General features: G+C 37.4%; 1 long non-coding RNA gene and 1 other non-coding gene across 3 annotated transcripts; both read left to right on the forward strand.

Annotated features, from left to right (window-relative positions):
* The first annotated feature begins 2,825 nt into the window (after positions 1–2,825).
* On the forward strand, positions 2,826–27,921 carry LOC124516521 (uncharacterized). 2 transcript variants are annotated; one of them, XR_006963054.1, is made up of 5 exons: positions 2,826–3,033; positions 3,514–3,688; positions 6,509–6,546; positions 26,964–27,000; positions 27,607–27,921. It is a non-coding gene; the product is annotated as an uncharacterized LOC124516521 (long non-coding RNA). The 2 variants fall into 2 exon arrangements; XR_006963053.1 differs by lacking the exon at positions 6,509–6,546.
* A 16,779-nt stretch (positions 27,922–44,700) lies between these two features.
* On the forward strand, positions 44,701–44,785 carry TRNAQ-UUG (transfer RNA glutamine (anticodon UUG)). Its single transcript has one exon. It is a non-coding gene; the product is annotated as a tRNA-Gln (tRNA).
* Positions 44,786–72,089: the final 27,304 nt, after the last annotated feature.

A 72,089-nucleotide genomic window follows, 5' to 3' on the forward strand; every position in this document is an offset into this window, starting at 1 on the left:
CTGTTAAATATTTCTATTTCTTCCTGTTTCAGGTTTGGTCATTTCTATGTTTCTAGGAATTTGTCCATTTCTTCCAGATTTCCCATTTTATCAGTGTATAATGCTCATAATATTCTCTTTTTATAATTTGTATTTCTGCTGTGTTGGTTGTGATCTCTCCTCTTTCATTCTTGATTTTATTTATTTCGGTCCTTTCCTTTTTCTTTTTGATCAAACTGGCGAGGGTTTATCAATTTTGTTAATTCTTTGAAAGAAGCAGCTTCTGGTTTCATTGATCTGTTCTGTTGTTGGGTTTTTTTTTGTTTGTTTGTTTTTTGTGTTGTTTGTGTGTGTGTGTGTGTGTGTGTGTGTGTGTTTTGTTTGTTTCAATAGCATTGATTTCTGCTCTAATCTTTATTATTTCCTGTCTTTTGCTGGTTTTTGGTTTATTTGCTGTTCTTTTCCAGCTTCTTAAGGTGTAAGGTTAGGTTGTGTATCTGAGACCTTTCTTCCTTCTTTAGGAAGACTTGGATTGCTATATACTTCCCTCTTATGGCCGTCTTTGCTGAGTCCCAGAGGTTTGGGGCTGTGGTGTTATCATTTTCATTGGCTTCCAGGTGCTTTCGAATTTCCTCTTTAACTTCTTGGTTATCCCATTAATTCTTTAGTAGGATGGTCTTTAGTCTCCAAGTATTTGTTATCTTTCCACATTTTTTCTTGTGGTTGATTTTGAGTTTCATAGCGTTGTGGTCTGAAAATATGCACGGTATGATCTCAGTCTTTTTGTACTTGTTTAGGGCTGATTTGTGTCCCAGTAGACACAGACCCAGTGTCCCAGAATAGATTTGTGATCTATTCTGGAGAATGTTCCATGTGCACTGGATAAGTAGGTGTATTCCACTGCTTTAGGATGCAATTTTCTGAATATATCTGTTAAGTCCATCTGGTCCAGTGTGTCATTCAAAGCTATTGTTTCCTTGTTGATTTTCTGTTTAGGTGGCCTGTCCATTGTTCTAGGTGGGGTGTTGAAGTCCCTACAACTGTGGTATTATTATCAATGAGTTTCTTTATGTTTGTGATTAATTGATTTATATATTTGGGTGCTGCCACATTTCGAGCTTAGTGTTTACAATTGTTAGGTCTTCTTGGTGGATAGACCGCTTAAGTATGATATAATGCCCTTCTTCATTTCTTGTTACAGTCGTTATTTTAAAGTCTAGATTGTCTGATATAAGTATGGCTACTCCAGCTTTCTTTTGTTGACCATTAGCATGATAGATGGTTCTCCATCCCCTTACTTTCAATCTGAAGGTGTCTTTAGGTCTAAAGTGGGTCTCTTGTAAACAGCATATAGATGGATCTTGTTTTCTTATCCATTCTGTTACCTTATGTCTATTTATTGGAGCATTTAGTCCATTGACATTTAGCGTGAATACTGAAAGATATGAACTTTTTTCCATTGTGTTGCCTGTAGAGTTGGAGTTTCTGGTAGTGTTCCCTAGTCCTTTCTAGTCTTTGTGCTTTTGGTCTTTTTTGTTTTGTTTTGTCTTTTCTCCCTTCAGAGAGTCCCCCTTAAAATTTCTTGCAGGGCTGGTTTAGTGGTCACAAACTCCTTTAAGTTTTGTCTGTCTGGGAAACTTTTTCTCTCTCCTTCTATTTTGAATGACAGCCTTGCTGGAGAAAGAATTCTTCACTGCGTATTTTTTCTGATTCAGCACACTGAATATATCCTGCCACTCCTTTCTGGCCTGCCAAGTTTCTGTGGATAGGTTTCTGCAAACCTGATCTGTGTTCCCTTGTAGGTTAAGGACTTTTTTCCCTTGCTACTTTCATGATTCTCTCCTTGCCTGACTGTTTTGTGAATTTGAGTATGATATGCCTTGTTGATGGTCAGTTTTGTTGAATCTAATGGGAGTCCTCTGTGTTTTCTGGATTTTGAGGTCTGTGTCTTTCCCCAGGTTAGGAAAGTTTTCTGCTATGATGTACTCACATAACCCTTCTACCCCTTTTTCTCTCTCTTCATCTTTTTGGGACCCATATGATTTTGATGTTACTTTTTAATGAGTCGCTGATTTTTCTAATTCTTAAATCATGCTCTTTTGCCTTAGTCTCCCTCTTTTTTTCTGCTTCATTATTCTCCTAGAGCACAAGCTTGTCCTCCATATTGCTGATTTACTGCTCTGCTGCATCCATCTTTGCCTCCGTGGCCTCCATTCATGATTGCAGCTCAGTTATCCATTTTTTAAATTTCTTCCTGACTAGCTTTTTCTTCTTTTATATCCTCAGAAAGGGATTCTAATCTGTTTTCAACCCCAGCTAGTATTCTTATTATTGTGATTCTAAATTCTAGATCAGACATCTTGCTTGTGTCTGTTGATTAAGTCCCTGGCTGTCATATCTTTCTGCTCTTTCTTTTGGGGTGAGTTCCTTCATTTCATCATTTTGAAGGAAAAGGAATTAGATAAAAAAATTAAAATTATAAAATAAAAACAACACACACAAAAATCAAATAAATGATGCTAGATCCTAGGTGTGTTTTGGTCTAGTTGTTGAAAAGGGCTTGATAGATTAGTGAAAAAAGGGAAAGATAAAAAAAAAAGAAAAAAGAAAAAAGGAAAATGTTTGAAAATTTGAAAAAAAATGAATACAATGAAATAGAATTAAATGACATGATGGAAGTAAAATAGAATTTGAAAAGTTTACAAAAAAGTAAAAAATATAGTAGAAAAAAATTAAAGACAAATTTTTTTACAAAAATTGAAAATAAAAATAATTTTTTTTCTCTTTCTGTATTCAAGAAAAAGAAAAGAAAACAAATTGAATAGATGGACCAGCAAAGACTGAAATACAATTGAAATTACATCAGTTTCCCCTAGAAGCAAACTATGAAGCACTTTATAGTCCATAAACTAAGCAGGCGGAGAAACTTGTGTGGTGGAGAAACTTGTGTTCCTGAAGAGTGAGGTTGGCCCAGCTGGGCAGGGCTTGGTGTAACAGCTCCGTTCTCCACTAGATGCCACTTCTAACCTACTGCGGTGGATTGTTGTGTCGCATGTAAGTATGTTTGCGCATGTGTGGGAGGGGTGAGAATGGTGTCACCCAGCTACCCAGTCTCTAGTATCAGAAATCTGTTCTCCCTGATCAGCAATCCCGCACACATCCTTTGTCTCCAGCTTCCATCCACACTCCACTTTTAGACTGTCTGTGACCAAGCCGCCAGGTTACTAGGCGGCACCTCCCTCCTGAGTTTTATCTCAAATGCGGCTGTTTCCCGACCCCTCACTTCTGAGGGACTGTGTCTTTGACCCACTCAGACCTTCTTGGGGAGGGTCTCACCGAGAAATGGCTGGGTGCTGGCCCACCCCCAGGGACGTTTGGGAGACCACGTCGCTGCTGATGCCCAGAGACCACGGCTGGGTGCCAGCCCGCCCCAGAAAAAGTTCACACGATCATGTAGCAGCAGCATTTTGGGGATTAGGAAAAATCACAACACATATCTGGCACCAGGCTTCACCCTTAATGACCTTGTTCCAGCACCAGTGAATGTGGTTGTTCTCCGGGGTCTGCTGGAACCTTTGCCTGTAGGGTGTCTGCATAGCCTCTACCAGATGTCCTCCCAGCAGGGGAACTGCCTCTCCTCTGTGGCCCAAGGACCTCCTGACCTCACTCTGCTCCTGGGGATTTGCCCTTCCTACCAGAACACCATCAGGTATCAAGCTACAGAGTTTCAGACTCTGAGGTCCCCCTGTTTAGAGTCTTAATGGAATTTAAACCCTCTTCTTTCTCCTTTCTCTCTTTTTTTCCTTCACTTCCTTGTGTGCTTTTCTTTTCTCTCCAGCTGCTTTCAGGCGGTTGGGGGTGGGATGCTTTCCTGTACTCTCCCTACCCACCCCCCATTTCCATCCTCTCTCCACAAGCAAAAACAGCTCCTTGCCCTCTGTGGCTTCTCTCCCCTGGTTCACCTCTCTGCCCCATGTACCTGCTGAGTTCTGTGATTCAAGTTGTGCAGATTGTTGTGTTAATCCTCAAATAAGTTTTCTAGGTGTGCAAGATGGTTTAGTGTTGATCTGGCTGTATTTCAGGGATGAGAGACGCAAAAAAAATATTCCATGCTGTTCTGCCAACTTGGCCCCTCTCAGAAAGCCACTTTTTGTTTCTTTATCTTCCTAATTTCTCTATCTGTGGCTTCCAGTACTATGTAGAATAAGAGTGGTGAGGGTGATCTTAGAGGAAAACCTCTCATTATTTCACCATTGAGTTTGATGTTAGCTGCGACACTGTCATATATAATCCTTGTTTTGTTCAGGTATGTTTCTTTTATACTCAGTTGACTGAGGGTTTTTTAGCTTGAAATGATGTATTTTGTCAAGTGCTTTTTTTTGGATCTATTCATATGATCATAGATTTTATTTTTTCATATTACTAATATGATATATCACATTTATTGATTGTGTTTGCTGCATCCCAGGGATAATCCTGCTTGGTAATGTTGTATGATATTTTTAATGTGTTTTTGAATTAAGTTTCCTGATATTTTGTTTATAATTTTTACACCTATATTCATCAGGGATGTTGGCCTTTAGTTTTCTTCTACTGGCATTTGTATGTGGGTAATGCTAACCTCGTAAAATGAGTTTGGAAATATAACTTCATTTTCAATTTCTTGGAAGAATTTGAGCAAAATTGGCATTAACTCTTTAAATATTTGGTAGAATTCACTAGTGAAATCATTTCATACTGATCTTTTCCTTGTTGAGAGGTTTTTGACTAATGATTCAATCACTGTTCTAGTTTGGGTCTGTTTAGACATTCTGTTTCTTCTTGATCTACCTGTGGTCGGTTATGTTTCTAGGAATTTATCCATTTCTTTTAGATTATCCAGTGCTTTGAGATAGCTTGCTTTCTTTCTTTCTTTCTTTCTTTCTTTCTTTCTTTCTGTTTTTTTAGTTTCAGGTATAGAATTTAGTGATTCATCGCTTACATACAATACCCAGTGCCCATCACAACCAGTGCCCTCCTTAATACCCATCACCCATTTAACCCATCCCCCCACCCACCTCCCCTCCAGCAACCCTCAGCTTATTCTCTATAATTAAGAGTCTGTCTTATGGCTTGCCTCTCTCTTCCACCCCACCAATGTTAATTTGTTTCATTTCTTAAATTCCACATGAGTAGAATCATATGGTATTTGTATTTCTCTGACTGACTTATTTCACCTAGCGTAATAGTTTCCAGCTCCATCCATGCCATTGCAAATGGCAAGATTTGATTCTTTTTGATGGCTGAGTAATATTCCATTATATATATATATATATATATATATATATATATATATATATATATATTCATGCCACAAGTTCTTTATCTATTCACCATTCAATAGACATTAGGGCTCTTTCCATACTTTGGCTATTGTTAATAATGCTGCTATAAACTTTGGAGTGTGTGTATCCCTTCAAATCAGTATTTTTGTGTCCTTGGGGTAAATACCTCGTAGTGCAATTGCTGGATGGTAGGGTAGTTCTATTTTTAAGTTTTTGAGGAAACGTCCTACTGTTTTCCAGAGTGGCTTCACCAGTTTGCATTCCCACAAACAGTGTAAGAGGGTTCCCCTTTCTCTGCATCATCACCGACATCTGTTTTCCCATGAGTTGTTAATTTTAGCCATTCTGAAAAGTGATCTTTTTATTTGTGTCATTAGTTCTCATGTTTCTCTCATTTCCAATTTTATTTATTTGAGTGAGTTTCCCCTCTGTTTTCTTAGACTAGTGAAGGGTTTGTCAGTTTTATCTTTTCAAAAAGCCAACTCTTAGTTTTTTAAAAATCATTTTGCTATTTTCTATTTCTTTGACTTTTTCTCTAACCTTTGTTATTTTCTTCCTTCTGCTAACTTTGGATTTGGTTTATTACTATTTTTCTAGTTCCTTGAATTGTAAAGTTAGGTTGTTAATTTGAGGTTTTTTAAATGTATTCATTAATCACTATGAATTTCCTTCTTGGTCCTGATTCTTCTACATCCTCTCTGGGGAGTCCACCATAGTGATGGCTGCTGGTTACCTCAATGGAAAATAGCTGCTGGTGTCTTCTGAGGAGTAGACTGTCAGGATCCACACTAACAAACGTTTTAGAGTCCTCAACTTTGAACAGTATAGGAGCCTGGGGTTGTTTTGAGGGCTACTGAATTCCTAGGCAGTAAAGCCTGGAAGAGTCCTCTGCAGAGCAAGCCAATGGAAAATGTGATGGCACCCACCACATAGCTAATACTGATAACCCCACCCTTTTACTTTGTTCCTAATCATCTCCAGATATCTTAACTAACACAATCTTCCCAGTGACCCTTTCTGTGTGGTTTATCTTAATTTTTTGCTCCACTGTGTTGCTATAGAATCTTAATGATACTTTTGAGCTCTCTAAGGCCTATTTTCATTTATGGATAACTATTTAAATGTTATGCTTTGTGGGGGGATGAAGATTGATATATCCTATTCTCTGTCTAGCTGACATTATTCATGTTCATTATACTCAACAGTGGAAAGTTGAAAACTTTTCATCAAAATAAGGAACCAGGTAAGAATGCCTTATCTTGCTGCTTCTACTCAGCATAGTATTGGAAGTACTAGCCAGAACAATTAAGCTAGAAAACAAAATGAATCAAAATTTGAAAAGAGGAAGCAAAATTGTCTTTGTTTGCGGATGATCTTATATGTGGAATACCCTAGAGACTCCACCAAAAAATTTTTAGAACTACAACCAGACTCAGTAATGTTACACAATACAAAATCAACATGCAAAAATTATGTGATTCTGTATACTAACAATGAACTATCTGAAAGAGAAATTAAGAAAACAATTCCAGGGGTGCCCGAGTAGCTCAGTTTGTTAAGTGTCTGACTCTTGATCTCAGCTCAGGTCTTAATATTGATGTCGTGAGCTCAAGCCCCACATTGGGTTCCATGCCAGGCATGGAGCCTACTTGAAAAAGAAAAAAAGGAAATAATTTCATTTACAGTAGCACCCAAAACAATAAAATGGTTAAGAATAAATTTAACAGAGAAAAACTTGAACATTAAAACTCTAAGAAATTAAAGACACAAATAAATGGAAAGATAGCCCACGATCATGATTGAAAGAATTAATATTGTTAAAATATTCTCTCTATCCAAAATGATGTACAGAATCAATTCAATCTCTATAAAAATTACAATGGCATTTTTCACAGAAGTAGACAAAACAATTCCAGAATTCACATGGGGCCACAAAATACCCCAAATAACTAAAGGAATCTTGAGAAAAAAGAAGAACGACATAACACTTCTTGATTTCAAGCTATATTACAAAGTTATAGGATCGTAAGAGTATGGTACTGGCATGAAAACAGACACACAGACCAACAGAACAAAAAAGTAATCCAGAATTGAACCTACATATGTAGTCTGCTAATCTTTGGCAAGATTGTCAAGAATACGCAATGGAGAAAGGATAGACTCTTCAATAAATAGAGTTAGAAGAACTGGTTATCCACATACAAAAGAGTTATCAACAGTCTACTTATCCTAACTGATAAGGAGTTAATATTAAAAATATAAAAAGAACTCATAAAATTCAATAGCAAAAGAAAAAAATCTCATTAAAAATTGGGCAAAGGACCTAAATAGAAATTTTTCCAATGAAGATATACAGATAACCACAAGTACACAAAAAGATGCTCAATATGACGAGGGAAATCTTGGTTGAAACCACAATGAAATACATCTCACATCTGTTAGAATAGCTATTAACAACAACAGCAACAAAAGAGTTAGTAAGGATGTGGAGAAAAGAGAGCCTTGTATACTGCTGATGGAAATATAAGTTGGTATAGCCATTATGGATAACAGTATGAAATGGAGGTTCATTAAAAAATTAAAACTACCATATAATCCACCAATCCCATTTCTGAGAATATATCTGAAAGAAAAAAAAATCAAGCAAATTTACTATTCTTTTTCTAATTTCCTGTAGAGGAAGCTTAAGTTATTGTTTTTTAGATCTTAAAATATGCATTCCATGCTATAATTTCTTTCTAAACACTGCTGCTATAGACTGAATGTTTGAGTCTTGCTCCCCCACCCCAAATTCATAAATTGAAACCTAATCCTGACATAAGAGTATTTGGAGGTGGGGCACTTGGGAAGTGAGGTTATTAGGGAAGAGCCCTCATAAATGTGATTAGAATCTTTATAAAAGAGACTGTAGAGGGGCACCTTGGTGGCTCAGTCGGTTGAGCGTCAGACTTCGGCTCAGGTCATGATCTCACGGTCTGTGAGTTCAAGCCCCGCGTCGGGCTCTGTGCTGACAGCTCAGAGCCTGGAGCCCGTTTCAGATTCTGTGTCTCCCTCTCTCTGACCCTCCCCCGTTCATGCTCTGTCTCTGTCTCAAAAATAAATAAAACATTAAAAAAAAATTTAAAAAAAAAAGACTGTAGAGATTTTCCTTCCCTCTTTTGATATGTGAGAACATAGCAAAAAAATCTATGAACCAAGAATTAGACTCTCATAAGACACTAAATTTGCCAGCGGCTTTATCTTGGATTTCTCAGCCCCCAGAACTGTGAGAAATAAATGTTTCTTGTTTATAAACCACCCAATCTGTGGTATTTTGTCATAGCAGCCCAAACAGACTAAAACAACGGCCTTTGCTGAGTTCCACAAATTCTGATAAGTTGTATTTTCATTCAGTTCAAAACATTTAAAAAATTTTTGAGCTTTCTTCATTGACCCACGTATTATTTAATCTTTACGTATATTAGGATTTTCTGGCTATTTTCCTGTTGATACATAGTTTAATTATGTTGTGGTCTGAGAGCATGTATTGTGTATTTTCATTCTTTTTAATTTCTTAAGGTGTATTTTGTGTCAAAGAATGTGGTCTATCTTAGTAAATATTCCATATGAACTCGAAAAGTCTGTGTATTCTACCTCTTTTTGATTAGTAGTCTATTGATGTCAATTATATCAAGTTGCTTCATGGTGCTGTTGATTTTAACTATGTCCATACCAATTTTCTTCCTGCTAGATCTGTCCATTTCTGATACTCAGTGTTGAGTTTTCCAACTATATTAGTGAATTCGTTTATTTATCCTTGCAATTTTGATTTCCTATATTTTGATGCTCTGTTGATAGGCACATGCATGTTTTGTATTGTTATGTTTTCTTGGACAATTGACCCATGTCTCATTATGTAACACTGCTCTTCATACCTGATAATTATTCTTGCTCTGAATTCTGCTCTGTCTGAAATTAATATAGGTACTCCAGGTTTCTTTTTTTTTTTTTTTTTTTTTTAGTTTATTTATTTATTTATTTATTTATTTTGAGAGAGAGAGTACAAGCAGGGGAGGACCAGAGAGAGGGAGAGAGAGCAAATCCTAAGCAGGCTCCAAACTGACAACATGGAGCCCGATGCGGTTCCCCAACCCACGAATCGTGAGATCTTGACCTGAGCTGAAATCAAGAATTGGACGCTTAACCAACTGAGCCGCCCAGGCACCCCCTAACTTTCTTTTGATTAGCGTTATCATGGTAATCTTATTTGTTCTCTCTTACTTTTAACCTACATGTATCCTTGTATTTAAAGTGGGTTACACATGGATAACATAGGTAGGTTTTATTTTTTACATACTCTGATGTAAAAATTCCAGAAATAGCAAAAGTAAAACAACTGGATCATAGTAATTAGTAAGAGTTTATTATAAACACAAAAACAGTTCACAAACTGGGAGCTCTGAAACCAACAGTAGAAAGAGGCTCAGAGGAATATTATTATAAGATAGCTTATATTGTAAGAATGCAGAGGTTGCATCTTTACAATAAATTGATTACAGTATTAGAGTTTTCCTACTAATAAGGGACTGCCAGTTTGGGGGAATAGCTTGTTTCATTTGTGATTTTAAGAGGCATAAGAATGGCTCAAGTTTGACTTGCATTGCAGAATTGGCTGTATTAAGTTTTCCTTATGTGGTTTAATTGGGTTTTTCTGCTCAGGAAATTTTCATCTCGTTTCCATTCTCTATTTGATTTTAACATCTCTATCTTCTAATTGATGTATGTAGGACATTGATGTTTAAAGTTATTGTTATATAGTTCAGTTAATATCTATCATATTTGTTACTGTTATCTATTCCTTGCCATGAATGTTTGTTCAACTTTTTGTGTTCCGCTCTTTTGCTGACCATTGCATTTTTAATTGAACATTTGATATCATCCCACTTTATGTCCTCTCTTACTATATCAATAATAGGTTGTTTTTTTAACCTTTTTGAGTTATTATCCTAGAGTTTAAGTGTACATTTACAGCCAATGCAAGTCCATTTTTGAATAAATCTATATCACAACACAGATAATGCAGGTAGCTTATGACAACAAAATATTCCTAATTCTTTTCCATTTTTTTCATCGTTACTGCCACTCATTTTACTTATATATAAGCTATAATCATCAAATACATTGTTGATAGTATTTTGAGTAAACCATTATCTGTTAATTAAGAAGAAAAAAATTAGGGGCTCCTGCATGGCTCAGTTGGTTAAGTGTCTGACTTTGGCTCAGGTCATGATCTCATGGTTTTTGAGTTCAAGTCCCACATTGGGGTCTCTGCTGGTAGTGTGAAGACTGCTTTGGATTCTCTCTCTCTCTCTTTCTCTCTCTCTCCCCGCCCCCCACCTTGGACAGAGAGATTGGGACAATCTCCTGCTTACACTCTCCATTTCTCTCAAAAATAAGCATTGAAAAATTTTTTTGAATTAGAGTTTTTATTTTACTTTCACTTATTCCTTCTCTAATGCTCTTTATTTATGTAGATCTCAGTTTCTGACCTGTATTATTTTTCTTCACTCTGAGAAAGTTCTTTTGCATTTCTTTTTTTCCTTTTTAAAACTTTATTTTAATTCCAATAGAGTTGACATACATTGTCATATTAGTTTCAGGTATGCAGTATAGTGATTCAGTAATTCCATACATCACCCAGTGCTCATAACCCAAGTGCACTCCTTAATTCTCATCACCTTTTTCATCCATTCACATATTCACCTTCCCTTTGGTAACCATCAGTTCTCTTTAGTTAAGAGTCTGTTTCTTGGGTTCTCTCTCTCTCTCTCTCTCTCTCTCTCTCTCTTCTCCCTTACTTGCTTGTTTTGTTTCTTAACTTCCACATATGAATGAAATCATATGGTATTTGTCTTTCTCTAACTGACTTATTTCCCTTAGCATTATAATCTCTCATTCATGTCATTGTAATTGGCAGGATTTCATTCTTTTAATTGCTGAATAATATTCCATACACACACACATTCACACACACACGCCACCTCTTCTTTATGCATTCATCAGTTGATGGGCATTTGGGCTGTTTCCACGATTTGGCTATTGTGGATAATGCTGCTATATATATCAAGGTGCATGTATCCCTTTGAATTAGTATTTTTGTATCCTTTGGGTAAATACTTCCATTTTTAACATTTGAGAAACCTCTACACCATTTTCCATACTGCACCAGTTTGCATCCCTGGCAATAGTGCAAGACAGTTCTCCTTTCTCTACATCCTTGTCAACAACTGTTGTTTCCTGTGTTATTAATTTTAGCCATTTTGACAAGTATGGGGTGGTATCTCATTGTAGTTTTAATTTGCATTTCCCTGATGGTGAATGATGTTGACCATCTTTTTATGTGTCTATTGGCCATCTGTACATCTTCTTTGGGAAATTTCCTATTCATGTCTTCTGCCCATTTTTTTAACTGGGTCATTTAATTTTTTGGTGTTGAATTTGATAAGTTCTTTATATATTTTGAATACTAACCATATGCATGTTATGATCTGATTCATTTGTGTTTGCTGAGGCCTGATTTCTGAATATGTGATGTGTTCTGGAGACTCTCCAATGTGTACTTGAAAAGGATGTGTATTCTGCTGTTTTAAGATGGAATGTTCTGAATATATCTGTTAATTCCATCTGGTCCAGTGTGTCATTCAAAGCCATTGTTTCCTTGATTTTCTGCTTAGATCTGTCCATTGATGTAAGTGGGGTGTTAAAGCTTCTAGTAGTATTGCATTTTATTTTTTTATTTTTTTTTTATTTTTTTTTTATTTTTTTTTTCAACATTTATTTATTTTTGGGACAGAGAGAGACAGAGCATGAACGGGGGAGAGGCAGAGAGAGAGGGAGACACAGAATCGGAAACAGGCTCCAGGCTCTGAGCCATCAGCCCAGAGCCTGACGCGGGGCTCGAACTCACGGACCGCGAGATCGTGACCTGGCTGAAGTCGGCCGCTTAACCGACTGCGCCACCCAGGCGCCCCTGTATTGCATTTTATTATCAATAAGTTACTTTATATTTGCTATTAATTTTTTTTATATATTTGGTGCTTTCATGTTGGATGCATAAATTTTTTACAATTTTTAGATCTTCTGGTTGGATTGTATCCTTTATGATTATATTGTGCCCTTTTCTCTTTTTACAGTGTTTGTTTTAAAGTCTAGTTTATCTGATATAAGTATTGCTACTCCAGATGTCTTTTGACATCAGTTTGCATTTTACATTTTACATTTTACAGTTTGCATTTTGACATCAGTTTGCATCCATCCCCTCACTTTAGTCTACAGATATCTTTAGGTCTAAAATGAGTGTCTTGGAAGCAGCCTATAGACGGATTTTTTTTTTTTTAATCATTCAGACACCCTGTATCTTTTGATTGGAACATTTAGTGCATTTACATTGAAAGTAATTATTGATGGATAGTATTTATTGCCGTTTTATTATTTGTTTTGTCATTGTTTCTGGAAATTATCTCTGTTCCTTTCTTGTGGTTGTCACTTTTGTTCTTTTCTTTCCAAAGAAAAAAGGGACCAAAAAAGTTACAAACAGAGAGGGAGGCAAACCATAAGAGACTCCTAAATACAGAGAACAAACTGAGGGTTGATTGGGGGGACGGGGAAAATGGATGATGGGCATTGAGGAGGGTACTTGTTGGGATGATCACTGGGTGTTGTGTGTAAGTGTTGAATCACAGGAATCTACTCCTGAAGCCAAGAGCACACGGTATACACTGTATGTTAGCTAACTTGACAATAAAGTATATAAAAATAAAATGTATATATATCTATATCTGGCAACACTGGTTAGTTGTCATGAACATCTTTAGTTTTTGTTTGTGAAACTCTTTTATCTCTCCTATTCTAAACGACAGCTTTGCTGGATACAGTATTATTGGCTGCAGATTTTTCCCATTCAGCACTTTGAATATATTATACTCCTCCCTTATGGCTTGCCATGTTTCTGTTGAGAAATCTCCAGCTAGTCTTATGGGTTTTCCCTTGTAAGTTAAGGACTTCTTTTGTCTTGTTTCTTTTAAGGTCCTTTCTTTTTCACCATATTTTGCAAATTTATTTTACAATATGTCTTGGTATGGGACTGCTTTTGTTGACTTTGATGGTAATTCTCTGTGTTTCCTGGATCTGGATGTCTGTTTCCTTCCCCAGATTAGAGAAATTTTCACCTATAATTTCCTTAAATAAACCTGCCCCATTTTCTCTTTCTTCTTCTAGGACTCCTATAAAATGAACATTATTACATACAATAGGGTCACTGAAATCTCTAAGTCTATTCTCGTGTTGCAAAACTCTTCTCTCTCGTTTTTTTAATGCTGATTTTTGAGAGATAGAGAAAGAGAGAGAGAGAGAGAGACAGTGTGAGTGGGAGAGGGGCAGAGAGAGAGAGGCACAGAACCCAAGCAGGCTCTAGGCTCTAAGCTGTCAGCACAGAGCCCGATATGGGGTTCAAACTCACAGACCACAAGATCATGACCTGAGCTGAAGTTGGATGCTTAACTGACTGAGCCATCCAGGCGCCCCTATCTCTCTTTTGTTAAGCTTCATTTCTTTCCATTATTTTGTCTTCTGGGTCACTAATCCATTTCTCTGCTTCTTCTAGCCTGCTATTCGTTGCATTAAGCCTGTCTCCATCTCATTTATTGAACTTTTCATTTCTGATTGGTTCTTTTTTCTCTTTCATCTCTGTGGTAAGGGTCTCACTATTGTCTTCTTTTCTCAAACCCAGCAAATATCCTTATGATTATTGCTTTAAATTCTCCATCAGGCATGTTTCTTATATCTGTTTAGGTTATATCTCTGGCCATGGCCATAACTTGTTCTTTCATTTGGGATATATTTCTCCATCTTTGCATTTTGTCCAACTCTCTGCCTTCTTCTCTGTGTTAGAAAATCTAGTTATTCAAATACACAACCTAACCTTATACCTAAAAGAGCTGGAAAAAGAACAGCAAATAAAGCCCTAAACCAGCAGAAGAAGGGAAATAACAAAGATTAGAGCAGAAATCAGTGATATTGAAATTAAAAAAAAAAAAACAAAAACAGTAGAACAGATCAATGAAACCAGAATCTGGTTCTTTGAAGGAATAAACAGAACTGATAAACCCCTAGCCAGACTGATAGAAAAGAAAAAGGAAAGTACCCAAATAAATAAAATCACAAGTGAAAGAGGAAAGATCACAACCAATGCCACAGAAATACAAACAATACTAAGAGAATATTATGAGAAATTATGTGCCAACAAATTGGGCAATCTGGAAGAAATGGACAAATTCCTAGAAACATATAAACTACCAAAACTGAAACAGGAAAAAATAGAAAATTTGAACAAACCCACAACCAGTAAAGAAATTGAATCAATAATAAAAAAAAAAAATCTCCCAACAAACAAGAGTCCAGGGCTGGATGGCATTCCAGGGGAATTCTGCCAAACATTTAAAGAAGAGTTAATACCTATTCTTTTGAAGCTGTTCCAAAAAATAGAAATGGAAGGAAAACTTCCAAACTTTCTATGAGGCTAGCATTACCTTGATTCCAAAATGAGACAAAGACCCCACTAAAAAGGAGAGCTACAGACCAATTTCCCTGATGAACATGGATGCAAAAATTCTCAACAAGATACTAGCCTACCAAATCAAAAAATACATTAAAAGAATTTTCACCAAAATCAAGTGGGATTTATTTCTGGGATGCAGGGCTGGTTCAATATCCATAAATCAATCAATGTGATATATCACATTAATAAAAGAAATTATTAGAACTACATGATCTTCTCAATAGATTCAGAGAAAGCATTTTACAAATGCTAAATTGATAAAGACCCTCAAGAAAGTAGAGATAGAAGGATTAGACCTCCATATCATAAAATCCATATATGAAAGACCCATTGCTACTATCATCCTTAATGGGGGAAAACCGAGAGCTTTCCCCCTAAGATCAGGAACACAACAAGGATGTCCACTCTCACCACGGTTGTTCAACATAGTATTGGAAGTCCTGGCCTCAGCAATTAGACAACACAAAGAAATAAAAGGCATCCAAATCAGCAAGGAGGAAACAATCAGAAAAACTAAAAGGCAACCAAGAGAATGGGAGAAAAATTTGCAAATAACAAACACTCTTTGCAGATGACATGATACTGTATGTGGAAAACCTAAAAGACTCCACACACACACACACACACACACACACACACACACACACACACAAATGCTAGAACTGATTCATGAATTCAACAAAGTCGCAGGATATAAAATCAATGTACAGAAATTGGCTGCATTTCTATACACTAATAATGAAGCAGCAGAAAGAGAAATCAAGGACTTGGTTCCATTTACAATTTCACCAAAAACCATAAAATACCTAGGAATAAATCTAACCAAAGAGGTGAAAAGTCTATACACTGAAAACTATAGAAAGTTTGTGAAAGAAATTGAAGACACACACACACAAAACTGGAAAAACAATCCATGCTCATGGATCGAAAGAACAAACATTGTTAAAATGTCGATACTACCCAAAGCAATCTACATATTTAATTCAATCCCTATCAAAATAAAACCAGAATTCTTCAAAGAGGTAAAACAAACAATCCTAAAATTCGTATGGAACCAGAAAGGACCCTGAATAGCCAAAGCAATCTTGAAAAAGAAAACCAAAGCTGGAGGCATCACAGTTCTGGACTTCAAGCTGTCTTACAAAGCTAAAATAATCAAAACAGTATGGAACTGGCACAAAAACAGACACATAGATCAATAGAACAGAATAGAGAACCCAGAAATGGACCCTCAAATGTATGGACAACTAATACTTGACAAAGCAGGAAAGAATATACAATGGAAAAAAGACAGTGTCTTCAGCATATGGTGTTGGGAAAACTGGACGGCGACATGGAGAAGAATGAACCTGCACCACTTTCTTACACCACACACAAAAATAAACTCAAAATGGATGAACGACCATCCATTGGATGGATGACAGGAAGCCATCAAAATCCTAGAGGAGAATATAGGTAACAACCTCTTTGACTTTGCCACAGCAACTTTTTACTTAACATGCCTCCAGAGGCAAGAGAAACCAAAGCAAAAATGAACTATTGGGACCTCATCAAGATAAAAGTCTACTGCCCAGAAAAGGAAACAATCAGAAAAACTAAAAGGCAACCAAGAGAATGGGAGAAAAATTTGCAAATAACATATCAGATAAAAGTTTAGAATCCAAAATCTGTAAAGAATTTATCAAACTCAACACCCAAAAAACAAATAATCCAGTGAAGAAATGGGCAAAGGACATGAACAGACACTTTTCCAAAGAAGACATCTAGATGGTTAACATACACTCATCATCAGGGAAATTCAAATCAAAATCACAATGAGATACCACCTCCCACCTGTCAGAATGGCTAAAGGTAACAACTCAGGCAATAACAGATGTTGGTGAGGGTGCAGAGAAAGAGGAACACTTTTGCACTGCTGGTGGGAATGCAAATTGGTGTAGTCACTCTGGAAAACAGTATGGAGGTTCCTCAAAAATTTAAAGATAGAACTACCCTACGATCCAGCAATTGCACTGCCAGGTATTTATCTAAAGGGTACAGGAATACTGTTTCGAAGGGGCACATGCACCCCATTGTTTAAACAGCACTATTGACAATAGCCAAAGTATGGAAAGAGCCCAAATGTCCATAAACTGATGAATGGATAAAGATGTGATGTGTGTGTGTGTGTGTATACGTATGTATATATGTATACATATATACACACACAATGCACATGTATACATATATACACACACAATGTACACACATACATATATGTATATACACACATACATGTACACATACATATATACATATATACATATAAATATATGTATACATATATGTATGTGTACATGTATGTGTGTATGGCATGCATGTATATATACAGGTGTGTGTGTGTGTGTATATATATATATATATATAATGAAATATTACTCAGTGATCCAAAAGAATGAAATCTTGCCATTTGCAAACATGTGGATGGAACCACAGTGTATTACACTAAGCAAAATAAGTTAGAGAAAGACAAATATCATATGACTTCACTCATATGTGGAATTTAAGATACAAAACAAGTGAACATAAGGGAGTGGAAGCAAAATTAATATAAAAACAGGGAGAGAGATAAACCATAAAAGACTCTTAAATACAGAGAACAAACTGAGGGTTCCTGGAGGGGTGTTGGGTGGGGGGATGGTCTAGCTAAGTGGACAAGGGGCATTAAGGAGGACACTTGTTGGGACGAACACTGGGTGTTATACATAAGTGATGAATCACTAAATTCTATTCCTGAAATCATTATTACACTGTGTGCTAACTAACTTGGACTTAAATTTTTAAAAAAGGAAAAAAAGAAAATCCAATTTATGTCTTCTGCTCCTGAAAGTAATAACCTTATAAAGTGGTCATGCAGCACATAGGGCCTGGTGCTCCAGGGAGTGTCTCCAGAGTGTGTTGCACGCACTCTGGTATTGTGTTATTATCTGCTGTGGGCAGTGTTTGGACCCTGTCCTGAATGTGGTGAGTCTCAAGTAGATGTGCCCTAGTCTGCTTGTGAAATGAGACTTGACACCATCTTTACCAAAACTGAGCCCTGTAGGACTCTCTGGTCAGGTGACATGGTATGGGGAGGGGTTTGTGCTGGTACTCTGGGGGAAGTGCCCACAGCACTGAGACTGAGGCAAGCTTAACTGAGAAGGGCAGTCCCACCAGAGTACAGTGAGGTGGGGCCTGGGATATGCAAGTTAGGCACCCAGTGTTGATGTCATGCTGCTTCCTGCAAGTGGCTCTGTGTCTATGCTGAGGGGTGGAGGGTGGAGGATGGTGCCAAACAGCTCCTTTGTTCCTGGAGAGGTATCTCAGGAACACGTTTTGAGAAGAGTGAATAGTCTCATGCCTGTGTGCCCCAGGCATTCTTCAGCGAGCAGTCTCCAGTCTGTCCCCAGGTTGTTTGCCTGCCTTCTCTCCAGGAGCAGTACAGTGCCTTCTAGCTCTATCCCAACCAAGCCCACTGTCCTTTAAAACTGCAGGCTTTAAACCCTGCTTGTTGCAAAAACTCTCAAAATTCAGCCTCTCTCACTTTCCAAGCAATAGCTTTTGGGAAACATTCTCCTTGTGTGTTCCCCTGTGTACTCCTCTCTCGCTTTCTCACTTTTCTCAACTACCACACTCCCTCCCCTCCATAGCACCTGTGATCCATTTCTCCCCTAAACCATGTCTCCAACCTTCCTACGTTCCTTGAGGTGCTTCATTCCCCTTAGTTGTGCAGTTCTGTCAGTCTTCATGTCGATTTCTGGGGTGCTTAGGGTGATTTGATAGTTATCTAGTTGTGTTTATGGGATGAGGTGAGCCTAGGGTTCTCCTCCCTGCCCCCACCATCTTCCTCTCCAACATTATGTTTTTTTATATATTTTGGATACTAGCCCTTTATTGGCTATTTCATTTGTAAATATTTTCTCCCATTCTGTACGTTACCTTTTAGTTCTGTTGATTGTTTTCTTCATTGTGCAGAGGCCTTTTACTTTGATGTAGTCCCAGTAGAGTTTTTAAAAATTATTATTATTATTATTATTATTATTATTATTATTATTATTTTGTTTTGCTTTAGATTTTGCTTTTATTTCCCTTGCCTCAGGAGACATTTATAGAAACATTTTGCTACAGCTCATGTCAGAGATTACTGCCTGTGCTCTCTTCTAGGATTTTTTATGATTTTAAGCCTCACTTTTAGGTCTTTATTCCACTTGGGGTTTATTTTTGTGCATGATATAAGAAAGTGATCCAGTGTCATTCCTTTGCATGTAGCTCACTAGTTTTCCCAAAACCATTTGTTGAGGAAGCTTTTTCCCATTTGATATTCTTTCCTGTTTTGCCAAAGATTAATTGACCAAATAATCATGGCTTTATTTCTGGGCTTTCTATTCTGTTCTTTTGATCTATGTGTCTATTTTTGTGCCAGTACTATACTGTTTTGATCACCACAGTTTTGTAGTATAAATTGAAGTCTGGAATTTTGGTACCTCTAGCTTTTCTTTTCTTTTTCAAAATTGCTTTGACTCTTCAGGGTCTTTTGTGGCTCCAAACAAATTTACAGTTTTTTAATTCTACTTCTGTGAAATATGCTGTTGGTATTTTGATAGGGATCGCATTAGCTGTGTAGATTATTTTGGGTGGTGTGGACATTTTAACATTTTTTTTTCTTCAATCCATGAGATGGAATGTCTTTCCATTTCTTTATGTCATCTTCAATTTCTTTTATCATTGTTTCATAGTGTTAACGAGTACAGTTCTTTCACCTCTTTGGTTAGATTTATTCCTCAGTATCTTATTACTTTTGGTGCAATTGTAAATGGGATTGTTTTTATTATTTTCTCTTTCTGCTGCTTCATTATTAGTGTCTATAAATGCAACAGATTTCTGCACATTGATTTTGTATCCTGTGATTTTACTGAATATATTTATCTGTTCTAGTAAGTTTTTGTTGGAGTCTCTAGGGTTTTCTATATAGAGTTATCTGCAAATATTGGTTTTATGTTATATATTATCTGCAAATAATGGAAGTGTTACTTCTTTACCTATTTGGATACCTTTATTTCTTTTTGTTGTCTAGTTGCTATGGCTAGGACTTTAAATACTATGTTGAATAAAAGTGGTGACAGTGGACATCCTTGTCTTCTTCCTGACCTTAGGGATAAAGCTCTAGGTTTTTCCTCACTGAGTATGATGGTTGTGTTTTTTTCATACATGACTTTTACGATGTTGAGGCATCTTTCCTCTAAACCTACTTCATTGAAGGTTATTATCATGAATGGATGTTGTACTTCATCAAATACTTTTTCTGCATCTATTGAAATGATCATATGGTTTTTATCCTTTCTTTTATTGATGTGATATAGCATTTTGATTGATTTGTGAATATTGAACTACCCTTGCATACTGGGAATAAATTCCACTTGATTGTGGTAAATGATTTTTTAAATGCATTTTTGGATTCTGTTTGGTAGTATTTTATGAGGAATTTTATATCTGTGTTCATCAAAGATATTGGCCTATAGTTCTCTTTTTTAGTGGAGTCTTTATCTGATTTTTGTATTAGGGTAATTCTGGCTTCATAGAATGAATCTATAAATTTTCCTTCCTTTTCTATTTTTGTAATATTTTGAGAAAAATAGGTATTAACTCTTCTTTAAGTGTTTGGTAGAATTCACCTGTGAAGCCATCTGGTCCTGGACTTTTGTTCTTTCTTAGTTTTTCTTTTTTTTTTTTTTTTTTTACTGATTCAATCTCCTTGCTGGTAGTCTATTCACATTTTCTGTTTCTTCCTGCTTCAGTTATGGTAGGTATACGTTCCTAGGAATTTATCCCTATGATAAGTTTCTTCTAATTTGTCCAATCTGTTGGCATATAGTTTTTCATAACATTCTCTTACAATTATTTGTATTTCTCTGGTATTTGTTATTTCTCCTCTTTCATTTGTAATTTATTTATTTGAGTCCTTTCTATTTTCTTTTTGATGAGTCTGGCTAGAAGTTTATGAATATTGTTTATCTTTTCAAAGAACCAGCTTCTGCAACTTCTGGTTTCATTTATCTGTTCTGCTGCGGTGTTGTTGTTGTTGTTGTTGTTGTTGTTGTTGTTGTTGTTTTAGTTTATATAACAATTATTTCTGCTCTAATCTTTATTATTTCCTCCCTTCTGCTGGTTTTAGGTTTTGTTTTTTCATCTTTTTCTAGTTCTGTTAGGTGTAAGGGTTGGTTGTTTATTTGAGATTTTCCACGTTTTTTGAGGTAGGCTTTTATTGGTATAAACTTCCCTCTTAGAAACACTTTTTTTTTGCATCTGAAATGTCTTGGGCCATTGTGTTTTCATTTTCATTTGTTTCCATACACCTTTTGGTTTCTTCTTTGATTTCTTGGTTAACCCATTTATTGTTTTGAAGCATGTTATTTAATCTCTATGTATTTGTGGTCTTTCCAAATTTTTTCTTGGTTGATTTCTAGTATCATAGTATTGTAGTCAGAAAAGATTCATGGTGTGACTTCACTATTGTTGAATTTTTTGAGTCTTATTTTCTAGACTAATATGTGACCTATTCTGGAGAATGTTCCATGTACAGTTGAAAAGAATGTGTATTCTGCCATTTTAGGATGGAATGTTCTGAATATATCTGTTAAGTCCACTGGTTCAGTATGGTATTCAAAGTCATTCTTGTTGATTTTCTGTTTGGATGATCTATTGATGTAAGTGGAGTGTTAATGTCCACTACTATTATTCTGTTACTATCAACTAGTTTCTTTATGCTTGTTATTAACTATTTTATGTATTTGGGTTTTCCCATGTTGTGTGCATAAGTATTTACAATTGTAATATCTTCTTTCTTGGACTGTCTTCTTTATGATTACATAGTGTCCTCATTTGTCTTGTTATAGTCTTTATTTTAAAGTCTCTTATATCTGATATAAATATTGCTACCCCAGGTCTCTTATCATATACATTTGAATGAGAAATATTTCTCTATCCTCTCACTTTCTTTTTTTTAATTTAAATTTAAATTCTTATTTATTTTTATTTAAATCCAAGCTAGTTAACATATAGTGTAGTAAAGGTTTCAGGAGTAAAATTTAGTGATTCATCACTTACATATAACACCCGATGCTCATCCCAGAAGTGCCTTCCTTAATGCCAATCCCTCATTTAACCCATCCCCCTACCTGGTACTCCTCCAGCAACCCTCAGTTTGTTCTCTGTATTTAAGAGTCTCTATAGTTTGCCTCTTTATCTGTTTTTATCTTACTTTATTTTTCCTTCCCTTCGCTATGTTCATCTGTTTTCTTAAATTCCACATGTCAGTGAAATCATGTGGTATTTATCTTTCTCTGACTAACTTATTTTGCTTAGCATAATACATTCTGGTTCCATCCATCTTGCTGCAAATGGCAAGATAGCATTCTTTTGGATCACCAAGGAATAATCCATTGTATATATATATGCCATATTTTCTTTACCCACTTGTCAGTGGATGGGCATTTGGGATGTGGAATTTGGGTATTGTTGATAGCACAGCTATAAACATTGCGGTGCATGTGCCCCTTCAAATCAGCATTTTTGTATCCTTTGGATAAATACCTAGTAGAGCAATTGCTGGGTCATAGGGTAGCTCTATTTTTAATTATTTTGAGGACCCGCCATACTGTTTTCCAGAATGGCAGCACCAGTTTGCATTCCCACCAGCAGTGCAAAAAGGTTCCCCTTTGTATCTGTTTCCTGAGTTGTTAATTTTAGTCATTCTCACAGGTGGGAGGTGGTATCTCATTGTGGTTTTGATTTGTATTTCCCTGATGATGAGTGATGTTGAACATCTTTTCAGGTATCTGTTAGCCATGAAACATCTGGATGTTTCTTTGGAAAAGTGTTCTTGTCTTTTGCCCATTTCTTCACTGGAATACTTGTCATTTGCAAATATCACCTCCCATTCTGTTGGTTGCCTTTTAGTTTTGTTGATTGTTTCCTTTTCTGTGCAGAAGTTTTATCTTGAAGAGGTCCTAATAGTTCATTTTTGCTTTTGTTTACCTTGCCTCCTGAGACATGTCTAATAAGAAGTTGCTGTGACCAAGGTCAAAGAGTTTGTTGACTGTTTTCTCCTCTATAGTTTTGGTGGTTTCCTGTCTCACATTTAGATCTTTCATCCATTTTCAGTTTGCTTTTGTGTATGATGTAAGAAAGTGGTCCAGGTTCATTCTTCTGCATGTCACTGTCCAATTTTCCCTGCACCATTTGTTGAAGAGACTGTCATTTTTCCATTGGATATTCTTTTCTGCTTTGTTGAAGATTAATTGGCCATACATTTGTGAGTCCATTTATGAGTTCTCTATTCTGTTCCATTGATCTGTGTGTCTGTTTTTGTGCCAGTTGCATAGTGTTTTGATTATTCCAGCTTTGTAATACAGCTTAAAGTCTGGAATTGTGATGCTTCCAGGTTTGGTTTTCTTTTTCAACATTACTTTGGTTATTCAAGGCCTTTCCTGGTTCCATACAAATATTAGAATTGTTTGTTCTAGCTCTGTGAAGAATGCTGGTGTTATTTTGATAGGGATTGCATTGAATGTGTAGATTGCTTTGGGTAGTAGCAACATTTTCACAATATTTGTTCTTCTAATCCATGAGCATGGAATGTTTTTCCATTTCTTTGTGTCTTTTTCAATTTCTTTCATAAATTTCTATAGTTTTCAGCATACAGATCTTTTACCTCTTTGGTTAGGTTTATTCCTAGGTATTTTATGGTTTTTGGTGCAGTTGTAAATGTGATCAATTCCTTTATTTCTCTTTCTGCTGCTTCATTATTAGCGTATAGAAATGCAATTGATTTTTGTACACTGATTTTATATTCTGCCACCTTGCTGAATTCGTATGTCAGTTCTAGCAGATTTTGGGTAGAGTCTTTTGGGTTTTCCATGTAGAGTGTCATGTCATCTGTGAAAAGTGAAAGTTTGACTTCTTCCTTGCCAATCTGGATGCCCTTTATTTCTTTATTTTGTCTGATTGCTGCAGCTAGGACTTCCAACACTATGTTGAACAACAATGGTGAGAATGGACATCTCTGTCTTGTTCCTGACCTTAGGGGGAAAGCTCTCAGTTTTTCCCCATTGAGCATAATTTTAGTGTTGGGTCTTTCATATATGGCTTTTATGATCTTGAGGTATGATCCTTCTATCACTACTTTCTTAAGGGCTTTTTATCAAGAAAGGATGCATTTGTCAAATGCTGAGAGTATCATGTCATTCTTAACCTTTCTTTTATTAATGTGATGTATCATGTTGATTGATTTGCAGATATTCAACCACCACTGCAACCCAGAAATAAATCCCACTTCATCATGGTGAATAATTCTTTACTGTATTGTTTGACTGAGTTTTCTAGTATCTTGTCGAGAATTTTTGAATCCATGTTCATCAGGAAGTTGGTCTGTAATTGTTTTTACTGGTAATTACTGTTTTACTGTAATTTTACTGTAATTGTCTTTAGTTTTGAAATCAAGGTAATTCTGGCCTTATAGAGTGAGTTTGCAAGTTTTCCTTCCATTTGTATTTTTTTGGAACAGCTTCAAAGGAATAGGTATTAACTTTTCTTTAAATGTTTGGTAGATTCCTCTGGCAAGCCATCTGGTCCTGGGACTCTTATATGTTGGGAGATTTTTTTTTATTACTGATTCAATTTCTTTATTGGTTATGGGTCTGTCCAAATTTTATATTTTTTTCCTGTTTCAATTTTGGTAGTTTATATGTTTCTAGGCATTTGTCCATTTCTCCAGGTTGCCCAATATAGTCACCTAATTGCTCATAATATTCTCGTAGTATTGTTTTCATTTCTACAGTGTTGGTTGTGATCTCTACTCTTTCATTTGTGAGTTTCTTTATTTGGATCCTTTCCTTTTTCTTTTTGATAATTCTTGCTATGGGTTTATCATTTTTGTTAATTCTTTCAAAGAACCAGCTCCTGATTTCATTGATTTGTTCTATTTTTTTATTTTTATATTATTGATGTCTGCTCTAACCTTTATTAGTTCCCTTCTTCTGCTGGTTTTGGGCTTTATTTGTTGTTATTTTTCCAGCTTCTTTAGGTTCCATGTTAAGTTGTGTACTTGAGACATTTCTTCCTTCTTCAGCAAGGCCTGGATTGCTATATACTTCCCTCTTATGATTGCCTTTGCTCCATCCCGGAGGTTTTGGAGTTTCGTGTTTTCATTTTCATTGGCTTCATGTACTTTTTAATTTCCTCTTTAACTTCCTGGTTAGCCCATTAATTCTTTAGTCAGATGTTCTTCAATTTCATAGATTTCAAGGACTTTCCAAATTTTTTCTTGTGGTTGTTTTTGAGTTTCATAATGTTGTGGTCTGAAAATATGCATGGTATGATATAGATCTTTTTGTACTTATTGAGGGCTGGTTTGTGATTTATTCTGGAGAATGTTCCATGTGCACTTGAGTAGAATGTGTATTCTGCTGCGTTAAGATGAAATGTTCTATATATATCTGTTAAGTCTATCTGGCCCTGCATGTCATTCAAAGCCATTGTTTCCTTGCTCTATCATCTCACTTTATTTTAAAACATTATTTTATGTTTATTTCTTTTTGAGAGAAAGAGAGAGTCAGAATGTGAGCAGTGGAGGCACAGAGAGAGAGGGAGACACAGAATCCGAAATAGGCTCCAGGCTCTGAGCTTTCAGCACAGAGCCTGACATGGGGCTCAAACTCACAAACTGCGAGATGAACCTGAGCTGAAGTCAGATACTTAACCAACTGAGCCACCCAGGTGCCTTATAGCCTCTCACTTTCAATCACATTAATTTAATGTGAAATTAATCTCTTATAGGCAGCATATAGATGGGTCTTATTTTTTTATCCATTCCATCACCATATGCCTTTAATTTGAGAATTTAGTCCGTTTACATTCAAAGTAATTATTGACAGGTATGTATTTATTATCATTTTGTTACTTGGTTTATAGTTGTTTTTATAGTTCTTCTCTGTTCCTTTCTTCCCTTGCTGTCTTCTCTTACTATAAGTTGTCTTTTTTTTTTAGTGATATACTTGGATTTCTCTTTTTTTAATATTTATTAATGCTTTTTATATGTGGTTACCATTAGGTTTGTATATAATCTAATATGTATACATATATAGAAGTCTATATTAAGTTGGTGGTTGCTTAACTTTGTGCCTGTTCTTTACTCCTCCCTCTCTCCCTCATTTTGGGTATAGGTGTCAGCTTCTACAACCTGTTATTTTGTGAGTCCCTTTACTGATTTTTACAGATACATTATTTTTACTGCTTTTTTTTTTTTTTGCTTCCCACTTTTTCATACTCTTGCTCATGGAATTTCTTTTCCACTCAAAGAGTCCCCTTTAACATTTCTTGTAGGATTAATTTAATCATCATGAATTCCTTTAACTTTTGTTTGTATGGCACACTCTATCTCTCCTTCTATTCTGAATTATTACCTTGCTGGATAGAGTATTCGTGGCTGCAAACTTTGTCCTTTTAGCACTTAAAATATATCATGCCACAGACTTCTGGCCTGCAGGGTATCTGCTGAAAAATCAGCTGATCTGGTGGGGTTTCCTTTGTATGTAACTTTTTTTTTCTCTCTCTTGCTGCTTTTAAAAATTCTCTTTATTGGTACCTTTTGCTGCTTTAATTATTATGTGTCTTTGTGTAAACCTCCTTGAGTTGATTTCGTGGGGTGTATCTCTGTGCCTCCTGGACCTGCATTTCTGTTTCTTTTCCCAGATTTGGGAACTTATTATTACTCAAATTAATTTTCTTCCCGCATTTCTCTCTCCTTCTTGTACCCCTATGATGTGAATGTTATTACACTTGATTGTGTCACTGCGTTCCCTAAGTCCATTCTCATTTTGCATGTTTTTTTCTCTCACTTGCTCTGTTTAATTACTTTCTATTACTCTGCCCTCCAGGTCATTGATATGTTCTGCTTTCTTTAGTCTTCTATTTACTCCATCAAATATATTTTTAGTTTCATTTATTGTGTTCTTCTTTTCTGATTGGTTGTTTTTCATCTCCTTTTTAAGATTCTTACTGATGTCCTCCACTATTTTCTCAAGTCAGGTGAGTATTTATGATCATTACTTTAAAGTCTCTGTCAGGCATACTATTTATCTCCATTTCCCTTAGTGTCTTGCTGTAATTTTGTCCCATTCTTTCACTGGGGACATATTCCTCTGTGTCCTCATTTTCTTTAACGCTGTGTCTGTTCCTGTATGTTAGGAAATCCAGTTATGTCTCCTGCTCTTGAAAGCACTGCCCTTATGAAGAAGAGATTCTGTAGTGCTCTGCATTGAAGTGTCCTTTGTTCAGTGGAGTCTGGCACTTTGTGGGTGTTTCCTATGTGTGTTGTGTGCCCCCGTACTATTGTGGCTTAGCTGCTTTTTCTTTCAGTACAGTCGTCAGCAGTTTTCTTTGCTTGTTCTGGGCAGTGTCTGGTCCCTGTAGTGTTAGTGGGCCAATTTGGGGCTGCCTTGGACTTGAGTTGAGTCAGACGGGCATTTGTCAGATAATGCAGTAGCACCAAATTGCCACGTGCTTTCCCTGTGTTGTAACCTGAGAAGTTTTCATTGGAGGGCACAGAATGAAGTCAGACCAACTGTCTACCCTGTGTCCTTTGCTATGATCAAAGTCTAACTAGTGTGTGTGGTTATCTTTCTCTCTCCCCAGGGCAGGAATCACTTTGGAGTGGTGCCAGCCTCTGTTGGGGCTGTTTATACACTGCCAGGTATAGTATGACTTTGGGATGTCTCCAGCCAAGAGTGTATTGGAGGAGGTAGATAGTAACATGAGGAGGGGTGTGGCATGCCGTGTTAGCAGGGTTTGTGATCCAGTCCTCTGTGAGAGGGGAGCTCAGTGCAGGGACTGTGGCAGGCCTGGGTTTAGTGGGAAGATCTGCCAAAGCGTGAGGAGGTGTATCTAGCAGGACACTTGGTGTTATCCATTTTGGTAACAAGTGTCAGCACCACACTGGTTTCTACAGGTAGTTGCGTGTTTATGTCGGGGTGTGGGGGTGAGAAATGGCACCTGCCAGCTCCTTTGTTCCTGGAGGAGTCTCCCAATGATCTTTGTCCCCCTAGGATATGCTCTGCGTTTAGTAAGCTACTCTCCCTTCCATATGTTCCAGGCATTTTTCAAACTTCTGCTTCTTTGTTGTACTCTGGGGGGTGCTTCTTGTGCTGCCTCCTTAGGGGCAGGGATTCAATTTCCTCTTGTTCTCTCAGTTCTCCTAGAGCTGAGACCACTGATTTTTTAAATTATGGTTTTAAGTCCCACTGGTTGTTAAAAGTCATGAAATTTGGCCATTCTGGTTTTCAAAGCCAAATTTTATGGAGATTCATCTTCCCCGTGTGGGTTCCCTGGTGTGACAGTCTGTTTCCCTTCCCTGACTGCACCTGTGTGTGCCTCTTTCCTGCAGATAGTCCCACTGGTCTGTTTAACTCCCCCCGGGTCTCTGCCCTTCCTACACTCAGTGTTGCCTCTTCTTTACATTTAGTTGTGGAGTTTGTTCTGCCAGTCTTCAGGTGGTTTTCTGGGTTATTTACACCTGTGTTATCTAGTTGTATCTGTGGGATGAGGGTTGTATCTTAGGGTCTTTCTATTTCACCATCTTCCCAGTTGAACTAGTCCCGTTCATTGTTGAAAGTGTGTCACTGAAGTCTCCAACTATTATTGTTTGCACGTATTCTCCCTTTCTTTCTTTTTTTTTCTTTATATATTTTCATATTCTGTTATTGCGTATATGTATGTTTATATTTTAAAATTATCTTCCTGACAAATTGACCCAATTATAATTATAATATTTTATTCTTAATAATTTTTGTTTTGTTTTGTTTTGTTTTAAGGTCTATTTTATATTTACATTTGTATTCCAGATTTCCTGTGGTTGCCTAATATGTCTTTTTCATCCTTTCTACTTTCACTCTATTTGTGTCTTTGTATCTAAAATGTTTTTCCTTCAACAACATATAGTTGGCTCATGTTTATTTATCCTATTTTATTTTATTTAGCTTTTAAATTTTTATTTAAATTCTAGATAGTTAACATAGAGTGCAATATTGGTTTCAGGAGTAGAATTCAGTGATTGGTCTCTTACATACAGTACCCAGTGCTCATCACAACATTTGCCTTCCTTATACCTGTCACCTGTCATCTAGCCTATCCCACACCCTCCTGCCTCCATCTACCCTGTTTGTTCTCTATCATTAAGAGTCTCGTATGGTTTGTTTCCCTGTCTCTCTTTTCTTTTTCCTTTCTTCCCAACCTTGCCTTATGTTTGTCTGCTTTTTTCTTAAATTCCACATATGAGAGACATCATATGGTATTTGTCTTTCTCTGACTGACTTATTTTGCTTAGCATAGTACACTGTAACTCCATCCACATCATTGCAGATGGCAAGATTTCATTCTTTTTGATGACTGAGTAATATTCCATTCTCTGTGTATGTGTGTGTGTGTATGATGTGTGTATATATATATATATATATACATATATATATATATATACCTATATATGTATATGTATATATATAGTAAGACATATATACATACATATATCTCATATTCATTCATTAGCCTAAGGGCATTTGCTCTCTGTTTAGTTAGGCTATTGTTGATATTGTTGCTATAAACATCGGTGTGCATTTACCCTTTTGAATCTGTATTTTTGTATCCTTTGGTTAAATATCTAATCAATCGCTGGATTGTAGGCTAGTTCTATTTTTAACTTTTTGAGAAACCTCCATACTGTTTTTCAGAGTGGCTGCACCAGTTTGCATTGCCACCAACATTACAAGAGGGTTCCTCTTTCTCTGCTTCCTTGCCAGCACTTGTTGTTTCTTGTATTGTTAATTTTACCCATTCTGACAGGTGTGAGGTGGTATCTCATCATGGTTTTGATTTGTATTTCCCTGATGATCTTGATTTATGATCTTGAGGTGTGTTCCCAAAAAGCAAAAGAAAGAACAGGAAGAAATGATGTCCAGGAATTTAATCAGCACAGGTATGAGTAAGATGTCTAAACTAGAACTTAAAACCATGCTTATAAGAATAGTACCTGGGGTTGAAAAAAGAATAGAGGACACTAGAGAATCCCATTCTTTTATCCCTGAGATAAAAGAAAACCTAGTCACACACACACAAAAAATGCTATAACTGAGATACAATCTTGAATGGATGCCATTACAGTGAGGATGGACAATGCAGAGCAGTGAACAGTGATACAGAAGATAAAATTATGGAAAATAATGAAGCTGAAAAGAAGACAGAAACAAAGGCAAAAGATCATAATACAAGACTTAGAGAATTCAGTGACTTATTAAGAGGAAGAACATTCATATCATAGGAGTCCCAGAAGATTAAGGGAGAAAAACAGGAAGAAGGTTTCTGTAAGAAAATTATAGCTGAAAATGTCCCTAATGTGGGAAAGGACACAGACATCAAAATCCAAGAAGCACAGAGAACTCCCATTTAATAAAACAAAAGTTGAACACCATCAAGGCATATCATAGTCAAATTCACACAATAAACTGACAAGGAAAGAATCACGAAAGGAGCAAGGGGGAGAAAAGTTCTCATCCTACAAAGGAAGACAGATCAGGTCACAGAAGATCTGTCCACAGAAGCACGGCAGCCCAGAAAGGAGTGGCAGGAAATATTCAACGTGATGAATGAGAAAAGGATCAAGTCAAGATTTCTTTAGTAAGGCTGTCATTCAGAATAGAAGGAGAGAGAAAGAGTTTCCCAGGGCACCTTGGAGGCTGTCAGTTGAGCATCCGACTTCAGCTCAGGTCATGATCTCATGGCTCCTTGTGAGTTCAAGCTGTGCATTAGGCTCTGTGCTGACAGCTCAGAGCCTGGAGACTGCTTCAGATTCTGTGTGTGCATCTCTCTCTCTCTCTCTCTCTCTCTCTCTCTCTCTCTCAAAAACATGAATAAACAATTAAAAAAAGAGTTTCCAAGGCAAACAAAAATTAAAGGAGTTCATGACCATGAAACTTGCCCTGCAAGAAATTTTAAGGGGGAACTCTTGGAGTGGGGGGAAAATACCAAAAGCAACAAAGACTAGAGGGGAACAGAGAGCATCACCAGAAACACCTACTTTATAGGTAACACAATGGTACTAAACTCATATCTTTCAATAATCACTCTGGATGTTAAGGGACTAAATGCTCCAATCAAAAGATAGAAGGTATGAGAATAGATTAAAAAAACAAGATCCATCTATATGCTGCCTTCAAGAGTCTCATTTTAGACCTAAAGACACCTGCAGATGGAATGTGAGGGAGTGGATAATCATCTGTCATGCTGACAGATGTCAAAAGAAAGCTGGAGTACCCATACGTACATCAGAAAAACTATACTTTAAAACAAAGACTGTAACAAAAGTGGCACCTGGTTGGCTCAATTAAGTGTCTGACTGTTGGTTTAGGCTCAGGTCATGATCTCACAGTTTCGTGAGTATGAGCCCTGCATTGGGCTCCATGCTGACAGTGCAGAGCCTGCTTAAGATTCTTTCTCTCTCTGCCCTTCCCCCACTCATGCTTTCTCTGTATCTCTCAAAATAAATAAATAAACTCAAAAAAAAGACTAGCAAGAGATGAAGGAGGGCATTATATCATAATTAAGGGGCCTACCCATCAAGATCTAACAATTGTACATATTTATACCACAAAATTGGAACACCCAAATATATATATACACCAATTGAATGATATATATATATATATAATTTATATGTATGTGATTATCCCAAAATTGGAACACCTATCACAAACATAAACTCATTAAAAATAATTCAATAATAGTAGGGGACTTTGACACCTCATGTATAGCAATGGACAGGTCATCTAAGCAGAAAATCAACAAGGAAACAATGGCTTTGAATAACATACTGGGTTGGATGGACTTAACCATGGGATGGATATATTCAGAACATTTCATCCTAAAGCAGCAGAATACACATTTTTTTGAGTGCACATGGAACATTTTCCAGATAGATCACATAATGGGTCACAAATCAGCTTTCAATAACTACAAAATGATTGAGATCATACCATGCATATTTTCAGACCAGAACACTATGAAACTTGGAGTCAACCACAAGAAAAAATGAGGGAAGATCAGAAATACATGGAGGTTAAAGAAATTCCTGCTAAATAATGAATGGGTTATCCAAGAAATTAAAGAAGAAATTGGTAAGTACATGAAAGGGAATGAAAATGAAATATGACAGTCCAATATTTTTTGAATGCAGCAAAGGCAGTCCTAAGAAGGAAGTATATTGCAATACAAGCTTAGCTTAAGAAGCAAGAAAAGTCTCAAATACACAGCCTATCTTTACAACTAAAGGAACAAGAAAAGGAACAGCAAATAAAGCCTAAAGCCAGTAGAAGAAGGGAAATAATAAAGATTAGACCAGAAATAAACAATATAGAAACAAACAAAAATAACCTAGTAGAACAGATCAATGAAACTAAGAGCTTGTTGTTTAAAAGAATAAAATTGATAAATTCCTACCCAGACTTATCAAAAAGAAAAAAGACCCAAATAAATAAAATCACAAATGAGAGAGAAGAAATAATGTCACAAAAATACAAACAATTATAAGAGAATATTATGAAAAATTATATGCCAACAAGCTGGAAAATCTAGAAAAAATGGACAAATTCCTAGAAATATGCAAATTACCAAAACTGAAACAGAAGGAAATAGAAAATTTGAACAGACCCATAACCAGCAAAGAAATTGAATCAGTAACAAAAAATCCACCAACAAACAAAAGTTCATGACCAGATGGCTTCGTAGGGGAATTCTACCAAATGTTTAAAGAAGAGTTAATACCTATTTTTCTCAAACTGTTCCAAAAAAATAGAAATGGAAGGAAATTTTCCAAACTCATTCTATGAGGCCAGCATTGTCTTGATTCCAAAACCATGTGGAGACTTTATTGAAAAAGAGAACTGGGGCGCCTGGGTGGCTCAGTTGGTTAGGTGTCCAACTTCAGCTCAGGTCATGATCTTACAGTCTGTGAGTTTGAGCCCCGCATCTGACTCTCTGCTGACAGCTGAGATCCTGGAGCCTCCTTTAGATTCTGTGTCTCCCTCCCTCTCGGCCCCTCCCCTGCTTATGCTCTGTCTCTCTCTGTCTCAAAAATAAATAAAAAACATTAAAAAAAAACTGCAGGGGCACCTGGGTGGCTCAGTCGGTTAGGTGTCTGACTTCAGCTCAGGTCATGATCTCGCAGTTCCCTATTTAACAGTAAATAACATGTAACATAGTCTAGTTTGTAACTTACATCTAACACCCAGTGCTCATCACAACAAACGCCCTACTTAATGCCCATTGCCCATTTAGCCCATCCACCCACCCACCTCCCCACCAGCAATCCTCAATTTGTCCTCTATATTCAAGACTCTCTTGTTTGCCTCCCTGTCTGTTTTTATCTTATTTTATTTTTCCTTCCCATCCCCTAAGTTCATCTGTTTTGTTTCTTAATCCACATATGAGTGAAACCATATGATATTTGTCTTTCTTTGATTGACTTATTTCGCTTAGCATAATTCACTCTAGTTCCAACAACATTGTTGCATATGACAAGATATAATTCTTTTTGATTGCTGAGTAATATTTCATTGTGTGTGTGTGTGTGTGTGTGTGTGTGTGTGTACACACACACATACCACATCTTCTTTATATATTCATCAGTTGATGGACATTTGGGCCCTTTCTGTAATTTGGTTATTGTTTATAGCACTAACATTGGTGTGCCTGTGCCCCCTTTGAATCAGCATTTTTGTATCCTTGGATAAATACCTAGCAGTGCAATTGCTTGGTTGTAGGGTAGTTCTGACTTTTTGGAGGAACTTCCATATTGTTTCCAAAGGTGGCTGCACCAGTTTGCATTCCCACCACGAGTGCAAAAGTGTTCCCCTTTATCCGCATCCTCATGAACATCTGTTTCCTGAGTTGTTAATTTTAGCCATTCTGACAGGTGTGAAGTGGTACCTCACTGTGGTTTTGATTTGTATTTACCTGACAATGAGTCATATTGAACATCTTTTTATGTATCTGTTAGCCACCTGGATGACTTCTTTGGAAAAGTGTCTATACATGTCTCTGCCCATTTCTTTACTGGAATATTTATTTTTTGGGGTGTTGAGTTTTATAATTTCTTTATATATTTTGGATACTAACCCTTTATCATATATGGCTTTTATAAATATCTTCTCCCATTCTGATGGTTGACTTTTAGTTTTGTTGATTGTTTCCATTGCTGTGCAGAAGCTTTTTATTTTGATGAGGTCCCAATAGTTCCTTTTTGCTTTTGTTTCCCTTGCCTCCAGAAACATGCCTGGTAAGAAGTCACTATAGCCAAGGTCAAAGAGGTGGTTGCCTGTTTTCTCCTCTATGATTTTGATGGTTTCCTGTCTCACATTTCAATCTTTCATCCATTGTGAGTTTGTTTTTTGTATGGTGTAAGAAAGTGGTCCAGGTTCATTCTTCTACATGTCGCTGTCCAATTTTCCCTGCACCATTTGCTGAAGAGACTGTCATTTTTCCATCGTATATTCTTTTCTGCTTTGTTGAAGATTAATTGGCTATAGGTTTGTGGGTCCATTTCTGGGATCCCTATTCTGTTCCATTGATCTGTGTGTCTGTTTTTGTGCCAGTTCCATAGTGTTTTGATGATTCCAGCTCTGTAATACAACTTGAAGTCCAGAATTGTGATGCCTCCAGTTTTTCTTTTCCAAGGTTTCTTTGGCCATTCAGTGTCTTCTTTGGTTCCATACAAATATTAGAATTGTTTGTTCTAGATCTGTGAAGAATGCTGGTGTTATTTTGATTGGGATTGCATTGAATGTGTAGATTGCTGTGGCTAGTATAGATATTTTAACAATATTTGTTCTTCCAACCCATGAACATGTGGCGTTTTTTCATTTCTTTGTGTCTTCTTCAATTTCTTTTACAAGCATTCTATATTTTTCCACATACAGATCTTTTGGTTAGGTTTATTCCTAAGTATCTTATGTGTTTGGGTACAATTGTAAATGGGATTGATTCATTTATCTTTCTGCTTCTTCATTATTGGTGTATAGAAATGCAGCTGATTTCTGTACATTGATTTTATATCCTGTGACTTTGCTGAATTCCTGTATCAGTTCTAGCAATTTTTTGGTGGAGTCTTTTGGGTTTTCTACATAGAGTATCTCCTTATCTCTCCTATTCTGGATGGCAGCCTTGCTGGGTAAGGAACTTTTGGCTGGAACTTTTAAATTCTCCTGAATTCAGCAAGGATGGACTACCATCTCCAGGGACAAAGGGACAGGCTGGCACCATTTATCTTCCCCACCCCTCAGCATAAACCAACTTCAGTCAACAGCACAAAGCCAACACTGGCTGCCTCACTTGCTTATACCAAGTCTTGCCCTCTCTGTGCTCTGCTGGTACTGCGTTGCTCAGCCAAGTGTGCCTTAGGACCAGCATAGAAGGCCTCTCCCCCAGAAGACCAGCACAAACCCCTGCATGCACCACATCTACTACCATTGAGTTCTACAAAGCTTCAGTTCTAGTGTAAATACCATTGGGTCTCTTTTAGCAAGCAGACTAGAGCACGTATAGTTAAAACTCGGCATGATCTGGCCAAAGTACAAACACTCCACACTGCTGGCAAGGAGAAACTCTGCAGAAGACTGACCTGGTGGATAGAGCAGCTGAAACCAGCAGCAGAGTACTTGCAGCACACACCAGAGACACTCCCCAAAGTGCCAGGCACTGGACATTATATGACCTCTTCTTCATAAGACCATTACTCTCAAGAGCAGGAAACATAACAGGTTTTTCTAACATATAGAAGACAGATGCCTAGACAAAATGCCTAGATGGAGGAATTCATCCCAAAAGAAAGAAGAATAAAAGGTCACAGCCAGGGATTGGATCAAAAAAGATATAATTAATATGCCTGATCCAGAATTTAAAGCAACAATTATAAGGATACTAGCTGAGCTTGAGAAAAGCATAGGAGACATGAGGGAGACCCTTACCACAGGGATAAAAAAGCTAAAAACCAATCAGGCCAAAATGAAAAATGTAGTAACCAAGATTTGAAATGAAGCAGATTAATGGCCACAAGGAAGGAAAAGCAGAGGAACAAGTAAGTGATATAGAACATAGAATTATGGGCACAAATGAAGATGAACAAAAGAGCAAAGAAAAATCTTGGGTCATGAAAGAAGAGAGACAACTCGGTGACTCCATCAAACATACTAACATTCATATTATAGGAGTCCCAGAAGAAGAAAGGAAAGAGGGGCAAAAGGTTTATTTGGGGAAATTTAGCTGAAAACTTCCCTAATCTGGGGAAGGAAATGGATATCCAAATCCAGGAAACAGATAACTCCCATTAAAATAAACAAAAACAGGTAAACACCAAGAAATATTGTAGTAAAATTTGCAAAATAGATGAAGAAAAAATCCTAAAATCAGAAAAACTGAAGAAGTCCCTAAATTACAAGGGAACACCAATAAGGTTAGCAGCAGATGTCTCCACAGAAACTTGGCAAGCCAGAGGGTAGTGGCATAGTATGTTCAACATGCCAAATGGGAAAAAATCTGCAGCCAAGAATACTCTATCCAGCAAGACTATCATTCAGAATAGAAGGCGAGACAGAGTTTCCCAGACAAGTAAAAACTAAAGGAGTTCATGACTAGTAAACCAGTCTGGCAAGAAATGTTAAAGTGGGACAGAAAGACCAAAATCGACAAAGATGAGAAAGGAACAGAGAAAACCTCTAGAAACTATGGCAAAGCAAGTAATAAAATGATACTAAATATGTATCAATAAATACTCTGAATATAAATGGACTAAACAATAAAAAGGCATAGGGTGTCAGAATGATAAAAAAAAAAAACAGATTCATCTATGCACTGCCTCTAAGATATTTATTTCAGACCTAAAGAGACCTGAAGATTGAAAGTGATGGGGTAGAGAAACATTTATCATGGAAATGGACATCAAAAGAAAGCCAGAGTAGCAATACTTATATCAGACAGCATAGATTTTAAACCAAAGACTGTAACAGAGATGAAGAATGGCACTATATCATAATAAAGGGGACTATCCAACAAGATCTAATAATCATAAACATTTATGCCAACTTGGAACAACAAAATGTATGAAACAATTAACAACAAACAAAGTAACTCATTGATAATATTACAATAATAGTAGGGGACTTCAACACCACACTTAGTGCAATGGATAGATTAAGCAGAAAAACAACAGGGAAACAATGGCTTTGAATGACACACTGTACCGGATAGACTTAACAGATATATTCAGAATATTTCATCCTAAAGCAGCAGAATACACATTCTTTTCAAAGCACATGGAACTTTCTTCAGAATAGATCACATACTAAGGTAGCAAATAAGGCCTCCACAAATACAAAAAGATTGATATCATACCATGCATATTTTCTGACTACAACACTGTGAAATTAAGTCAACCACAAGAAAAAAAAATTGGAAAGACCACAAATACACGGAGGTTAAAGAACATCCAACTAAAGAATGAATGGGTCAACCATGAAATCAGAGAAGAAATTTTAAAAAATACATAGAAACAAATGAAAGGAAAACACGACAGCCCAAAACATTTGGAATGCAGCAAAAGTGGTCTTAAGGGAGAAGTATATAGCAATACAAGCCTATCTCAAGAAGCAAGAATGTCTCAAATAAGCATGTAAACTTACACCTAAAGGAGCTGGAAAAAGAACAAATGAAACCTAAAGCAGCAGAGGAAGGGAAATAATAAAGATTAGAGAAAAATGATATAGAAGTGAAAATACAGTAGAACAGATCTAGGAATCCAGAAGCTGGTTCTTTGAAAAAAAAATAATAAAATTGATAACCCCCTAACCAGATTTAACAAAAAGAAAAGTACCCAAATAAAATCACAAATGAGGGGAGAAATAACAAACTCACAGAAATACAAACAATGAGAATATTATGAAAAATTAAATGCCAACAAACTGGGCAATCTGCAAGAATTGGACAAATTCCTAGAAACTCACAAAATACTAAAATTGAAACAGAAAGAAATAGAAAATTTGAACAGACTCATAACCAGCAAAGAAATTGAATCAGTAATAAAAAATCTCTGAATGAACAAAAGTTCAGGGCCAGATGACTTCCCAGGGGAATTTTACCAGACACTTAAAGAAGAGTTAATACCTATTCCCCTTGAAACTGTTTGAAAAAATAGAAATGTAAGAAAACTGCTAAACTCATCTATGAAGCCAGCATTACCTTGATTCCAAAACCAGACAAAGACCCCACTTAAAAGCAGAATTACAGGCCAATATCCTGTTAGCCATTTCTATGTCGTCTTCTCAAAAATGTCTTTTCAGGTCATTTGACCATTTGAGTGTTGGTTTCAGCTATTGAGGTGTATGAGTTCTTTGCCTATCATGAATATTAGCCCTTTAACAGATATATAATTTGCAGTTATTTTCTCTCATTGCATGGATTGCCTTTTCATTTTTGTGATTGTTTCCTTTGTTGTGCAGAAGCATTTTAGCTTGATATAATCCCAGTTGTTAATTTTTGCTTTTATTGCTTTACTTTTGATGTCATGTTCAAAAACTCATTGCCAAGACTATTTTCAAGGAGTTTTCTCCTATATTATAGGAGTTTTGTGGTTTCAAGTCTTATGTTTATAATCTACTTTGAGTTAATTTTTGTAAGTGCTTTAAAATATTGATCTAATTTTATTCTTCCACATGTGGTTTTCCAGTTTTCCAAAACCATTTCTTGAATAGACTATCCTTTCCCAGTTGCATACTCTAAGCTTCCTTATCAAATACTGTTGATTGTATATGTACATATATAAGAGGGTTTATTTCTGTGCTATTTTGTTTCATTTGTCTATGTGCTATTTTTTGCCAGTACTATACTGTTTTGATTACTATAGCTTTTACCATAGTTTCAAATGATGAAGTGTACTGACTAGCTTTTCTTTTCTTTCTTGGGATTGTTTTGACTCTTCAGGGTCTTCTGTGATTTCCCTACGAATTTTAGAATTGTTTTTTCTATTTTTGTAAAAAATGCCATTAGACTTTTGGTAGGAATTGCATTGAATCTAGATAGCTGTAGGTAATATGGACATTTAAACAATATTGACTCTTTTTGTCCATGAACATAGACTATCTTTCCATTTATTTGTGTTGTCTTCGATTTCTTTTATCAATGTCTTATAGTTTTCTGCACATAGATGTTTTACCTCCTTGTTTAAATTTATTCCTAAATAATTTATTGTTGTTGATGCTGTGGCAAACGATATTGCTTTCTTAATTTATTTTTCAGACATTTTGTTGTTAGTGTATAGAAACTCAAGTTATTTCTCTAGGTTAATTTTGTACCCTGCTACATTATTGAATCTATTTGTTCTAAAAGTGTTTTGGTGGAAAGCAGGAGGCATCACAATCCCAGACTTTAGCCTCTACTACAAAGCTGTAATCATCAAGACGGGATGGTATTGGCACAAAAACAGACACATAGACCAATGGAATAGACTAGAAACCCCAGAACTAGACCCACAAACGTATGGCCAACTAATCTTTGACAAAGCAGGGAAGAACAGCCAATGGAAAAAAGACAGTCTCTTTAACAAATGGTGCTGGGAGAACTGGACAGCAACATGCAGAAGGTTGAAACTAGACCACTTTCTCACACCATTTACAAAAATAAACTCAAAATGGATAAAGGACCTGAAATGTGAAACAGGAAACCATCAAAACCCTAGAGAAGAAAGGAGGAAAAGACCTCTCTGACCTCAGTCGTTGCAATTTCTTACTTGACACATCCCCAAAGGCAAGGGAATTAAAAGCAAAAATGAACTACTGGAACCTCATGAAGATAAAAAGCTTCTGCACAGCAAAGGAAACAACCAACAAAACTAAAAGGCAACCAACGGAATGGGAAAAGATATTTGCAAATGGCATATCGGACAAAGGGCTAGTATCCAAAATCTATAAAGAGATCACCAAACTCCACACCTGAAAAACAAATAACCCAGTGAAGAAATGGGCAGAAGACGTGAATAGACACTTCTCTAAAGAAGACATACAGATGGCCAACAGGCACATGAAAAGATGCTCAACGTTGCTCCTCATCAGGGAAGTACAAATCAAAACCACACTCAGATATCACGTCACGCCAGTCAGAGTGGCCAAAATGAACAAATCAGGAGACTATAGATGCTGGCGAGGATGTGGAGAAACAAGAACCCTCTTTCACTGTTGGTGGGAATGCAAATTGCTGCAGCCACTCTGGAAAACAGTGTGGAGGTTCCTAAAAAAATTAAAAATAGACCTACCCTATGACCCAGCAGTAGTACTGCTAGGAATTTACCCAAGGGACACAGGAGTACTGATGCATAGGGGCACTTATACCCCAATGTTTATAGCAGCACTCTCAACAATAGCCAAATTATGGAAAGAGCCTAAATGTCCATCAACTGATGAATGGATAAAGAAATTGTGGTTTATATACACAATGGAGTACTACGTGGCAATGAGAAAGAATGAAATATGGCCCTTTGTAGCAACGTGGATGGAACTGGAGAGTGTGATGCTAAGTGAAATAAGCCATACAGAGAAAGACAGATACCATATGTTTTCACTCTTATGTGGATCCTAAGAAACTTAACAGAAACCCATGGGAGAGGGGAAGGAAAAAAAAAAAGAGGTTAGAGTGGGAGAGAGCCAAAGCATAAGAGACTCTTAAAAACTGAGAACAAACTGAGGGTTGATGGGGGGTGGGAGGGAGGGAGTGGGTGGGTGATGGGTATTGAGGAAGGCACCTTTTGGGATGAGCACTGGCTGTTGTATGGAAACCGATTTGACAATAAATTTCAAAAAAAATAAAAGTGTTTTGGTAGTCTTTAGGATTTTCCACATATAAGATCATATCATCTGCAAACAAAGACAGGTACACTTCTTTATGATTTGTATGCCTTTTATTTCTCCTCCTCCTCCTTCCCCCTCCTCTTCCCCCTCCTCCTCCTTCCCCTCCTCTTCCCCTCCTTTCCCTCCTCTTCCCTCTGCTCCCCCTCTTCCTTCTCTTCTTCCTGATTACTGCTGTGGCTAGAACTTCAAGTGCTATGTTAAATAGGGGTGATGAGAGTAGGTGTCCTTGTCTTGTTCCTGATCTTAGAAGAAAAGCTTTCAACCTTACACTGTTGAGTATAATGTTAGCTGTGGGTTTGTCATATATAGTTGTCCTTATAAGGTATTTTCCTTCTGTACCTAATTTGCTTAGGATTTTTATCATCAACTGATGTTGTATTTTGTCAAATACTTTTTCTGCATCTACTAAGGTAATCATATGATTTTTATCTTCCATTTATATTGTATATTACATTAATTGATTTACATTTGTTGAGCCACCCTTGAAACCCAGTAATAAATCCCACCTGATCATGGTGTGGGAATATTTTGATGTGCTGTTGAAATCAATGTGATAATATTTTGTTGATAATTTTCTCATTGATGTTCATCAGGGATATTGATCTGTAAGGGATTTTTATATTATTGTAGTGTCTTTATCTGCCTTTGGTTTCAGAGTAGTATTAGCCTTGTAAAATAAATTTGGGAGTGTCCTCTCTTTTTCAAGTTTTGGAAAAGTTTGAGAAGGGTCAGTGTTAATTCTTTGAATAGTTGGTAGACTTCACAAGGGAAGCCATCTGGTCTTGGGTTTTACTTTGTTGGGTTGTTTTTTATTACTGATTCAATCTTCTAACTCATTATTGGTCAGTTTATATTTCCTATTTCCTCGTGATTCTGGTAGGTTTATGTTTCTAGAAATTCATTCATTTCTTGTAGGTTGTCCAATTTGTTAATATATAATTGTTCATAATAGTCTATTATCAACCTTTGTATTTCTGTGGTATTTATTATAACAACTCTTTCATTTGTAATTTTATTTATTTGAGTCCTCTTTTTTTCTTGCCAAGTCTAGTTAAAGGTTTTTTAGTTTTGTTTATCTTTTAAAAGAAACAACCCTTTGTTTTATATTTTCTTTTCTCTATTTCATTTATTTCTGCTCTGAGCTTTGTTATTTTCTTCCTTCTTCTAATTTTGGGTTTAGTTTGTTCTTTTTCTAGTTCCTTGCAGTATAAAGTTAGATTGTTTGAGATCTTTTTTTAAATGTAGGCATTTATTGTTACAATTTTCCCTCTTACAACTGCTTTTGCTGCATGCCTTAAGTTTTGTTATGTTTTATTTTCTTTTTCCTTTGCCTCAAGATATTGTTTGGTTTTACTTTTGATTGCTTTGATCTGTTCAGGAGCATATTGTTTAATTTCTACATATTTGCGATTTTTTTAGGTTGTGGTCAGAAGAGACACTCAATCTTTTTAAATTTTCTGAAACTTGTGTTTTGACCTAACACATGATCTACTCTTGAGAATATTCTTTGTGCACTTAATGCTCTGTATAAATCTGTTAAGTCCAGTTCATCTAAAGTATAGGTCAAATCTAACACTTCCTTATTGATATTCTGTCTGGATGACCTATCCATTGTTGAAAGTGAAGTATTGAAGTCCTCTACTATTCTCATGTTATTGTTTATTTCTCTTCCGATGTAAGTTGTTACTTAATATATTTAGATTCTCTGATGTTGGGTGCATGTATATGTACAATCAATATAATCTCTTGGGGACTTGACATCTTTATCATTATATAATGAGATACCTTGTCACCTATTACAGATTCTCATTTAAAATCTATTTTGTCTGATAGAAGTATAACTATGGCTGCTCTGTTTTGGTTTGCATTTGTATAGAATACTTTTTTCCAATCCTTCATTATGAGCCTATTGTGTCCTTAAAATTAAGTGAGTCTCTTGTTTTCAGGATACTGTTGGGTATTGTTTTTTAAATCCACTGAGCTACTCTTTAACTTTGATTGGAGAAGTTAACCCATTTACACTTACAGTAATTTTTGATAGTGAAGCTCTTTCTAATACCAACTTACTGTTTTCTGGCTGTCTGTAGTTCTTTTGTTCCTATCATCCTGTCTCATTTTCTATTTGCACTGATGATTTTTCATAGTGGTATACTTTTTTTTAAGTTTATTTATTTATCTTGAGAGAGAGAGAGAGACTGCACAGGGAAGGGGCAGAGAGGGAGACAATCTGCACTGTCAGCACAGAGCCCAACATGGAGCTTGATCCCACAAACTATGAAATCATGACCTGAGCCAAAATCAGGAGTTAGGTGCTTACCCCGCTGAGCCACCGAGCACCCCCATAGTGGTATGCTTTGATTCCCTTCTCTTTATCTTGTATCTATAATAGATTTTTTTCCTGTGTGGTTACCTGAGTCTTACATAAACATTTATAGTTATAACAGTTTAAGTTGATAGCAAGTTAACTTCAATCACATACAAAAACTCTACCCTTCTCTCCTTCTCCCAGTGTTTTTGTTTTTGATATCACAGTTTGCATCTTCTTATATTGTGTATCCATTAAAAATTGTAGCTATAGCTGTTTTAGTACTTTTGTACTTTAGTGAAGTGTACTAGAGTTAAGTGATTAACATATCATCATATTATAGCATTGGAGTATTCCCATTTTGACTATATACTTACCCTCATCAGTGTGTTTTATAGTTTCATGTTTTTATGTTACTGATAGCTTCCGATCATTTCAGGTTAAAGGACTTCTTTCAGCATTTCCTGAAATGCGGATCTGGTGGTGATAACTCCTTTAACTTTTGTTTTCTGGATAGTGTTTATTTTCTTTTATTTCTGATATCTTTGCTAAATAAAGTATTCTTGGTTGGCAGTTTTTTTTAATTAATTAATTAGCAGTTTAAATATATCCTCCCATTCTCTTCTGGCCTGTATGATTTCTGCTGAGAATTCCACTAGTAGCTTTATGGGAGTTCTCTTGTAAGTGACAATCTTCTTTTCTCTTGCTACCTTCAATATTCTCTTTGTCTTTGGTTTTTTAAAGTTTATTTGTTTTTTGTTTTTGTTTTGAGAGAGACAGAGACAGCATGATTGAGGGAGAGGCAGAGAAAAATGGAGAGAAAGAATCCCAACTAGGCTCCTCACTGCCAGCACAGAGCCTGATGTAGGGCTCAAACTCATGAAACTGTGAGATCATGATCTGAGCTCAAGTCAAGAATCAGACGCTTAACCAAATGAGCCACACAGGTGCCCCTCTTTGATTTTTGACAGTTGTATTATAATGTGTGTTGGAGAAGATCTCTTTGATTGAATTTGGGAACCTATAAGCTTCATGAATTTGGATGGCCAAATTTCTCACCACTTTTGGGAAATTCTCAGCTTTTATTTAAATAAGGCTTTTGCTCATTTCTTCCACTCTTCCCCTTCTGAGACTCCAATAATGCAATGTCCCTTAACAACATCCATAAGTCCCATAGGCTTTCTTCACTTCTTTTCACTTTTTAAACTTTTTTCGCTTCTGACTGGATAGTTTCAAATGTTTTCTAGTTCACTGATTCTTCTGTTTGGTCCAGTTTGATGTTGAAGCTCTCTATTAAACTCTTTAGTTCAGTCTTTGTATTCTTCACTTCTAGAATTCTGTTTGGTTCTTTTCTTATGTTCTCTTTTTGCTTTTTATTGTTTGTTTTCTATCTCATTTTGCTCTTTTATTGTTTTCCTGATATAGTTAAGTTGTATATCTATGTTCTTTTGTAGCCCTCTGATCATCTTTAAAATAATTATTTTGAGGGGCGCCTGGGTGGCTCAGTTGGTTGAGCGTCTGACTTTGGCTCAGGTCATGATCTCATGGTTTGTGGGTTCGAGCCCCACATCAGGCTCTGTGCTGACAGCTTAGAACCTGGAGCCGGCTTCGAATTCTGTGTCTCCCTCTCTTTCTGCTCCTCCCCCGCTCATGCTCTGTCCCTCTCTCCTTCAAAGATTAAAAAAAAATTAAAATAATTATTTTGAATTGTTTGTCAGGCAATTTATGTATTTCTATTTCTTTAGGGTCAGTTACTAGAAGTTGACTGTGTTCTTTTAGGGATGGTGTGTTTCCCTGACTTTTGTAATGCCTTTATCTTTACATATCTTTACATACCTCCACATATTTGAAGAAGCATTCACCTCTACCATACTTTAGAGACTGACTTCAGTAAAGAAAGACCTTCACCTGTGGGTGGGGGCACAATAGAGAGTGCTGTAGGTAGTGACCCCAGGTAGTGATACAGGGTGCCACATGCAGAAGTGTGTGCTGGCTCCTAGACTGGGGTAGATGTGATGTCTCATTGACTCAGGCTGCTGGAATCCACAACATCAACAAATACGTGGTTCTTCATAAGTTCTGTGGGGGGGTCTGCAGTAGCTACAAGTGTTGCTTGTATCCTTAGTGTTGCCTCCTGGTCTAGCTGCTATAGGCCATAGCAGGTGGGGGTTATAGTTGGAGTTGTCTTATGCACACACTCAGCTGTGTAGTGGCAGGAGTAGTTGCAGACATACATGAATTGACAAGGTGTTGGGCAAGGAGCAAGGGCTGAGGTCAACTTCAGTCACACTTGCAGCTATGGGGGCTCTGGCTGTGGGTATGCACTTCTGTGGCTACTGGGTCTTGCCACAGGTGTGCATAAGGCAGTGGAAGTTGGTAATTGGAGTCAAGTTGGATTAGTGCAGGTGCACAGCTGCATGGGTTAGCTGTATTTGAGCACAGCAATACAGGCCAGTGACAGGAGATGGGACCAGTCTGGGTCCACAAACAGCTATGTAGGCCATGGCTGTTGGCATTTGCTCCTGTGGATCCAGTGTCTTGCCATGGGTATGCACATGGCATAGTCTGGTGATGGCAGCCAGGCCAGTGACATGTATAGCTATATAGTTGTACAACTGGAAGGGTTAGTCTCAAATGTGCCTATGGTGGTAGGGTCAGCTGTCATGGTCTAGGCTGCCATCTTGCCATCACAGAGACTATGGGCTACCAGTGTGGTTCATGGGATCTAGTGGGAATGGGGGAAGGGATCCAAGAGGGATTTGGGCAGCTAGAATTTGCAAATGCAAAAATCTATGGGGTGGAAACTCTGAGTCAAAAATGGTGGGGGTGTTTGAGGTAGCTGTGCTAGACATTGGTTTCTTCAGCAACACAACCTGCTGAGGTCCTTTGCCGAGCAGGCCACTGGGAACCCTTTGTGGCTCATACTAGTAGCCTCTGCCCATTCCCATACATATTGGGAATTTTGGTAAACCATTTTTTCCCTATGAGCCTCAGCCTTATAAGTTTCATGTCTTGCCAACACACAACAGAGGCTACATTTCCTTAGCAGGGATCTATTCAAAATGATATAGAAGTGGAGAAACAGTAACCCCTTGCACAGTTGGTGGGAATGCAAACTGGTGTGGCTGCTCTGGAAAACAGTGTGGAGGTTCCTCAAAAAATTAAAAATAGAACTACCCTAGAACTCAGAAATAGCACTACTAGGAATTTATCCAAAGGATACAGGAGTGCTGATTCATATGGGCACATTAACCCCAATGTTTATAGCAGTGCTTTCAACAATAACTAAATTGTGAAAAGAGCCCAAATGTCCATCAACTAATGAATGGATAAAGAAGATGTGGTATATGTATACAAGGGAATACTATTCGGTGATCAAAAAGAATGAAATCTTGCCATTTGCAATAATGTGGATGGAACTAGAATGTATTATGCTAAGTGAAATAAGTCAAAGAAAGACAAATATATGATTTCACTCATATGTGGAACTTGAGAAATTTAACAGAAGACCATGGGGGAAGGGAAGGGGAAAAATAGTTACAAACAGAGAGGGAGGCAAACCGTGAGGAACTCTAAATGCAAAGAACAAACTGAGGGTTGATGGGGGGACACAGGGTGGGGGAGGAATGGTTGATGGGTATTAAGGAAAGCACTTGTTGGGAGGAGCACTGGGTGTTGTATGTGAGTGATGAATCACAGGAATCTACCCCCAGAGCCAAGAGCACACTGTATACACTGTATGTTAGCTAATTTGACAATAAATTCTATTAAAAAACAAACAAAAACCCAAAATGATATAGGAATAGTGAAACAGCTGTCAATACACTTCTTCTGCAGGAGGAAAGTTAGCCGTAGTTCTTGCAGGAGTCCACACAGCCATACAGGAGCTAGTTTCTCTGTCTCCCCAGGTATCAGCTCATGTGTGAAAAAATAAGACTCACATTGAGTTAAGAATCATCCTGGTTTTCAAAACTCATGCCCCTCCAAAGCATATACCTCCTGTTAGAGATGTCACTTTTTTGCTTCAGATATTGAAAAATTGTTTTTATCTTTTTTTTCCCTTAATAAGTCTTGCTAGAAGAGTCATTGTTTTATTAAATTTCTGGCTTTTTTAATTTTCTCTATTATGTGTCTGTTTTCTGTTCACTGATTGTTGCTCTTTATCATTGCCTTTCTTCTATTTTTCTTTAGATTTAATTGGCTTTCTTTCTCCTTTTCTGAATGTGGAATTGTAGACTTCACTTTCTTCTCTTAAAACAGGTATGTTTAAAGCTTTACATTTTCCTCCTAAACTATGCTTAAATGTGTCTCCCAAATTTCGAAATTGTTTTTATTATTAAACTTAAAATAGTTTTTACTTTCACTGTGAATTCTTCTTTGAACTAGTGGTCATTTGCAATATGTTGCTTAATTTTGAAATATTTATACTTTTTTTTTTTTAAGTTTGAATTAAATTCCAGTTGACTAACATACAGTGTAATATTAGTTTCAGGTGTACAATATGGTGATGCTGCACTTCCATACAACACCCAGTGCTCAACATAAGTGTGCACCTTAATCCCCATCACCTATTTCACCCATCCCTACACCACCTCCCCACTGGTAACCATCATTTTGTTGTCTATAGTTAAGAGTCTGTTTCTTGGGTTTTTTTTCCTCTCTCTCCCCACCTTTACTCTTTTGTTTTGTCTCTTAAATTTCATATATGAGTGACACCACATGGTATTTGTCTCTCTCTGACTTATTTCACTTAGTATAATAGTCTCTCGCTCCATCCATGTCACTGCAAATGGGAAAATGTCATTCTTTTTTACAGTTGAATAATATTCCACTGTGTATATATACAACAACTTCTTTATCCATTCATCAGTTCCAGTTCATCGGGCTGTTTCCATAATTTGACTCTTGGAAATAATGTTGCTGTAAGCATTGAAGTTCATGTATCCCTTTGAATTAGTATTTTTCTGTGCTTTTATATTTCCTTAAGCAGTCCACTATATTTTTTTCAAGTTTTTATTTAAATTCTAGTTAGTTAACATAGAGTGTTATATTAGTTTCAGGAGTAGAATTAAAAAGTTGTCTCATTGTCATTGATTTGTAGCTTAATTTCACACACAGACAGGCTGGAAACATATCAACAAAATCAGCCGGTGTATGTTCATATATAATGACTCTCTCTACTGGAGTGTGACTAATGTCCTATGCTGTCATCTACTGACAACTGATGGGAATGCAAGCATATTTTTTTTATTATTGGAGTAAAATTTGTAAAGAACATAAGTTTCAGGTGTACAGCATTAAAATTCAATACCTGTATACACTACAAAGTAATCACCACAAAAAGTCTAGTTACCATCTATTACCATATATATACCCCCTTTACCCATTTTGCCCACCCTCAACACAGTTCCCCTCTGGTAATCATCAAGCAGTTCTCTGTATCTGAGTTTGTTTTTATATTGTCTTTTATTTGGGTTTTTTTTTAGATTCCATACAATAATGAAATCATGTGGTATTTGTCCTCCATCTGACTTAGTTCACTTAGTTTAATACCCTCAAGGCCCATCCATTTATTCAGAATGAACTTCTTATGCTGCCATTCTGAACCCCTCTCCCTGGAGTGCAAACATTTCTTAAATGATTTCAAGTAATCAACTTTAAAAAAAATTTTTTTTCAACGTTTATTTATTTTTGGGACAGAGACAGAGCATGAACGGGGGAGGGGCAGAGAGAGAGGGAGACACAGAATTGGAAACAGGCTCCAGGCTCTGAGCCATCAGCCCAGAGCCGGATGCGGGGCTCGAACTCCCAGACCGCGAGATCGTGACCTGGCTGAAGTCGGACACTCAACCAACTGCGCCACCCAGGCGCCCCCAAGTAATCAACTTTTTAAAAAACTTAAGCCAAGAGACTATGAACAAAACTTTTTTGAGTGACTAAGACTGCTTTCAGACTGAATAAAACCCCTAATATGCTGATGGTATATGAAAAAAATTCTTTTACTGAAAAGAGTGAAAAACTATTATTTTTGTTATCTGATGTAAACTTACACTTGATCCCTAGGATACAAAGATCTATTGGCACTTTAAAAACTTGGGGCGCCTGGGTGGCGCAGTCGGTTAAGCGTCCGACTTCAGCCAGGTCACGATCTCGCGGTCCGTGAGTTCGAGCTCCACGTCAGGCTCTGGGCTGATGGCTCAGAGCCTGGAGCCTGTTTCCAATTCTGTGTCTCCCTCTCTCTCTGCCCCTCCCCCGTTCATGCTCTGTCTCTCTCTGTCCCAAAAATAAATAAACGTTGAAAAATAAATTAAAAAAATAAATAAAAAAATAAAAACTAATTGGCTGGTTCTGCCCTGCAGCCAGGCTGCAGGCCTGTGAGGCTCCTCACTGCCGCAGGTAAGATTTACTTGAGATTTATGTAAGTAGGGGGCTCCTGTTCTGATGTAGGTGGAGTGGTTGAGCTGGAGACTTGAGAGCATGGCTCCCAACGAGGCTGTCTGCTGCCCAAGAAGAGTCGTGGTGGGAGCTGGTGTGTGAAATCCAACATGGTGGAGAAGTAGGAGGACTTGAAGTTCCCTCCTCCCTCAAACACAGCAGTCTAGAGGCCAGAGGACTTTGAATTCCAAGAGTCTGGGCTGCAGAGTGACAGAGATGTCTCCAGGGGACGACGAGGACAACCTGGTAGGCTATATGTGCATGATTGTGAACTCGGAAAGATAAAATGGGTGGTGTAAGCACAGAGGGAAGGGATCCCCCTTCTGCAGAGAGGCAAAGGGAAGAGAAAGAGAGGCTGTGGAAGTGCAGGACTGTGTTTATACAAGAGAAAAACCATGGACAGGGGGTCAGAAAAAAAACGGAGAAAGATCCAATCTCTAACTGTGGAGCTTTCTCTGGACTGGGGCTGGCTGTCCAGTTTGCAACCTGGGGAGGAGGGGAGCCTGCCTGGGCTCAGTAACTGGTTCAGAAGTACAGTTTGCAGTGGGAGAAAGCAACCCCCTGCCTTGAGTGCTGTGGGAAGAAGGTATATAACCATTCAAAGGAAAAAGGACCATGCCTGTGCCCACCAGTAAGGGGCCATTTATTGGCAGGGTGGAGTGGCACTTCCCTGGAATCGGGGTGCGTGGAGCAGGATCCTTTAAAACATCTGGGTTTGAATCCCAGATGAGCTCCAGGGAGGTGCGGAAGACTGTGGAGCCAAAGAACAAAACAAAACAAAACAAACAAACAAAAAACGGGCCTATTTGTGCTTGCACAGCACTGGAGGGCTGCCTGAACAGAGTTCAGGACAGAGTTCAGGATTGGGTTTGGGACACCCAATCTGGGGAGGAGAGACTGGGTGTCACCATTTTTCTCCCCATCATCAACAAAGTGGTGCTTCAGGGAATGGACAGCAGACCCACGGTGGAGGCAGGACCTGCCTACACCAAACCACTCCCTTCAGCACCTGTTAAGGGGATATCTACCTGACGCTGACCAACCAGACAGCCCCTCCTCCAGACCAGCACTGCCACTGGTTCCAAGGCACCAAGTGGTTTTGCATTTTCTAATTTAATTTGTGTATGTGTGTGTGTATGTATATATATATATATATATTTTTTTTCTTCCTTTTATCCTTTGTGTTTCTTCCCTCCTCCAGTCTGGTTATTCTGGTTGTTGGTTTGTTTAAGCAGACATATTTAATCTATTCTCTTTATACCTATTCTATATCTCCTTCTTTACTTTCCCCCCTCTCTCTCTGGATTAAGCCATATGGTTTCTCTGCCTAGTCAATTTTCTTTTCCTTTCTTTTTCCCTACCCTTGTTATTTCTCTCTTTGTGTGGGATGAGGCCTCTTCCACCAACACTTCACTCCCTCCCCCATTTTTTTTGGTTTGTTTACGGGGTTTTTTTGTTTTTAATTTTTTTTCCAGGGCTACTTCAATGAACAAATCAAAGCACACCTGGTGGAGGGCCCAAAACATCACTACGAATAGGGAGATAAAGCAACCAGAGTTCAAACAAGAGAGAGCACATAAAACATTCCAAAAACATCTCCTGAAGGGCCAGGTCCTCGACAGTGTATGACCCCTCTTTAATATAGTAGTGCTTGCACATAACAAGCTTTTGAAACACATAAGGGACAGAAAACTAACCAAAATCATGAAACAGAAGAATTCTCCTCAAAAGAAATTCCAAGAAGAAATGACAGCTAAAGAATTGATCAAAACAGATATAAACAATACATCTGTTCAAGAATTTAGAATAATAGTCATAAGATTAATCACTGGGCTTGAAAAAAGCATAGAAGACAGCAGAGAATCTATTCCTGCAGAGATCAAGAAACCATGAATTAAAAAATGTTGTAAATGAGGTGCAAAATAAACTAGATGTGGTGGCAGCGAGGATTGAAGAGGCAGAGGGGGATAATAAGTGAAATAGAAGATAAAATTGTGGAAAAAGATGAAGCTGGGAAAAGAGACAAAAAATTCTAGAGCATGAGGGGAGACTTAGAGAACTAAGTGATTCAATGAAACATAATAATATCTGTATCATAGGAGTCCCAGAAGAAGAAGAAAAGGGTGGAAGGTGTACTTGAACAAATCATAGCTGAGAACTTCCCCAATCTGGGGAAAGAAACAGACATTGAAATCCAGGAGGCAGAGACAACTCCCTTCAGACATAACAAGAATCGATTTTCTGCATGGCATGTCATAGTGAAACTGACAAAATACAAAGGTAAAGAGAGAATTCTGAAAGCAGCTAGGGACAAATGGGCCTTAACCTACATGGGTAGACACATAAGGGTAGTAGCAGACCTATCTTCTGAAACTTGGCAGGCCAGAAGGGAGTGGCAGGAAATATTCAATATGCTAAATAGGAAAATGTGCAGCCAAGAATCCTTTATCCATCAAGCCTGTCATTCAGAATAGAAGGAGAGATAAAGGTTTTTCCAGACAAACAAAAACTGAAGGAGTTCATCACCACTAAACCAGCCCTATAAGAGATCCTAAGGGGGACTCTGTGAGTGGAATGTTGCAAAGACCACAAAGGGACAGAGACATCACTACAATGTCTCGGAGCATTGAACCTACAGCACGAAACCTACAGATAACACAATGAAACTAAATCCATGTCTTTCAATAATAACGCTGAATGTAAATGGACTAAATGTTCCAATCAAAAGACTTAGGGTATCAGAATGGATTAAAAAACAAGACCCATCTATTTGCTGTCTACAAGAGACCCATTTTATTTTATTTTATTTTATTTTATTTTATTTTATTTTATTTTATTTTATTATTTATTTTTTTAGAACACAACGAATTGCTTTTATTTCGGTATGCATCCACATCTCAGCATTTAGTGGCCCTGAGCAGAAAAGTGGAAAAACGCAGCAATTTGCCAGGAAGTCAAGCCAGCCAATTTCGGGGATCTGCTGTGCACACCGAGTTCTTTTTCAATCCCTGCTGAGGACTGTGAGAAACAGCAGCACCAAAACCAAAGTATGCACCGAATTCAAGGTTCTTTTTGTTCCAGTTGCCACATTCCAAACTAGACCCAAATGGATTGCAAGATGACCACATGAGAACCCTGTGTAAAACTTCTTCAATGTTTAAAAGCAAAAGCAATTACAGGAAAAGAAAATTCATTCGGAGGGATCGTGTGTGCTTACAAGTGTCTTCTATGGCCTTTCTCCAAGTTTAACCACCAAGAACTTTGAGAGCTGGCAGGTGTGAGTACCCCTTGTGACTGTTCTTTTCACTTTATCAAAACCTGAGCTAAAAAACTGCATCAGCTGACGATGACAGCAGAGGGTGGCAGGGCTGAGGACCCAATATTCATTCCCAGGCTGGTGGAGAGTGAGTAAATGTGGTTCCAAAACTAAATGAGGGAAGTCAGAGACTCTTTCCAACCTTACCTGATGGCTTCTGGCCAAAGCAAGGAAGTATTGTGGAAAGTGTTGGGTGGTGATGGTACAAAAAGGGAGTTGAGGAGGAAGGGAAAAGCAGCACCCCTCGATTAAGGTGGGGGAGAAGATATGGGGAGAGCCCTGAATTCCTCACCAAAGGCCAATTTCAGAGGGGAGCAGAGGGGGTTACAATCTATGCTTCGGCCAAGGGTGGTGGTGGAAAGTGAAGAAGGGACAATGGCTTGGGGGGGTGTGGTGGGGGGGCATCATTTAAGATTTAAAAAAAGCAGGGGTGCAGCTGGAGCACCCCCACACACCCAGCAGTAGTCCCACAGGCTGTGACCTGAAACCTTCACACCTACTCTAGCAAGCCACCCCAAGCTGGAGGGCTGTTGCAAGGAGGGAGGGAGGGAGGCAGGCAGGGAGGCAGGGGGAGGAGAAGGGGAGAAGGCAGAGACCCCAGACCATGTAATCAGCAGCAAGGTGATTGTGTGATGTGAAGAGACCCATTTTAGACCCGAGGACACCTTTACACTGTAAGTTAGGGGATGGAGAATCATCTATAATGCTACTGGAAGTCAAAAGAAAGCTGGAGTAGCCATACTTATATCAGACAAACTAGATTTTAAAGTAAAGACTGTAACGAGATGAAGAAGGACATTATATCATAATTATGGGGTCTATCCATCAAGAACTAAAAACGATAAATGATTATGCATCCAGTTTGAAAGCACCCAAATATATAAAACAATTACAAACACAAGCAATCTTATTGATAAGAACACAGTAATTTCAGGTGACTTTAATACTTCACTTACAACAATGGACAGATCATCTAGGCAGAAATATTAATAAACAATGGCCCTGAATGGACCAGATGTAGTTGACAGATATATGCAGAACTTTTCATCCAAGAGCAGCAAAATACACATTCTTCTAGAGTGCACATGGAACATTCTCCAACATAGATCACATACTGGGTCACAAAACAGCCCTCAATAAATATAAAAGAACTGAGATCATACCATGCACATTTTCAGATCACAATCTTATGAAACTTGAAATCAACCACAGGAAAATACTTGGAAAACGTCCAAATGCATGGAGGTTAAAGAAAATCCTACTAAAGAATGAATGGGTCAACCAGGCAATTAAATAAGAAATTAAAAAGTATATGGAAAAATATGAAAATGAAAGCATGACAGTCCAAACCCTTTGGAATGCAGCAAAGGCAGTTCTAAGAGGAAAATACATTGCAATCCAGGCCTATCTTAAAAACAAGAAAAATCCCAAATATAAATTCTAATAGCACACCTAAAGGAACTAGAAGCGGAGCAGCAAAGGAGCCCCAAGAACAGCAGAAGAAGAGAAATAATAAGGATTAGAGCAGAAATAAACAATATAGAATCCTCCCCACCAAAAAAACCCAAAAAACAAAACAAAACAAAACAAAACAGTAGTACAGATCATTGAAACTAAGAGCTGTTTTTTTAAAAAAAATCAACAAAATTGATAAACACCTAGCCAGACTTCTCAAAAAGAAAAGAAAGAGGACCCAAATAGATAAAATCACAAATGAAAATGGATTTATTACAACCAATCCCTCAGAAATACAAGCAATTATCAGGGAATGCTGTGAAAAATTATATGCAAACAAACTGGACAACCTGGAAGAAATGGACAAATTTCTAGACACCCACACACTACCAAAACTCAAACAGGAAGAAGTAGAAAATTTGAACAAACCCATAACTAGTGAAGAATTGAATCAGTTATCAAAAATCTCCCAACAAATAAGAGTCCTGGGCCAGATGGCTTCCCAGGGAAGTTCTACCAGACATTTATAACAGAGTTAATACCTACCCTTCTCAAGCTTCTCTTCCAAAAAATAGAAACAGAAGGAAAGCTACCGGACTCATTCTATGAATCCAGCATTGCCTTGATTCCCAAACCAGACAGAGACCCCACAAAAAAAAGAGAATTACAGGCCAATATCCCCGATGAACATGGATGCAAAACTTTTCAACAAGATACTAGCAAATCGAATTCAACAACATCTAAAAAGAATTATTCACCATGATCAAGTGGGATTCATTCCTGGGCTGCAGGGCTGGTTCAATATTTGCAAATCAATCAATGTAATACATCACATTAATGAAAGAAAGGATAAGAACCATATCCTGTCAATAGATGCAAAAAAAAAAAGCATTTGATAAAATACAGCTTCCTTAATAAAAACCCTCAAGAAAGTCAGGATAGAGGAACATACCTAAACATCATAAAGGCCATTTATGAAAAGCCCACAGCTAATATCATCCTTCATGGGGAAAAACTGAGAGCTTTCCCCTGAGATCAGGAATACTGCAGGGATGTCCACTCTCACCACTATTGTTTAACATAGTGTTGGAAGTCCTAGCATCAGCAATCCGACAACAAAATGAAATAAAAGGCATCCAAATTGGCAAAGAATAAGTCAAACTTTCACTTTTTGCAGACGACATGATACGCTGCATGGAAAACCCAAAGACTCAACCAAAAAGCTGGTAGAACCGATACATGAATTCAGCAAAGTTGCAGGATACAAAATCAATGTACAGAAATTGGTTGCCTTTCTATACACCAATAATGAAGCAACAGAAAGAGAAATAAAGAAACGGATACCATTCACAATTGCACCAAGAACCATAAAATACCTACGAATAAAGCTAACCAAAGATGTAAAAGATCTGTATGCTGAAAACTATAGAAAACTTATGAAGGAAATTGAAGAAGACACAAAGAAATGAAAAAACATTCCATGCTCATGGATTGGAAGAATAAATATTGTTAAAATGTCAATACTACCCAAAGCAGTCTACACATTCAATGCAATCCAAATCACAATTGCACTAGCATTCTTCTTAAGGCTGAAAAAACAATTCTAAAATTTGTATGGAACCACAAAAGACCCCGAATAGCCAAAGTGATGTTGAAAAAGAAAACCAAAGTGGCAGGTATCACGATCCCAGACTTTAGCCTCTACTACAAAGCTGTAGTCATCAAGACAGTGTGGTATTGGCACAAAAGCAGACACAAAGACCAGAGAATCCAGAATTGGACCCACAAATGTATAGCCAAATAATCTTTGACAAAGCAGGAAAGAATATCCAGTGGAAAAAACACAGCCTCTTTAACAAATGGTGCTGGGAGAACTGGATAGCAACATGCGGAAGAATGAAACTAGACCACTTTCTTACACCATACACAAAAATAAACTCAAAATGGATGAAAGACCTAAAGGTGAGACAGGAAACCATAAAAACCCTAGGGGAGAAAACAGGCAACAACCTCTTTGACCTCAACCGCAGCGATTTCTTGCTCAACACATCTCCAAAGGCAAGGGAATTAAAAGCAAAAATGAACTATTGGGACCTCATCAAAATAAAAAGCTTCTGCATTGCAAAGTAAACAATCAATAATACTAAAAAGCAACCAACAGAATGGGAAAAGATATTTGCAGGTGACATATCAGATAAAGGGTTAGTATGCAAAATTTTCAACACCTGAAAAACAAATAATCTAGTGAAGAAATGGGCAGAAGACATGAATAGACACTTTTCCAAAAGAAGACATCCAGATGGCCAATAGACACATGAAAAGATGCTCAGCGTCGCTCCTCATCAGGGAAATACAAATCAAAACCACACTGAGATACCGGTCAGAGTGGCCAAAATGAACCAATCAGGAAACAACAGATGCTGGCGAGGATGTGGAAAAACGGGAACCCTCTTGTACTGCTGGTGGGAATGCAAACTGGTGCAGCCACTCTGGAGAAGTGTGGGGGTTCCTCAAAAAATTAAAAATAGGACTATCCTACGATCTAGCAATAGCACTACTAGGAATTTATCCAAAGGATAGAGAAGTGCTGATTCATAGGGGCACATTAACTCCAATGTTTATGGCAGCACTTTCATCAATAGCCAAATTATGGAAAGAGCCTAAATGTCCATCAACTGATGAATAGATAAAGAAGATGTGGTTTATATATACGATGGAATACTACTTGGCAATGAGAAAGAATGAAATCCTGCTATTTGCAGCAAGGTGGATGGAACTGGAGGACATTATGCTAAGTGAAGTAAGTCAGTCAGAGAGACAAATATCGTGTTTTCACTCATATGTGGAATTTGTGAAACTTAACAGAAGACCATGGGGGAAGGAAGGGGAAAAAATAGTTGCAAACGGGGAGTGAGGCAAACCATATGATTCTCTTAAATACAAAGAAAAAACTGAAGGTTGATGGGAGGGGTAGGGGAGAGGGGAAAATGGGTTGTGGGCATTGAGGAGGGTACTTGTTGGGATGAGCTCTGGGTGTTGTATGCAAGCAATGTATCATGGGAATCTACCCACAAAACCTAGAGCACACTGTACACACTGTATGTTAGCCAATAAAGCATATTAAAAATAAAGAAATAAAAAATAAGAAAACAAGAAATATATAAAAATAAATTAAATATAAATAAATAAATAAAAATATAAATAAAAAATAAATAAAAATAAATAAATCAACAAACATTAAAAAAATGAAATAAAAAATAAAAATAAAAAATAATTGGCTGGGGCACCTGGGTGGCTGCTTGAGCATCAACTTCAGTTCACATCAGGATCTCAAGGTTCATGAGTTGGAACCCCTCATTGGATTTGCTGCTGTCAAGTGTGGAGCCTGCTTCAGATTCTCTATCTCCCTCTTTCTCTGCCCCTCCCCAGCTCATGCTCTCTCTCTCTCAAAAAAAGAAACCTTTAAAAAAAAAACTAATTGGGATAATGGGGGCTTCAAACAATCCCAGATCCAGAGCACAACATGTTGTTTTTCAACTTTTGTCTATTTATTAACAAGAAAACTGTTGACATCCAGTGTTACAATCGATGCCCTCTAACCTGTGTACTTTTTAGGACAGTGACTCTCAACAGCTCTGCCTTGAGAAATGAAACAAAATTATTTATGAACTATACTACACATAGTGTTACAAATGACAGTAAATTGCACACAATGAACTTTTTAAAAATATGAATTAGAGAAGATTAAAAATTATCTAATCTTTTATTCATTCATGTAAAAACGTTTTTTAAAAAGGGAAGTACAAAGAGTGTGCAACAATGGAAGATATGCCTGGAACGTTCTGCTTTGGTGATAGTACATCTCAGAAAAACACTCAGCTAGGACATGGCCAATTTTCAGGTGAGAACATGAATGAATGGATTTCAATCAGAATAAAATGGTTGATATGTGTTTGTGACACAAAGTTTTCATTTGAATTAAGAACAAGAATGCATGCTGAGGATCACAATGGATGGACCATATTATAGAGTTTCTGATATTTTTCCTCCAGATCTACTTCCTACTCTTCCCCTGGGTCTGACTTAGAGATTGACTATTATAGACTGGATGTTTGTGTCTCCCCAACAATTCGTATGTTGAAATCCTAGCCACTAATATGATGGTACTAAGCAGTGAGACCTTTGGGTGGTGATTATGTTTTGAGAGTGGAGGCCTTGTGAGTGGAATCAGTGTCCTTATAAAGGAGACTGCAAAGTGCTCCCTCACCCCTTCTGCCATGACACAGCATGAAGACAGCCATCTATGAACCAGGAAATGGCTCATACCAGACATCAAATCTGCTGGTGCCTTGATCTTGGATTTCCCAGCCTCCAGAACTGTGAGAAGTCAGTTTCTAGGTTTATATGCCACACAGTCCGTGGTATTTTGTAGTGGCAACATGAACAAACTAGACAATGCCCTTATAAAATAGGCTGTAGAGAGTGCTCTTATTCCTTCCACCATGTGAGAATGCAGCATGAAGACAGCCATCTATGAAACAGGAAGCAGCTCTCACCACACATCAAATCTGCTAGTGCCTTGATCTTGGACTTCTCAGACTCCAGATTTCCAGAACCCCCACACTTCTCCAGAGTGGCTGCACCAGTTTGCATTCCCACCAGCAGTGCAAGAGGGTTCCCGTTTTTCCACATCCTCGCCAGCATCTGTTGTTTCCACCCCCAAAAAAAAACTAATTGGCTGAAGAAAAGTCCAACTGGTTGGGACACCTGGGTGGCTCAGTCAGTTAAGCATCAGACTTCAGCTCAGGTCATGATCTCACAGTTTGTGAGTTTGAGCCCTGTGTCAGGCTCTGTGCTGACAGCTTAGAGCCTGGAGCCTGCTTCAGATTCTGTGCCCCCCTCCCTCCCTGACCCTCCCCCATTCACACTCTCTCTCTCTCTCAAGAATAAACATTAAAAAAAATTTTTTTTAAATAAAAGTCCATCTGGTTAAGGGATATAAGGAACATTAAGAAGTCTCATTGAATGATAAAAGTTACATTGATTATACAATATAATAGTTTATCTTTTCCTATTTTAAAAGTGTTAAGAAAAGGTCATGGAAGGTAGAAAATCAGTAAAGAGTCAAATTCTCCCTGCATGAGAATTTTACCTTCAGTTAGTTGTCTAGCTCTGAAAATAAATAAAAGAGGTATGTATCAACTATGTTATTAAGCAACATTTACCAAGGTTAAAATGAACGTTGATTGGTAAATTGAATCTGGACTTGGAGAGCTATAAATACCTCATGAGAAGCCATATGCTCTGGATTTCCTTAGTGTGGGACTCATAACTGGACAACTTCCTTGTGAGAATCCTGGAAGATATGGATTTGCATCAAACTTCCAAGGATCATGAGTCTTTTAAACCAGAGAAGCTTCTACATTTCACCCATTAATGTTAATTTCCATTTCCTTGAAACTGAGCTTTTACTTGGAGAATCAGAGAAAATAGCACCAAAGTGACTGTTTAAACTACCGTAGGGACTCCTACAAAACTTACTTCCACAAAAAAGCAACACATGGCAAGCTCTGGTGCCTGTCTCAAAGCCTCTGAATATACCTAAATGTAGCCTATGATAGTTTTGTAAGACCAAATGCTTAGTTGAACCTAAAAAATAAAAGTTGGGAGGTGACATTAGTATGATGATGGACTTGGAGATTCCAATAATTGTGTCTTTCAGAAAAAGGACAGATGACCACTAAAAAAATAGTTCTGAAAGCTCTGGACTACAATGCAGTAGTAGCAGGAAACCCTGTGGAGCACAAAAACTGAGGATGGCTGATAGAAAAGAATAGGAAAGATTGTACTTGCGTCATCCTATTCACAAGTCCAAAGCAGCTCAGCACCAAGCAGGATCCCCTTAGAAGAATTCACTTCATGGGGAAAAGGGAAATAGAGGGAGTCCAGAAATCTCCATCATTGCTTGGAACATCTCCAGCCTTGCTACCAAGAACCCCACAGACTTTACCAACACTGAACACAGTTGATGTAGCTGCCCAGGGTTCCTGTTGCTGCATCTCCTCCCTAGGGCTAGAGCTGCTGCTGTGCTGTGCCCCATCCCTTGTGTTCTGAGTCAGGGCTTTGGCCCACCATTACCAGTGCTGCACTGTCACTGCTCTGTGCCCCACCTGCTAGGGTCTAAGTTGTGGACGTTGCTACACTATTGCTACTCTACACTCTGCTCCCTAAGGCCTGAGTGATGATTATGACCTTCCACTATGAGGGCTGCACTGCCTCTGCATCCTGCCCCCTAAGCCCAGGCCATGAATGCACCTTTCATCCCTGGGCCCATGCTCTGCTGCATTCTACCTCCCTTCCCCTGGGGCCCAAGTCATTATAGCAAGCCCCAGATACTCAGAGATCATTTCCATGAATAATCTGCACATGCCTCTGCCTCAAACACCCATGCCATCACAACAGCAAGTGTAACTGTATCCCAGGCCTTAGGTAACATAGTGGTATGCATGTTCCTGAGCACAAGACCTCAGCTTGACTGCTGCTCTGGGTGCCATTGTTCTAGACCCAATTCCAGGAGGATATTCTGGTCTAGAATCTCCTCCTATGGACAAAAAGAAGAGAACGCCAGCAGCCTTGCCACCAAGTATCACAGCATCCCTAGTTGCCACCGCCACTGAAGACACCCACAGCTTTGGTCACTGAAAACCTTCAGTCTTCACTGACATGACTAAAGGTAATGGAGCTGCATAAATACTATACCGCTGTACTTTTCCCAGAATCAGGTATACTGCACTCACCAACAATTGCCTTACAACCGCCTGCCAGTGAAAGTGTTTCCCCACTGAAGAGGTGATTTCTCCCACAAATGTACAGACATCAACACAAGACCACTAGAAACTTGAAAAAGTAAAGAAATATGATACCACCAAAGCAACAAAATAATTACCAGTAACTGACCCAAAAGAAATGGAGGTCTACAAGTTACCTGAAAAGGAATTCAAAATAATTATTTTCATAAAGGTCAGGGATTTTCAAGTGACACAAACAGCTCAAAAAACTTATGAAATCAATATATGGACAAAATGAGAAGTTTAGCAAAGAGATAGAAATAATTTTTCAAAGAACCAAAGAAATATACTGGAGCTAAAGAATACAATGAATGCAATGAAAAATGTAATAGAGAGCTTTTGTAATATACTTGATTCAAACAGAAGAATCTGTGAACTTGAAGATGGACCTCTTTAGTATCTAGTCAAAGAAAAAAGAATAAAAAGAAAGAAGAAAGTGTATGGGATTGTGAGACACCATCATAAGAACAAATATACTCATTATGGGGATCCTAGGAAACAGAGAGAAAAGGGGGCAGAAGAGTTAACTCACAAACTACCAAAACTGAAACAGGAAGAAATAAAAAATTTGAACAGACCCATAACCAGCAAAGAAATTGAATCAGTAATCAAAACTCTCCCAGCAAACTAGAGTCGTGGGTTAGATGGCTTCTCAAGGGAATTCTACCAGACATTTAAAGAAGAGTTAATATCTATTCTTCTCAAACTTTTCCAATAGAAGGAAAAATTTCAAATTCATTCTATGAGGCCTATGTATCACCCTGATACAAAAACCAGATAAAGACACTACAAAAAAAACAAGAACTACAGTATTTCTGATGAATGTAAGTGCAAAAATCATCAACAAAATACTACCAAACAGAATCCAGCAATACATGTAAAAAGCCATTCACCATTTTCAAGTGGGATTTATTCTTGGGTTGCAAGCATGGTAAAATATTCTCAAATCAATCAGTGTGATACATCACATCAATAAGAGAAAGGATAAAAACCATATGATCGTTTCAATAGACACAGAAAAAGCACTTGATATAGTACAACATCCATTCTTGATAAAAGCCCTCAACAAACTAGGTTTGGAGGGAACACACCTCAACATAATATAGGTCATATATGGGAAACAGCTAATATAAGCCTCAATGGGGAAAAACTAAGAAACTTTCCCCTGCAGTCAAGAAGAAGACAAGGGTGCCCTCTCTCAGCATTACTATTTAACATAATACTGGAAATTTTAGACTCGGGAATCAGACAACAAAAAGAAATAATGGGCATACAAATCAGCAAGAAAGAAGTCAAACTTCTACTGCTTGCAGATGACATGATACTGTATGTAGAAAACCCGAAAGACTACATGAAAAAATTGCTAGAAGTAATACATGAATTAAGCAGTCACAGGATATAAAATCAATGTGTAGAACTCTTGCATTTCTATACACCAATAACGAAGCAGCAGAAAAAAAAATAAAGGAATCAATCCCATTTACAATTGCACCAAAACCAGCAAGAAACCTAGGGATAAACCTAACTAAAGAGGTAAAAAGATCTGTACTTTGAAAACTATAGAACACTTATGAAAGATAATGAAGAGGACACAAAGAAATGGAAAAGCATTCTATGCTCATAGATTGGAAGAACAAACATTGTTCAAATATCTATAGTACCCAAAGAAATCTACACATTTCATGCAATAGCAATTAAAATAACACCAGAATTCTTCACAGAGTTAGGTCAAAGAATCCTAAAATTTGTATGGAACCACAAAAGACCCCAAATAGGCAAAGCAATCCTGAAAAAAAAATAAAACTGGAGGCATCACAATTCCAAATTTCAAGCTATATTACAAAGCTGTAGTCATCAAAATAGTTTGGTACTGACACAAAAACAGATACATAGATCAATGGAACAGAATAGAAAACCCAGAAATGGACCCACAACTATGTGGTCAACTCATCTTCGATGAAACAGGAAAGAATATGTAATGGAAAAAAGACAGTCTGTTCAACAAATGTTGTTGTGAGAACTGGACTGCAATATGGAGAAGAATGAAACTGGACTACTTTCTTATACCATACACAAAATTAATTCAAAATCAATGAAAGACCTAAAGGTGAGATGGGAAACCAACAAAATCCTGGAGGAGATTGCTAGCAGTAACCTCTTTGACCTCAGTCAGGGCAACTTCTTACTAGACATTTCTCTGGAGGCAAGGGAAACAAAAGCAAACATGAACTTTGGGACTTGCTCAAGATAAGATCTTCTGCACATCAAAGGAAACAATCAACAAAACTAAAAGGTAACCTTAAAAATGGGAGAAGATATTTGCAAATGACATATCAGATAACGGGTTAGTATCCACAATATGTAAAGAACTTATCAAGCTTAACATATAAAAAACAAACAACCTATTAAGAAATGGCAGAAGACATGAAGAGAGGGGTGCCTGGGTGGTGCAGTTGGTTAAGTGTCTGACTCTTGATCTCTGCTCAGGTCATGATCTCATGGTTTGTGAGTTCAAGCCCTGCATTGGGCTCTGTGCTAATGGTACAGAGCCTGACTGGGATTCTGTCTCTCCTTCTCTCTGCCCCTTGCCCGCTTATGCTTTCTCTCTCTCTTTCTCTCAAATAAATAAGCAAAAAACTTTATATATATAAAAAGACATGAATAGACACTTTTCCAAAGAAGATGGTTAACAGATGTATGGAAAGATGCTTGACATCATTCATCATTAGGGAAATACAAATCAAAACCACGATGAGATACCACCTCACACCTATCAGAATGGTTAAAATTAACAACACAAGAAACGGGGGAGAAAGGGGAGTCCTCTTGCACTGCTGCTGCCAGTGCAAACTAGTGCAGCCACTCTGGAAAACAATATGGAGGGTTCTCAAAAAACTAAAAATAGAACTACTCTACAATCCAGCAATTGCAGTATTAGATATTCAACCAAAGGATACAAAAATACGTATTTGAAGGGACACATGCATCCCAATGTTTATAGCAGCATTATCAACAATAACCAAACTCTGGAGAGAGCCTGAATGTCCATCAACTGATGAATGAATAAAGAAGATGTGGTGTGGTGTGGTGTGTGTGTGTGTGTGTGTGTGTGTGTGTGTGTGTGTGTGATGGAGTATTACTCAGTCATCAAAAAGAATGAAATCTTGCCATTTTCAATGATATGGATGGAGCTAGAATATAACATGCTAAGTGAAACAAGTCAGTCATAAAGACAAATATCATATGATTTCACTCATATGTGGAATTTAAGAAACAAACATACGGGAGTGTGGGGGAAAGAGAAGAAAGGGACACAAGACACAAGAAACTCAATGATAGAGAAAAACTGAAAGTTGATGGAGGGAGGTGAGTAGGATGGACTAGATTGGTTATGGGTATTAATGAGGGCACTTGTGGTGAGCACTGGGTGTTGTGTGTAAGTGATGAATCACTGAATTCTATTTCTGAAATAAATGCTGCACTGTGTATTAACTAAAAGTTAAAAAAAATTAATGGCTTAAAACTTCCCAAATCTGGGAAGATATATTGACATTCAAGTACATGAATTTCAAAGATCCTCAGACATACTCAAGATACATCATAATCAATGATAAAGTGAGAATTTGGAAAGTGGCAAGAGAAAAAAGTCATCACTTACAAGAGAACCCCCATAAGGCTATCAACAGATTTTGCAGCAGAAATCTTGCAGGCCAGGAAACATTGGGATGATATATTCAAAGTGTTGGGGAAAAAAGCCATCCAAGAATACTTCAGCTAACAAAGTTGTCTCTCAGAAATAAAAAAGAGATAGAGTTTCTTAGCAAAATGAAAGCTAAGGGAGTTTATTGCCACCAAGAAAACTTGCCCAAAATTAGTAGAAGGAAAGAGATAAAGGTTAGAATAGAAATAAATAAAATAGAATACAAAGAAAATAGAAGAGATCAACAAAATCGAGTTGGTTTTTTGAAAAGATAACAAAACTGACAATCCTTTAGCTATGCTAAGGGAAAAAGAGAAATGACTCAAATAAAATTATAAAAAAAAAAAAAAGACACAACTGATACGATAGCAATCCAAAGGATCTTAAGGGATACTGTGAACAAGTATATGCCAACAAATTAGATAACCTAGAAGAAATAAATTCCTAAAAATATACAACTTACCAAGGTTGAATAATGAAAATATAGAAAATCTGAACAGACCAATAAGAAGTTAAGTATTTTAAATCAGTAATCAAAAATCTCCCAATAAGGAAAAAATACAGGACCAGATGCCCTCAGTGGTGAATTCTATAAAATATTTAAGAAAGAATTAATGCCAACACTTCTCAAACTTTTCCAAAACTTTGAAGAGGATGGAACACTTCTAAATTCATTTTATGAGGCAAACATTACCTGATACCAAAGCTAGATAATGACAGAAGAAAATAAATTTACAGGCCAATATTTTTGGTGAACTTTGATATAAAAATCCTTAACATATTTGGGCTCTTTCCATAGTTGCGCTATTGTTAGTAATGCTACTATAAACATCAGGGTACATGTACCCCTTTCAATCTGTCAGATTTTTGTGTCCTTCAGGTAAATACCTAGTAGTACAATTTCTGGATCATAGGGTAGTTTATTTTTATTATTTTTTTTTTATTTTTGGGACAGAGAGAGACAGAGCATGAACGGGGGAGGGGCAGAGAGAGAGGGAGACACAGAATCGGAAACAGGCACCAGGCTCTGAGCAGTCAGCACAGAGCCCGACGCGGGGCTCGAACTCACGGACCGCGAGATTGTGACCTGGCTGAAGTCGGACGCTTAACCGACTGCGCCACCCAGGCGCCCCAATAGGGTAGTTTATTTTTAACTATTTAAGGGAATTCCACACCATGTGGATGCAGCCAGAGTGTGTTATTCTAAGCAAAATAAGTCAGGCAGAGAAAGACAAATACCATATAGTTTCATTCATACGTGGAATTTAAGAAACAAAACAGATGAACATACAGGAAAGGGGGAGAGGGGGTAAAAGGACAGATGGAAACAAACTACAGGAGACTCTTTATGATAGAGAACAAACTCAGGGTTGATGAAAGGAGGTGGGTGGAAGATGGGTTAAATGCGTGATGGGTATTAAGGAGGGCACTTGTTCAGTTGCATACTGAGTATTATAGGTAAGTGATGAATCACTAAATTCTACTGAAAATAATATTATAATATATGTTAACTAGCTAGAATTTAAATAAAATTTTGAAAAATATCCTTAACACAATACTAGCAAACCAAAGTCAAATGTACATGAAAGGGATCCTACGTTATAATAAAGTGGGATTTCTCCCTGGAATGCAAGGATGATTCAATAGAAGCAAATCAAAGTGATATACTACACTAACAGAATGAAGTATAAAAATATATGATCATTTCAGTAGATACAGAAAAATCATTTTATGAAATTTATCATATACTTTCATGATAAATGTTTTCAATGGATTATGGATAGGAGGAGTGTACCTCAGCATGATAAAGGCCATATAAGAAAAACCCACAGTGACTATAAATCTCAACTGTAAAGCTAATAACTTCTCTAAGATTAGGAACAAGGCAAGGATTCCCATTCTCACCACTTATTTTCAACATAGTACTGGAAGTTCTAGCCAGAATAATTAGGCAAGAAAAGGAAATAAAAGACATCCAAGTTAGACAACAAGAAGCAAACCTGTTTCTATTTGCAAATGACATGACCTTATATATGGCAAATCCTAAAGACCCCACCCAAAAGACTATTAGAACTAATCAACAAATTTAGTAAGGTTACAGGATACAAAGTCAACATATAAAATCAGTTATATTTCTATACACTAACAATGAACTAACTGAAAGGCAAATTGAGAAAGCAATGCCATTTACAGTAGCATCAAAAACAACAAAATACTTAAGAATAAATTCAGTCAAGGAGGTGAAAGATCTCTACACTGAAAACTGCAGAACATTGTTGAAAGAAATTGAAGACCATATTAATCCCCTTTAGTGTTCCAGATATCCTTGATTCTGACCAAGGGACTCCTTTTACTTTCCATGATCTCCAGACCTGGGCATTAGAACAGGGTATTAAAACATCTTATTGGACTTTTATTTGTTACTAAAATTGCCATCTGGGAAATGAACCTCTTGCAGGCTTTACTCCTCCAAGCCCCCATTGTCTTCAACTCTGCACTCAGGGGGATCCATACCCCTCACACTAATTTTATACAAGTTGCGCCTGCTTGTTGTCAAAGCCAATCTGGCTTATTTCATTGTGTGGGACACTTATGTCCTAATAACTCCTGTCAAAGTTTCCTCATTTAAATGTAAGGAATTTTAGTTTTCTTCTAACACCTTTGGCTTCAAAGCCCAATCAGGAATAGATTTTTAAATATGATCCTTTAACCACTGAAAGCCCATTAGGATGCCCTAGATATTTAATTCAGACACAGGAGTACCTAATGCCAAAGACTGAGACCTTGCTGCTGGTACTCAGGATATAAAGGATGGCTCCTTAACTCCCATTCCACTGACTCTTCATAAAAAGTGGAAATTATAGACCAAGAGTTGATCCATGGAGTTAGCTTCACCTCAGACAACTGCCTCTGCTCTGTATTTGGATTCTGTTTTGAACACTTCCCCTTTAAACAGCTCCCACACTCAGTACCCATGCTCCTGCTACACACAGCTAGTCCCAGTGAACTGCAACGTTGTATTGCTCCCTATGAATATGAACTCTTCGAGTCCCTATTTTCCGAGATTGCTAATTGTTTAACCCTGGATCCTGCTTTGCTGAAACCTGCCTGTTAAACTGAGTTCAAATCCCATGATTGTAGAGCAGCTCGAGAATGCATTAAGGCTCTAGATTACAAAGTATTGTAAATTAAATACCACCCTGTAGGGAATATTTCCTAGTACAATTCTCTGCTGTGCCTAACCACTCATCCCCCAGATTCGCCACTCCTATGTGTCCTTCTAAAGATTTCGCATGATTTCTGTCCTTCCAACACTGACCATGGCAGGAACATCACACAGCCCAGCACTCATAGGGCTGGCACACAAGAGCATACATTCACACATACCACTCCCATGAACACCTGCACTTCCTGTGTCCTCTCTCTTATATCACAACAACCATCAAACTTCCCTGGTGACAGACCAAGACCTCTGACTCATACGAATGGGCCACCGAAGTTTCAGCTACGACTCTAGCTCTTTGAAACTGTTGGGCCTCCCAACAAGTCCCACTAGACATGGGGCCCCACCTCAAAATCCTCCCTGACAACTCCATGCTAGACCAAGTTCTATTGTGGCTTCAGAGGAAAGCTCCATTTGCTTAAATATACCACTTACCTTCATTCTTAACTGTACTCACATGGGACAGCTACAGATTATACTCAAGTCATTCTCACAGGCTTAGAGCTTACACGCAGGAATCAACTGCACTTGGCCAATTCCCCATGCTGAGGATTTTACTCTCTTATCCTCATGGTATATGACAGTCTAAATAATGGTACATTCAAGTTCTACTGTAGCTCAAACTCACAGGCACAGCAACTTATGTATTTTTTTCTTTGCCAACTCCTTGTTTTTCCTAATGAAACCATATCCCAGAGTGAAGTGGTTACATGGGGGATTCCCATCGTTCTTTATCCACTGACTATCTCCCTATTCTGTCAACCCAAGGACACCAGGCAAAATGCACAATATTTATTCCTGTCTTAATAGGACTTACCATAGCTACAGGAATTGTGAGAGTTGGAGATTGTCAAATGCAATCAAATCATAACTGTCAAACAGAAACTTTCAGTGGACCTTCCAGGTCATATGCAAAGGCTGACCAAAACATTGTCCTTTATACAACTCGTCCATGAGTCTCTAGACCAAATGGTAATGGATGACAGACTGGCTATTGTCTATTTACTAGCCAGGGAAGGAGGAGTTTGTGCCATCCAGGATACCTCCTTCTGCATGCACATGAATAACTCTGGACAAGTATAGGCCAAGCTATGAGGAATGGCTAAGAGGTAAAAGTATTTTATAATGTAAAGGCTTTTATATTATAAAATATAATATAACTATATTATTATATAATTATGATTACAATATATAATTATTATTGTGTGTGTGTATATATATACACACACATATATATAATACAGATACATAATATAATACAGATATATAATACAGATTTCCTTAATCCAGAGGTGCCTGGCTTTTCCTGCAAAATTGGGTGCCCCATCGTGAAGTGAGTATAAAACCTTCATAATATGCCTAGTAAGGGTCTTTCTAGTTGTCACCTTTATCAAAATCTGCCTTCAGAGGCTAAGTCAAGTGTTCTGTTCACTTTTAACATCACCAAAGCCCAGATGGCAAGTATTAGCCATCCCAATTAGTGTTGCTAATGATATTGAGGTGGCACAGAGTCAACTGGATTGCAAATTTTAACCTTTATATTTTCCTACTGCCAAAACATCCCAACAAACAGGCTGTGAGCCTCTTGCCCAGGAGGCACAGAGGAGAAGGTCAGGTAAAGACAGAAGCAAAGATTGAAGTTGTGCGAACACAAGCCAAGAAATTTCTTTTTTTTTTTTCAATGTTTATTTATTTTGACAGAGAGAGCATGTGTGCACAAGTTGGGGAGGGGCAGAGAGAGAGAGAGAATCCCAAGCAGGCTCCATGCTGTCAGCACAGAGCCTGACACGGCTTAATCTTGTGAACCATGAAATTGTGACCTGAGCCAAAATCAAGAGTCGGATACTTAACCAACTGAGACATCCAGGCCCCCCAAGCTAAGGAATTTCTGAAGCCCCTAAAAGCTAGAAGAGGCAAAGAAATATTCTCCCCTACAATCTTTGGAAGCAATGGGCCTGAAAGTCAGGAAAGAGCTTAATTTAGGACTTTTAGCTCCCAGAACTGTGAGGGAATAATTTTTCTTGTTTTAAGAGACCAAGTTTATGACAATTTATATATATATACACACACACACAATATTTACTTATTTATTTTTGAGAGAGAGAGAGAGAGAGAGAGATCCAGGCAGGGATGGGCAGAGAGTGGGAGAGAGAATCCCAAGTTCACTGTGTGCTATCAGCACAGAGCCCACTGCCAGGCTTGAATTCATGAACCTTGAGATTATGACCTGAACCAAAACCAAAAGTTGAATGTAACCAACTGAGCCACCCAAGTGCCCCATGGCAATTTCTTATAGCAGCCACAGGAAATAGATACAGTTACTAAGAGAGTTGGGCTAATATTACCACTATGATTATAGATTTTTGGGGTATTTTCTTTATAGTTGTCAGTCTGTGCTTTATACAGTTCAAACTTATAGATTTTATTTGTATGTGTGAAATTATATGGGGATAGCTGTATGCAGAACTCATTGAATCTACACCCCACATAAACTGTCCTTCAAGTGATATGTTGTTTCAGTAAGACATGTTTTGGTAAGATATGACATTCCCCTATGCTTCTACACATATGTTTACAAACATTTATATCTTAATGAGAGAAGATGTTAGCTGAAGGATGCAAAAAAAATAGATTTATGATAGAAAGGTAGAATTATAGAAGATTAACCTTTATTTATGAATAAATATGACTCATCTCTAGGTATTCAATTCTGCCTTAAAAACCTATCTTTTATATTAATATAGCTATAACATCTTGCATTTCCTTAATTTTTTGTGACCTATGTTTTCCCATTTTTTAATTAAAAAAATTTATTCATTAATTTATTAAAAATAATAAACCTATTGCATGTTAACACATATAACATTATTTTTTATGAACATTAGGCATACCCCCCCCAAAAAAAACCATAACAAGAAAGGGGCCATTGTTAGGGAAACATACAATTCTTTTTTCTTTCTATATCCCTGTATTTGAAGTGAATATCTTTGAAGCAGGAGCTATTCATAAACTTTTTATCTTTTAATAAGAAAATTGAGTCCACTTACATTTAATGAACTAATTTTATATATCCTGGATTGTATCTTCCATCGTACTATTTTTTAAAAATTTGGAAAACAAGCTTATTGTTCTTTTCTATCTTTCTTTTGCATCTTAGAGGGAGAGAAGAGAATGAGGCAGAAAAATTAGTTCAAGGAACAATGACTGGGTTGGATCATATCTGGGTCATAAGACAAGTCTCAAAGCATTACCATGAATCACATAAAGATCTTCTTCCATTCCAAAGGTTGCTTTTTGGTTTTGTTGATTTTTTTCCTTCACTGTGCTGAAGCTTTTTATCTCGATGAAGTCTCAATAGTTTATTTTTGCTTTTGTTTCCCTTGCCTCAGGAGACATATCTAGTAAGAAGTGGCTACAGTTGATGTCAAAGACATTACTGCCTGTGCTCTCCTCTAGGATTTTGATGGTTTCCTGTCTCACATTTAGGTCTTTCATCCATGTTGAATTTATTTTTGTGTATGGTGTTAGAAAGTGGTCTAATTTCATTCTTTTGCATGTTGCTGTCTAGTGTTCCCAACACCATTTGTTGAACAGACTGTCTTTTTTCCCATTACATATTCTTCCCTGCTTTGTAAAGGATTAGTTGACCATATAGGTGTGGGTTCATTTCTGAGGTTTCTATTCTGTTCCATTGATTTATGTGTTTGTTTTCGTGCCAGTACCAAACAGTCTTGATAACTACAGCTTTGCAATATAACTCGAGGTCCAGAATTGTGATGCCTCCAGCTTTGCTTTTCTTTTTCAAGATTACTTTGGCTATTTAGCATCTTTTGTGATTTCATACAAATTTTAACATTGTTTGTTCTAGCTCTGTGAAAAATGATGATGGTATTTTTATAGGGA

The sequence above is a fragment of the Lynx rufus genome, unplaced genomic scaffold (genome assembly GCF_022079265.1).
Source record: "Lynx rufus isolate CCGP_SWC_20201006 ecotype Redwood Valley unplaced genomic scaffold, mLynRuf1.p SCAF_2, whole genome shotgun sequence".
Taxonomy (NCBI): Eukaryota; Metazoa; Chordata; class Mammalia; order Carnivora; family Felidae; genus Lynx; species Lynx rufus.